Source organism: Rana temporaria, chromosome 4 (assembly GCF_905171775.1).
Source record: "Rana temporaria chromosome 4, aRanTem1.1, whole genome shotgun sequence".
Classification (NCBI taxonomy): Eukaryota; Metazoa; Chordata; class Amphibia; order Anura; family Ranidae; genus Rana; species Rana temporaria.
Genome location: NC_053492.1, coordinates 8501260 through 8573348, shown reverse-complemented (window position 1 = coordinate 8573348; position 72089 = coordinate 8501260). Strand labels below are relative to the sequence as shown.

General features: G+C 45.7%; 2 long non-coding RNA genes and 1 pseudogene across 2 annotated transcripts; 1 reads left to right on the top strand and 2 right to left on the bottom strand.

Annotated features, from left to right (window-relative positions):
- Positions 1-35164: 35164 nt before the first annotated feature.
- On the bottom strand, positions 35165-45634 carry LOC120935859. Its single transcript, XR_005748543.1, has 3 exons — positions 45594-45634; positions 45349-45484; positions 35165-35182 (listed from the first exon to the last, which is right to left on the bottom strand). It is a non-coding gene; the product is annotated as an uncharacterized LOC120935859 (long non-coding RNA).
- Positions 45635-47714: 2080 nt separating this feature from the next.
- Positions 47715-49349, bottom strand: LOC120935862. Its single transcript, XR_005748546.1, has 3 exons — positions 49313-49349; positions 49122-49222; positions 47715-47753 (listed from the first exon to the last, which is right to left on the bottom strand). It is a non-coding gene; the product is annotated as an uncharacterized LOC120935862 (long non-coding RNA).
- A 5438-nt stretch (positions 49350-54787) lies between these two features.
- LOC120938517 lies at positions 54788-54942 on the top strand (annotated as a pseudogene).
- The last annotated feature ends 17147 nt before the right edge of the window (positions 54943-72089 follow it).

Sequence of the window (72089 nt, the reverse complement as noted above, 5' to 3'; positions counted from 1 at the left end):
AGATGGCTAATTGCTAAACATTCCAGACTTCTCGGCGCCGGTCTATAATTAACATGACCTAATCACCATCACACAATGAATTCCCCTCAATCCACATCTTTAGACATACGGTCTGTCACCGACAGAAAGGTATTCACCTCTGAGCATCAATAGGCTTTACACAGTGTTATCACACAATGAAAGGCCTTTCAAGAGCCAGCCTCATTTAACATGTCAACAGTCTACACAGAGAGATGAGTCATAGAATAAACCAACACTTATCTCCTACAATATGAGCTATCAGTAATGTCCCCTGTCCTGTAATTTAGGATATAATTTCTCAGTCACCCTATGGCCCTATCGGACATAAGGTGACCCTAGACATAAGACTCCTTGGTGACGCCGGTACAAGAGTACCCCTCATCCTTCCAAAATCTCTGTTTGTCACGGGTCATTCCGTTACAGTGTTCCTTTCTCCCTGACTTTTGCAGGATCAGGCTGGCCTGCCACCATGTGATGAATGGACTTTCCTATCGATGGACACTGGGTGAGGTCCGATTCCTACTATAACTCTTAAGGAGCCTGTCAGTACGTAGAGGGGCCCCACCTACCAGGGAATCAAGAAGAAAACTGTTCACCTTTCATTTTGCTTTTCTGCCAGCAGGACAGTAATCTCCTGTTGACAGAACCTGATACAGGAAGTAATGGACAGAAACTAATGATGATGTGCTCTATTGTGTAAATCTATTTCTGTCAGCAGGATGCTAACCCCCTCCTGACAGAAAATGTTGTGAAGTGTGTAGATAGTTATTAGCGCAGGATGTTGTGTTTTGTCTTCACAGGTTCTCTTTTGAATGGGACGGCTGTTCACCCATCTCCGGCTGGAGTCAATAATCCTGTGCGCAGAGAATTTTTCCCAAGGAAAACGTGCTCTGGCCTTAATATGTAATGTGTTGATGTTAGCTACAGGGATCTGTAGTTAGGTGTATAGTGTGATGTACATGGTGTAAATATAAAAAAAAAAATATCTTCTACATTTGTACGTATGTATTTGTGAATAGCCCTGTGCCAGTTTGTTCCCTTTTCCCCTCCAAATTCCATGGGATGTCCTTGCTCCTGGGCCCAGGAGCCATTTTTTCAGAATTTCCCAGCTAAAGGACTAGCTGGATTTTGGGGGGGGGGGGGGGTGAGTGTAGCATCCTCTAGGTTGCTAGATGGATATAGATAGGTTTTTGGCAGAGTAGGTACATTTAGGCAGGCCTGTTTGTTTTGATCTGAGTTGGGAGTGACTCAGGGTAGAGCTGGTTACTTACAGATAGCATCACGAGACCTCCTACTTCTTTCTGAAATGTGCTAGTGTTTTCTAGAAAGGAAGGAGAGGTAGAGCTGCCTGAGTATTCTAAGGAGCCCTGATAGATCCCCAGCTTGGATTGGCAGGGGGTCAGCCCAGCTGGGGAGGAGTTGTTCGGGAAAGGAGATGGAGTGCTAGGCTGTCTGGGCCTTTGAAGGAGCTCCCTAGTCTGGGGAGTGACCTTAGGCCTGGACTCGGGTGCGGACAGGACCCTTTAAGAACACGTTGAGGTGTCCTGGACTGGAGTCATAAATGACTCTCCAGTAGACAATGTACAGTCATGTGTGTTGTTTTTTGTTTATTTGGGGGAAACTTGGATGGGGAAAAGGATATGGGATGCCCAATGAACAGCTTACATTTTTCATATTTACTTGAAGAATCGGTTGCGCTTTGCATATTCTGGATAGAGCGCTTAGAAAAATTATGGATTCTAACCTTGACAGACTTTGACTTTACACTTCTCTTCTGCATAACTTCTGCAGACTGTCACTCCTCCTCTGCACAACTCCTGCAGACTTTTACTCCCAGGATTCCCCTCCTTCTGCACAAACTTCCCTGTAACAGTGTTAGTCTTTCCACCACATCATCTTGAACTGCACCAGAGATCACTCTGAATAATCACTGGCTGTTTCTGAACTTGCTGAATTCTGATAGGCCAGGGGCCTGCAGTACCCCTTCTTGACGGCCTAGTTGTTTAGCAGAAATAAATGACAGATGGACTACTGATCTCAGCCAGTCCCACTTGCAAACCCTGTGCCCTCAGGCCATAGCGATTTGTCACAGAACCCCACAGTTTCTCCTCTGGCATTGCACCCAGCTCCCCTGGCATGCCTCTTCCAGATACCCACTGTGCCTCACTCCCTCAACTTCTCCTGCCCCGAGTCCTTCTTGAAGAATTTACCCGGACCGAGCGTACTGACTGCTTCTCCAGCTCCTCTGTTCCAAGAAACCTCCTCCATGACCGTGTAAGGAGAGGCTCTCTCACAGCTCCCGAGCTCCTCCGCCAAGGCCTGCACCCCCCCCAGATGGGGGTGAGCCTCCTTCTGCAGTCTAACACTCCGCACTGTCGCCCGTACTGTTCAATTTCTATCTCCGCTCTCTATTTGAAATCATCAGTAACCAAAAGTTACTTTACCACTCCTATGCAGACGACACGCAACTGTATTTCCGCATCTGCAACAAAAAGGATCATTCTCTTGGACTAGAGAAATGCCTTACTCGGAAAGAAAACTGGATGACAAACAGTTATCTCAAACTCAATGGTTCGAAAACAGAACTTCTACTTTTTCACGCCAACCGAAAAAATCACCCCGCATCAACATGGACTCCCACGCCCATTCTGGGTAAAACTATCACCCCTAGCACCAAAGTCAAAAGTCTCTGAGTCATTTTCGACACCTACATGACAATGGATGCACAAATAGGGTCAGTAGTCAGCGGATCCCACCATCTGCTGCGCCTACTACGCAGACTCACCTCCTTTATCCCGAAATAAGAAATTGCAGTCGTGGTGGGAACAATCATTAATTCCAGACTTGACTACGCAAATGCCCTCTATCTAGGACTCCCCAAATACCAAATCACTAGTCTGCAAGTCGTTCAAAATACGGCCGCTCGACTAGTGACTGGGAAAAAAACATGGGAATCAATCTCACCTTCACTGAGATCCCTTCATTGGTTGCCAGTAAAAGACAAAATCACTTTCAAGGCACTCTGCCTAATGCATAAATGTATTCAAGGCAACGCCCCCCAATATCTAAATAGAAAAAATAAAAGCCCATAACACCAATCGCATTCTGCGATCCACCTATTAAAATCTACTCCAGATACCCAAAGCCAGATACAAGTCCAAAGGAGATCGAAGATTTGCAGTCCAGGGACCTCAACTGTGGAACGCTCTACCAACCACCATCCGATTGGAGTCAGACCACTTGGCCTTCAGGAGAAAGATTAAAACCCATCTATCCTTACCGAGAGAATGGATACAGCGCCCAGAGGCGATTCAGTTCGCATGTGTTGCGCTATATATGTTTTTCACTCACTCCATTCTTCAATTCACCTAGCCGACAACTCCCCTCCAGTGGGCTGGACCTGAGTTTATGTAGGAGGTCTGCCCCCTGCCAATCCTAGTTAGGGATTGGTCAGGGCTCCTCACATGAACTCCCTGTCACTCCAATTCCCAGCTCTGACCCTCTTTCAGAACATTCTCCCTGGAAGCAGGGGAGACACCCAAGAACTGAAAGACAGGTGGTCACACCCACTGCTACACTAACCACTCCCTTCCCCCCAGATCAAAACAAACAGGCCTAGCATGCAGCAAAAGCCTGCCTAAATTTACCTGCCTGGCAGCTATCACCCAAAAAACGGTGGAGGGTGCTACAGTAACATGCATCTCAATCAACGTTTTTTACGCATAGGTGCTCCCGACATGTGCATTTACATTAGTGTGTAGGCGGAGGTGGGGGCCTCCAAAAAAATTTTTCCAGGGATTTTGTGTTTGTTTTTTTATCCCATATGTGATTTTTTTGGTGACAGGTTCTTTTTCATGAGACATGCAGGGTCTAAGAGAGCCCCAATATCTCCTCTGGCCTCCACTTAATGTATTGCATTGCAGTGACAAGGTGACCCATAAGGGACGTCATACACGTCCCTTTCTCGGTCACAGCAAGAAGGGGAGGAGAGCGGATGCGTGTCCATTCTTCTCGCTCTCCTCCACCCGCTGGCACCTGCCATGTCAGTCCTGGGCCTGCAGATGGACAAACCGAGGCAGGAATATTTAGCATGGGCGGGTGGCGATGGTATCGGGGGGGGGGGGAGGGGGGGTGTGGAAGCAATCGGGCATTAGCAGAGCCATCCAAATTCTTCCATCTGATAGGTAGGAGTCAGCCTGTCAGTTTTACACACAATCCTGGATTACTGCAGCCACTGGATTGTTTGTGGAACCCCCCACTATTATGTCTGTACAGCGAAAGTGTTAATAGCCCCATTGTACACGTTGCAGAGGCAAGTTTTAGTATATCCTCTCTCAGATTGTCAGCTTCCATCTTAAATATAGACTCTTGTGGACAATTATGATGAAGTCTGAGATACTGACTGTATGGCATTGAACTGATTAGCGGTGGATGATGGAAACTGGTGGCATGTAAAATGGTATTGCTGGTTGTACTTTTTCGAAAAAGGCTGCTTAAGATCATCAGGCTGTTTAGTAAGACATCAAAGTCACCAATCTCCCAACTTTCTCCGTATCACCTAAAGCCAGTCATAAATGAAAAAAATACAAAAACGTTTGAAGAAAAATTATATTTTATATTGTCATAAACATATCCAATAAAATCAAACATGTCTTGGGTAAAAAAAGAAAAAATCCCAATATGTGTATATTTAGTCCAGGGCTCAAAATGTCAAGTCCTGGGCTACAAGCCAGGCCTTAAGGGTTACTCGCCACCAATTGACCCAACCAATGCCTACCCTGCACCACCCCTAATTCTGCCCCTAAACACGCCTCAAATGATCTCATGAAATGACACTTACATGTTTTATGGCAAACTTTATCAGTGCAGCCACACCTGTGCCCACCATTGCAGCCTCTGTTCACTGTGCCCACCATTGCAGCCTCTATCCACTGTGCCCACCATTGCAGCCTCTATCCACTGTGCCCACCATTGCAGCCTCTGCCCACCGTGCCCACCATTGCAGCCTCTGCCCACTGTGCCCACCATAGCAGCCTCTGCCCACCATTGCAGCCTTTACAAACTGTGCCCACCATTGCAGCCTTTACGCACTGTGCCCACCATTTCAGCTTTTACTCACTGTGCCCACAATTGTAGCCTCTGCTCACCTGTGTAGAGGATAGCCCCAGGGGAAGAGGAGCTGGGAGTGGGGGGGAGCGCGGGTACCGCCGGCATGTAGGGATTGATTGGGAGCTGTTCTCCCATCGATCAAGAGGGAAGAGAAAAGCTGCGGGATTACATAGCTGTAACAGCGGGTTATCAGCTGACTTTACATTGCAACTCCCTCCGCTCCGCGCGTGGTTACACAGCCCTGCCTCCTGACCCCGTGCCTGTATCAGATTGACAGAATGCCAGGACGTGTTCTGTCTATATGATACAGGCACGGGGTCAGGAGGCGGGGCTGTGTGTAACCGCGAGTGGAGCGGAGGGAGCTGCAATGTAAAGTAAACTGTAACAGCAGGTTATCAGCTATGTAATCCCAAGGCTTTTCTCTTCCCCAGGGTGATTGATGGGAGAACGGCTCCCGATCAATCCCTGCATGCCGGCGGTACCCGCGCTCCCAGCTCCTCGCCAGAAACGATTTTGCACTCGCAAAATGCGAGTAGGCAAGGGGAAATTTTGAGGCTGTCAGCATGAGGAAAGGAATGCTGTTAACCAGCTTCTGTTTACATCGTGATCACATGTGATTGGACACAGCTAATCACGTTAGCCGCCGATTTGGCTCTTTACCTCAATCTGTGATCACTAGTGTCTGGAGGACTATGATCATAGAACGCGCCCCTGCAGGTGCATGTCATATGACTATAGCCATCATTCGACTATAGTGCAGTTGGTAAGTGGTTAAAATATCAGGACAGTATAAATACCCCCCAAATTTGCCATTTTTGGAAAGTAGACAGTCTAAGGCAGGGGTCTTCAAACTGCAGCCTGAGGGCCAGATGTGGCCCTTTGCTATCCTTTACCGGCCTTTGGGACACGATTTCTCCCACTGACAGCCAACAAGAGGGCACTATTTCTTCCTCTGATACCAATGATACCAATACCAATGATGGGATAATATTCCTCCCTCCTACTGGGGGCACGACTCCTCCTCCTACTGACTACTAACCCTAAGGCCATCTTTATTCTCACTGATGCAGGGCCCGGGACACAATACGGCCCTCCTAAAGCACAATAAACTGGCCCTTTGTTTGAAAAGTTTGGAGACCCCTGGTCTAAGGCATTGATTAACCACTTGGCGACCGCTGCGCGACTATATACTTCGGCAGAATGGCACGCCTGGGCATATGGACGTATACATACGTCCCCTTTCAGAAGAGGCATTGTGGGCGCACTCCGTGAGTATGACCATGGGTCCCGCGGACTTGATGTTCGCCAGGAGTCCCGCGATCATCTCACGGAGAGAAAAAACTGGGAAATGCTGATGTAAACAAGCATTTCCCCGTTCTGCCTAGTGACAGGACACTGATCACAGCTCCCTGTGATCGGGAGCAGTGATCAGTGTCGGGTCACACATAGCCCATCCCCCCTACAGTTAGAATACATCCCTAGTACACACTTAACCCCTTCAGTGCCCCTACTGGTTAACCCCTTCACTGCCAGTCACATTAACACAGTATTCAGTGCATTTTTATAGCACTGATCGCTGTATGAATGTGAATGGCCCCAAAATAGCATCAAAAGTGTCCGATGTGTCCACCATAATGTCGCAATCATGATAAAAATCGCTGATCGCCGCCATTACTAGTAAAAATAAAATTATTAATAAAAATGCCATAAATCTATCCCCTATTTTGTAGGCGCTATAACTTTTGTGCACACCAATCAATATACGCTTCTTGCAATTTTTCTTTACCAAAAATATGTAGAAGAATACGCATCGGCCTAAACGGAGGAAAAAAAATGTTTTATATATATTTTTTGGGGATATTTATTATAGCAAATTTTAAAAAATATTGCTTTTTTTTTTTTAATTTACACTTTTTTTTTTATAGTGCAAAATATACAAACCGCAGAGGTGATCAAATACCACCAAAAGAAAGCTCTATTTGTGGGGAAAAATTGCAATTGTCAATTAAATCGACGTAGTGCCGAATCGCAAAATGTGCTCTGGTCTTTGGGCAGCCAAATGGTCCGGGGCTGAAGTGGTTAAGAGACATGGCAAGTTTTTTGAAATTGTAAATTTTGCCACTTTTTTTGGAAAATTAAGAAATAAAATAAAATAAAAAAATCACATTTTTTTTACATTCTGTCACCACAGTACATTGTCATGACACAGCTGTTGTGGTTGTGATCAGGGACACTGATTAATGACAGCATGTTAAAAAAAAAATATATGAAATAATTTTTTATTCAATATTTATATATTTTTTAACAATAAATATATATATTTTTAAATACTTTTATCCGAGTAGTTCACCATAGTAACATTATACTACTCTGGGGGATGATCAGAGATTTTTAGTCTTTGATTGCTGGTAGAATGAAGATCATTCTACCAGCAAGGGTCTCATCTGTTCATGACAGCTATGAATACTACTGATCTGTGATTGGCTACAAATAATCACATGGTAGAGAGTGTTGAAATTGGCCCAGGTACCATGAGATAGCTGTGAGCCAATCACAGCTCACTAGCAAAGCTGTTATGAATCATAACAGTTTTGGGATCCGCATTTCGCTGTGTCCACCACTAGGGGTGCACACCGCCAGCTTCTGTCTGTACAGGCATAATGATATGTCACTTTGCCTATACAAGCTGCCCGCATGCAGTAAATGTACTGTGGGGGGTCAGCAAGTGGTTAAGCCTCATTTGCCATGTAGTTGCCCACCCCTTTATTTTATTTAGATCTTCCTATAAAATTTCTACATCCTGCTGTGAAGTTTTTGACCTGATTAGCTTTGTATTGTCAGCAAACACTGAGATTGATTTATTTATACCAACCTCTGTCATTCAGGATCAAATTAAACAGAATTGATCCCAGGGCAGTGCCATGGTGCACCCCACTCACAAGTCCAGGCCTGTCCGAGTACTCGCCATTTATCACCACCCTTTGTAAGCACCCCTATAACCAGTTCTGTCCAGGTACATGCCCTAAGGCAGGGCTCAAAATTTCAAGTCCTGAGCTACTAGCCAGGCTTCAAGAGTTACTCGCCACCAGTTGCCCCACCTAATTCATACACTGCCCTGCGCCTAATTGCACCCGTAAACACGCCCTCATAGATTATCTCATGGAATGACAATGTTTTATGCAGAATCAAGTTACAAAATTAAATATTACCAACAACAACTTTAACAAAATAGGACAGGGCACTGGGGGCAGACCAAAGGGACAGGGCACTGGGGGCAGACCAGAGGGACAGGGCACTGGGGGCAGACCAGAGGGACAGGGCACTGGGGGCAGACCAAAGGGACAGGGCACTGGGGGCAGACCAGAGGGACAGGGCACTAGAACTGGGTCTCTTCCCCATTCTTTTGCTGTCTCCTCTGCAACTCCCATCCATCCTCTCTCTCCCATTCATCTCATCAGGAGCCTGTGTGTGCGGCTCCACGCTTGCATGTCCCCACTTCCCCCTTTTATTCAGGCTGGCAGAGAGGAGAGGAGCTGCAGCACAGCGGGAGGGAGTACAATCCAGCGCTGAGATCCACACAACTGCACAGCCATTGACACCATAGCGTAGCGCACACTGACAGCGCACAGCACACATTGAGACCAGTCTGTTCACAGTGCTCAGGCTAAACTGTTAGACACTTACATAGAGCACAAGGAGAAGAAAACTGCACAAACTAGAAGGCTGCCGCTGTCATGTTGGGGCAACTTTCAGTGAGCGCTGCACCGGAGTGGTAATTTTTGCAATCCTCCACCTCACTCATTACTTTCTGCTCTCCAGCTACATTGGTCGGGGCCCAGGGGAGGGGGGCAGGCTCAGAGAGGTCATACTGTTAGGTCCCATGGCTTAATGAGAATTGTAAGGAGAGCACCTGTGTACTGCTCTGCCTGTGCGCGGCTCACCAGACTACTTTTCCCGAGCATGCACCTTTGCTCTTCGGCCGCCAATCTCATCGGGACTCTAAGTGTAGGCACAGATTGGAGGGAGATTGGTCATGCAGCCCTGTCATCACTCGCCCCCAGCTTAAATCCACTCGCCAAATGCTAGTAGGCGAGTGGAAATTTTGAGGGCTGCCCTAAGGTTTAAACCAACAGACTTCAACTTGTTAAATAAATGTTCATGAAGAACAGTATTGAATTATGTAAAATGCAGCTATTCCACAGGCCTTCCTTTATCTAGATGGCAGCTCACTTCCTCGTAGAATGTTAACAGATTGGTCTGGCAAGGATGATCTTTAATGATTCCATGCTGATTATTACTAAAGATACTGGGGCAGATCCACAAAAGAATTACGCCGGCGTATCTATTGATACGCCGGCGAAATTTTAAAGTTCCCGCGTCGTATCTTTGTTTTGTATCTACAAAACAAGATACGACTGCATCTGGGATCGATCCGACAGGCGTATGTCTTAGTATGCCGTCGGATCTTAGGTGCATTTTTCCGCCGGCAGCTAGGTGGCGTTTCTGTCAAATTCCGCGTTGAGTATGCAAATTAGCTAGTTACGGCGATCCAGCCGGCGCATTTTTTTACGTCATTTGCGTTCGGCTTTTTCCGGCGTATAGTTACCCCTGCTATTATGAGGCGTACTCAATGTTAAGTATGGCCGTTGTTCCCGCGTCGAATTTAGAATTTTTTACGTTGTTTGCGTAAGTCGTCGCGAATAGGGATTTGCGTAGAATGACGTCACTGTCGTAAACATTGGCTTGTTCCGGTTTAATTTCGAGCATGCGCACTGGGATACCCCCACGGACGGCGCATGCACCGTTAAAAAAAAAAACGTTGTTTACGTCGGGTCACGACGTATTTACATAAAACACGCCCCCATCACATCCATTTGAATTGCGCACCCTTACGCGGCCAAAGACACACTACGCCGCCGTAACTTACGGTGTGAATTCTTTGAGGATTCCAAAAAAAAAAGGAAGTTACGGCAGCATAGTTTATCTTAGATAAGCTACGCCCGACGCAAAAATGCGCCAATGTACGTGGATCTGCCCCACTGTTTTCAAACGAGAACTTTAAAGGTCGAAGTGAAGAAGGGTTCCATGTGAACAGCAGTTGAACATGGATCAGTCGGTCCTGAGAGATAAGGGGCTATTCTTGGATATAGCCCCTTATCATCCCCTCCAATAGTTTACATACTATTGATGTTAGACTGACTGGTCTGTAGTTTCCAGGGATATAGCTCAGCCTTTTTTTAAATATTGGTACCACGTTGGCTTTCGGCTGGTATTATTCCAGTCATTAGGCTGTCAGAGTGTGCTTCTTCACCAAATGAGAGCTGTGATGTCCAGCAAAATTCATATAGAAGACATTTACCGCACTTAAGGCATTTAACACCTCAAGGGTTGTGTGAGATCTCTGATGTACAGGAAGACAGGACTTCAGTGAGGAACAATTCCCTCACTCAGGACAGGAAAGTGGCTTCTTCCCCGTGTGCAATCTCTGGTGCTTGTAAAGATGAGACTTTTGTGAAAAACATTTCCCGCACTCAGGACAGGAAAGTGGCTTCTCCCCCGTGTGAGATCTCTGATGTCTGTAAAGACTGGACTTCTGTGAAAAACATTGCCTGCAATCAGGACACGAGTATGGTTTCTCCCCCATGTGAGATCTCTGATGTGTGTAAAGATTAGACTTCTGTGAAAAACATTTCTTGCAATCAGGACAGGAGTATGGCTTTTCCCCCGTGTGAGATCTCTGATGTGTGTAAAGATTGGACTTCTGTGAAAAACATTTCCCACACTCAGGACAGGAATACGGGTCTTCTCCTGTATGAGATCTCTGATGTCTGTAAAGACTGGACGTCTGTGAAAAACATTTCCCGCACTCAGGACAGGAATAAGGCTTCTTTCCTGTGTGAGATCTTTTATGCACATTAAGACCGGATTTGAAATGGAAACACTTCCCGCACTCAGAACAGGAAAACTTCCTGTCTGTTGGAAGGACGGCACCGTCCCTCACAGTCTGAGGTTCCTCAGGATAAGAGGAATACGATGGTCCATCTACACTGTGTGGTGCCGGATGGACATTTGAGGTAGTCGGGTTTTCTCCTGGACTATACTGTGTGATGTCCTCATCTTCTACTTTACAGTCTGGAGACAAAGTGAGACAATCCTCTGAGGTTTTCCTCATCTCCCGTCCATCTACTAAAATAGAAATAAAAAGATTATTACTAGACATGAGCAGATTGGTTCCCCTAAACCAGGACTCCGCCCACATCAGGCAGCTTTGTCTCTGAGGATCTTACAATTCCCCCTCAAGGTAACTAGTAAATGGGTCCTCTGATCTCCTACCAGATCATTTCTTTATTCATGGACCTTAGTCAGAGAGTGAGGAAACAACGAGAACTGTCTTTTATAGGAGTGACAGTGATGAGGGGATTATAGGACGAGTGTCCCCACCCCCTCTATCACTCATTGCCATCTTTCCACAAGAAGTTCTGCACTTCCTTATTTAGTCATGAATAACAGCGGGGCTGAGCCCCACCAGAGGTCAGAGAGTGAGGATGGGGGAGAACAACCAAGATCAAGACTGGACTGAACCTGAAGACCACCACACCATCATTGGGTTATTGACTCCTCCCTCATTATCACTTGCTGTTTAAGGTTCCAAAGTTTGAGGATGTTATCACATTATTATCAACATGTAAATGTCTGTCCTCCAACCAAATCATCAGATATAAAATGCCCAGCTGGTAGAAAATGGGCGTAACAAAAAAAGGGAATACATATTATGTTTTCATAGGCCTGACTTCTGCTGCTCTCTCCCCTCCTCCCACTGCTATATATATATATATATATATATATATATATATATATATATAGTATAACATACAACAGAGAGGACTATATAGTATAAGAATGATGTAATGTACAACATAGAGTATACCCTACATAGTGCAGGGGCCAGGACTATGTAAGCTAAAATATATTGTATACGATACAACAAATTGGACTATATAGTATCAGAATTATGCAATGTACAACACCGAATATGCATTGTATAACATTGATTATATAGTGCAGGGGTCAGGAGTATGTAATATACAACATAGAGTTTATAGTGCAGGGGTCAAGACTATGAACTGTAAGATACAGTAGTTGGGACAATATAGTATCAGAATTATGTAATGCACAAAAGAGTATATAGTGCTAGGATTGGGACTAAGATATGTATATATATATTATAGAGGATACAGCAAATAGGACTATATAGTATCAGAAATATGTAATGTACAACATAGTGTATATAGTTCAGGGGGCCAAGACTGTGTAATATAAATGATATAGTGTATAGCACCCTCCTAGATAGGCTGCTAGATAAGATAGGCTAGGTATATTTAGTTATTTTTGGCTCCCCTGTAATCAATGCAGTTGGTGATTGCTTTGGAGTGTATACAAAAATCCTATGATTAAGTGACGTCGGCTGTCACGATATGCGTGAGGACTCGGAGGGTTTGCTGGTGACGTCATCCGCTCGCAGAGCGGAGACACACGTTAGTACACACGCTGTCTCAAACAGCACTGTCTGTGAGTGCAATTGTTTTGTTTTACTTCATTAAATGTTACCAAATGGTTTTTATGCTATGGAGGCTTCCCTGTGTTTCATTTTGAGAGCCAGCACTGAGAGATTGTGAGCCGTTCTGGAGTGGATCATTACGGTTATTGAGCAGCTGCTGTTACAGGCTTGGTAAAAGCCTCATCAAGGTAAGAGGCTGGTACAAACATCTTTACACCGAGGAAAGCCTGGCTTTTGTATGTACAAGCATGTGGGCATATCTCATCAGTTTACACTGAAGTAACTACTTGTGGACTTTTTCATTTATGAATGGAGCACAGATGCACTTTGCACTTATATGATTGAATTTACTTCGGACTTTTATTTTTCACTACTGCACGATTGTGCACTGGACACAGCTATTTATAAATTTTTACTGTCATTTCACATTTTTGTCTTTACTTATTTATATATTGGATATATATATATATATGTTTTTAAGTTATTTTTATCTATAGATCATATTTCTTTATTTCATTGACACGCAATACGTTTTTTTGGTTTAACCCCTTTGTTTGGTTCATATGGGACACTTGCACTGCAGGACTATTCATTTGGTTTTTTTGATCTCCCCTGCATGTTTTTTACTGAACATTTTTCCAGGAATTTGGACTTTATTTTCACTTATTTATTGATTATTTGCACATTGCACCTTCTTTGGATGAAGCACTTTAAGGATTTGATTGCACAGTATAATTTATTGTTTTAGTCAATACATGGTACTTATTGATGATGATTGCCAGCATTTCATCTACATTGTGCTGCCATTAGGCACATCTGTCCATTTGATTTCAGTATTTATTCACTCGCATTACCTACCACATCTAGCTATTGATGCTGGGTGGTAACTTTGGTCAAGACCTAGAGTGGAACACTATTTAACCCCAGCAGGGGACGGATGCACTCTTATGTTTTAGGAATTATAGTCGTTATCTGATACTGGCTTTAATTGTTGTTAGCATATTCTTCATTGCTTGCAAGCGCCACTACACCCCCCCCCATTTTATATTTGGAGTGTATAGGCTTCCCTGGCTGCAGGTTTAACTGCTTCCCCCTGCCTTTTGGAAGATTCAAGAATGTAGCAGGCTGGAAGAGACGAATCGACAGCCTGAATATTTATGTGATCTCAGTCAATCCCTCGAGGAGGATGCCTAGTAGGTGGATGTGGAGTGCATAAATTGTCTGGGGCCTGAGGCAGCCCGGTTCATGTCCAGGAGGAGAAGTTCCCAGCCTGAAGTCCAGATGTACTTTTAGATGTGCTCATGAAAGTCCCAGCTATGCTGTAGTTGGGGGGCCTATTATACTGAACCTTGCTGGAACTGACTGAGAATCTGGTCTGGAGAATTCACGGGAGAAATGTCTGTCTGACATTGGATGGAGGCATGCAAGTATCCAGGGACATTTGTGAGTATAGTCTTGTATGTAGGATCCTAGAGACTGTGTGAATGAATAAATGAAAAACTTGTATAGCGCTACAAATGCGAACTGAATCGCTTCAAGGTGTGCAGCTACTATCCCTTGTGCTTCATTACCAGAGCTTGCTTAAAGTGGGACATTACCTATGGTGTCTCTATGTCACTCAGTCCCTTTGTTGCTTCTGGAGGGACAGTACTACGAAGTTTGAGAAAGTAAGTAATTTCTACACTGTAATATTGAAATACTGTATCCCACAGCCACCTTGCATCATATCCCAGTTCACCCCATAATAAAGCATCTAAAAAGGGACATCCTTAGACTGTTCATTGACCCAGAATAACTGTAATGTAACCAAAATTGAAATTGAAGCCCCACACCACTGCTAAGCGGTCCAGATGCAACTTTATTCATTAAAAGTCATGGGTACAAGTCTTAAAAGGAGCCAATGTGATTTGAGGGTCCATGTGCTCCCTTCATTACACCATCATTAACAATAATGTGAACAAACCAGAAGTGACCTAGACCTGCGATTGTATTTTTTCAATTGTGAATTACAAGCACAGAACTTATCACCTCTGGTTGTTTCCAGTCAAGTCCCGATGAAGGCAGCGCTAGGACTCCTGAAACCTGTAGGCTACTTTTCGGATTGTACCTTGACCTTTAATGGAATAAAGTATCAGGACCTGTTCACAGTGGTGCGGCGCTTCAATTGCAATTCTTGTTACATTACACTACAAGCCAAGAAGACTATGGAGATCCTCTTGGAGAGAGTGGCTTGCTATGGGGCCACCCCGCAGGGGGTGGGGAGTAGCCAGGAGTGCAGACAGGTTGATCCAAAAATAGAACCATTGCACAGAGCAGGGTAAGTATACAATTCCCCCCCCCCCCCATTTGTACTTCTAGTATTACTTTAAATCTTTATTAGAGAAGAGTGGCAGAGGTCACACACCGCTGCCTCCCATCTCCTGAGACTGCACTTTATGACTTGGGTCTGAGACTATACAGACATATCCCTCCACCCGGCACAGCCAGCAGACAACAGAACAAGTAACCCTGGGAGAATTGTTCTGTCAGAGATCTTGCTATACCCGGGTATGGGGTAGAAGACCCAAATCACATACTCAGGTGCCCAAGTTGATAGTGTCAGGATCCAAGGGGTAAACAGGCAGCCGGGAGACAGTTCAGCAACTTAAAACTTTATTCAGCAAAAACTGAAAAATAATGAGACTTTGGGGTTGGTTTACTAAAACTGAAGCACACATAATCTAGTGCAGCTGTGCATGGTAGCCAATCAGCTTCTAACTTCAGCTTGTTCAATTAAGCTTTGCCAATAAAACCTGAAAGCTGGTTTCTATGCTGAGCTGCATCAGATTTTGCACTCTCTGGCTTTAGTAAATCAACCCCATTGTCTTCAAAATAAGAAACTCCCTCCTTAGCGGCTGATAAGAAATCCACCCTTTTTCGCCAAATAACCATGAAGTATGCCCTTTTTGATGCCTGGCGTACCACGGATCCTTCAGCTAAGCAATTTACACCCCCCACAAATCCCATTTGCGTCTTGATTATTTTTTTGTTAATGCCCGACCCTAAGAGCCTGTATGGGCTCGGATATTCAAGCGATTTCATGGTCGGATCACGCCCCGATTACACTCTCTCTAGCACTCTCCCCAGGATCCCTTCGAGTTTGTCACTGGCGTCTGAACAAGTTTTTGCTGAAGCATGATTCCTCTAGGACGGAACTGGAGCAAACTTTGAAACTATATTTTGCTGAAAACTGTTCCTCTGAGGTCTCCCCTGCTTCCCTATGGGAAGGCCATAAAGCGGTCTTCCGTGGCCAGTGCATATGACTCTCCACCGCCCTAAAACGTAATGCCAACAAGGCCAGACGGCTGCTGTTGGATGAACTCCGACAACTCGAGACGCGCCTGCTTTCATCCCCCTTCCTGCGTACACTTAGGGCGCTGGTGAGTGCAAGGGCTAGCCTTTGCGATATAGACTTGGGTAGAATGGAGAAAGCCCTTTTCCGACTGTGTCAAACCTATTATGACAAAGCTAACAAGCCGCACACCCTTCTTGCGTGGCAGCTCCACGAGCAGGCGGCAGCCACCTCACCCATTTCTATTAAAGATGCCAACGGCACCCTTCAATCCCACCCCTCTAAAATTGCCCAACTTTTCCATGATTATTATTCCACACTATATAATGACCCCAGTGTACCACATAACCCCCCTCTCCTAACTTATCCCAGGCCATCCAATCTTATTTAGCGGACTGTGACCTCTCTACTCTTCCCCCCTTAGCCCTAACTAGCCTTAACTCCCCTATTTCTGAAGAGGAAATGGCTGACACAATCTAATCTCTCCCGAACAACAAAGCCCCTGGGCCCGATGGTTTACCGTACCTCTATTATAAAATGTTCTTGCCGTATCTGCTCCCCCATGTCACCCCTCTGTTTAACTCCTTCATGGCCACCACACACATCCCAAGGGACACGCAGACCTCCTTCCTTACAATGATCCCCAAACCGGGAAAGGACCATACGTTGTGCTCTAATTATAGGCCGATTGCCCTCTTAAACACAGAATTTTCACTAAGCTATTAGCAAATAGGCTGAACGACTTCATGCCATCGCTGATCCATAAGGACCAAGTGGGGTTTATACCCCTTTGACAGGCTGGGGACAATACCAGGAGAGTTATTGACCTCGTGGAGGTGGTGAACAGGAACAAGTTGGAGGCATTGCTTCTCAGCCTTGATGCAGAAAAGGCCTTTGATAGGCTAGGCTGGCCCTTCCTTTTCGCCCCCCTTCGCCGAGCCGGTATAAAGGGCCCTTTCCTTCAAGCAATTTCCCATTTATACTCTTCCCCCACGACCGTGGTCCGCACTCAGTTTTCCTCCTCCACCACCTTACCTATCTCCAACGGTACCCGGCAGGGCTGCCCGCTCTCCCCTCTCCTCTATGTCCTTTGTATTGAGCCCTTGCCAGCCCATATTAGACAAAATCCGAATATTCATGGCATCCCAGTCGGTACTAGGGAATTTAAAATGTCTTTATTTGCTGACGATGTCCTGCTCACGCTTACCCAACCCCACATCTCCCTCCCGAACCTACATGCCGAGTTGGATCGCTACACTGCTCTTTTAGTCTATAAAATTATTAATTCTAAGACGGATGCCCTCCCCCTCAATATGACCCTTCAGACCCTGTCTGCCTTCTCCCAATCATTCAACTACGCATGGAAGATGTCCACCTTAAAGTACCTCGGTGTCCACCTTACTCCCTCCTACGACACTCTATACAAGGCCAACTTCCCCCAACTGTTTACATCCTTTAGGGCCAATTGGAAAAGCCTAAAGCTATCTCTCTTTGGTCGCCTGGCGACCATTAAGATGGCGATTCTGCCCAAACTCCTCTACCTTTTTGAGACACTCCCTATCCCCATCCCAGCCGCACACTTTAGGCCACTTCAAGGGGACCTGATAAATTTATTTTGGAACTACAAGAGACACCGGATTGCTAGATCTGTTCTATATGCCCCCCCCGGGGCCAAAGCGGCTTAGCATTTCCCAAAATAGCCAAGTATTATTTAGCCACCCAGTTGCGCCCGGTGGCTTCCTGCTGTACTTTTCACGCATACAACAGGTGGATGCAAATTGAGAAGTTGTGGCTGGCACCCACACATCCGAATTCTATGCTATGGAGTACAGATGTGCCTCTTGGTAGATCCCAATTGCTAGGGCCAATGGTGCTCTTACGAATGCTATGGTGACGTGCTAAATTGACCTACCAGCTGACCTCCGATGCTTCCCTAGTCATTTCCTTTCTATTTACTCCCAACGTACCAGATAGCTTGACCTCACAGATGACCTGAAAGATGCTTTTGATTTACCCAGACAAGACTTCTTTAGTTACCTACAAATCCGCCACTTTGCACAGTCCCTAGTTCCGAACCTGCAATTCTTTTCCTTGACCAAGTTTGAGAAGATATGCCTAGAGGGTTCGTCCCCTAAATGTATGATATCGTGCACCTACCAACTCCTGTTTACAGATATGTCACCAGCCAGTCCTAGACATGCCTATATGCGCAAATTGGGAGCAGGTCTTGGGTGAGGATATACCCCTGAAATCATGGCAATTTATTTGGTCTCAGGCCTCTAGGAGCTCTGTCTGTACATTATATAGAGAAAATCAATACAAGATTCTCCTTCACTGGTACCAAACCCCTGATCTGCTCCATTCTATATACTCCTCGGCAGATCGCCGATGTTGGCACTGTTGTAAAGAGGTGGGGACGCTCTATCATATCTATTGGACTTGCCCACTGATTGTTCCCTATTGGCGGACGGTGAGCTCTCTTCTCCACTCCATCTTTGGTTCCTGGGTGCCACTTGACCCTAAATTGTTCCTCTTGGGCCTCCCACCTCCTTCCTTTTCTAAATTCTCTAAAAAACTCTTGGCCCAAGTGTTAACAGCTGGGCAATGCTTGATAGCCCTGAAATGAAAACGGAAGGAACCCCCCTCGTTGGTCGAGTTGCACTCCAGGATCAGAGACGTCAAACGGATGGAATATATGACAGCCTCCCTAAATAATTCCCTTGAGACGTACAATCGAATATGGGAGTGGTGGGATATCCTGGAAACTCCCATTGCCAGTTGGCACGGAGCTGGATGCGAGTCTTGGGGCCAGGTGGTCGTTCTCTTTCCTCCTACCCTCTCCCCCCCAATTTCTCTTCTTTCCTTTATCCCCGCTCTAACCTCCGTGGCTCTATTTATATATTTTTTTCCCCTTTCTCTCCTTTTTTCTCTCTTTATTTTGTTGTTATTGACACACTCTTGAATGGGTACGAATTTAGTGGTCATGTAAAAGCAGTGACTCACGCTTCATTGTCTGGTTTCTGATTTGTTTTTGTTCACTGTTTTTCTGTTCAACGTGTCTCAAACCTGATTCACTACGTGTGACATTGTATGTTGATAATCCACCTGCTATATACCACTTAACATAACAATGTCTTTTCCATTCTTTGCCTGTTTTTTTTTTTTTTTATAAATATTGTCAGTTTTAAAAAAAAACAAGAAACTCTTCTTATCAGTAATACTCAGTCTTTTTAAATAATGCTCACCGTCCCAGCCACAGCATACTGTATATAACATAGCAAAGTCCCAGTTCAGGCAAGCTTACCCATCAGATTCAAGTCAGAGGCAAGAGGCCTTCATCCAGCATCCAGGTCTCCTCAGCACTGATAGCAAAACAGTCATTCCCCTCAACTTCTCTGACCAGCTGCCTAATAAGCAGGCCTAAAAAGTAAGTACTTGCCATTTTCCATTAACCCTTTTTTAATTTGCCCCAGGCTGACTCAATTGTCTATAGTGAACATTTTCATTTTTCTGCCAGGTGAACCCCAGAATCTCCATAAATCCAGTCCAGATACATAAATTGTATCTGCAGTAAGGAAAAGGAAGATTATTCGAGAGAAATACAGGAATACAGGATGGGGAACACAGCTCTGGAAAGTGACCAGGGTATTACAGGCTGATATCACCCAGTCCCCGCCCTACTCTGGACCAATCAGTGAGCAGTATGGGTGGAGGAATGTATTTAGTGTTAATGACCCACCTGTGCTGATCTCTGTAGGAGTGTCCTCCTCTATAATTGTCCCCGTTATTCCATCCTCCTCCATAGACTGCTGATCATCCCTCACATACCTCTCTTCTTCAACCTCAACTTTTATAACTATCAGATCTTCACCCTAAACAAAGATAATGAAAAAAAAAATCAATTGGAAAATATAATCTCAAATAAGAAATCCATACATAAGCTCTGTCCCACCAACCTTGTAACAGTGAGGGATGGTGTGACCTTCCTGTGTGGAATCCCGGGAATACAGAGGACGGGGACATCTCTCTGGTGGGTTCCTGGTATTAGGTGGCTCCATCATATCCTTGTGTCCTTCTGATAACTTCTCCATCACTCCATACTCCTCATCCTCCTCTTTATACTCTTCTTTAACAATAATATTATCATCCCCGAGGTTTCCACTCTAAATATAAAATATTAATTGTAACAAATATGCTTGTATATAAATCAGAACTACCAATAATTGTCAATCATCTACCTGATGATGGTGGGGGATGGTGTGACCTTCCTGTGTGGAATCCCGGGAATACAGAGGACGGGGACATCTCTCTGGTGGGTTCCCATTACTGGATCCATCTGTAGGAAACACACACACTGACTGAATACATTGTTTCTATGTGTTTATCAGATGATGGGGGATCTAGGTGGAGCCTCCGTACTGCTCTCTCCTTTACAATAAAGTCTCCTCTTACCCGGTGATGTGAGGGGCGGCTGATTGTCCATCATGACGTCCTTGTAGAGATCCTTGTGTCCTTCTAAATACTCCCACTCCTCCATGGAGAAATAGACAGTGACATCCTGACACCTTATAGGAACCTGACACACACAATGATACAGTCACCATCCAGACACATCCCTTGTCTGTTACTGGATAATGTCCCAGAATTCCCGGCACCGCTCACCTCTCCTCCATCATCTCTCTGGTGACTTCTAGAATCTTCTTTGTATTTCTCTATTCTATCAGGGAGGGAGGAGGAAGCAATGTGACGGTCATATGATCTCCAGACTTCACAGGAGGAAAACTCTAGATTTGAACACAAACAGTAAAATCAAATGATAGTCCCAGAATCCTCCTCATCTCACCAGGTTTCCATTTTATTAAATATCCAGTTCAGGCTGAGGTATAATTTACGTACATCGGACCCCCACTATGTGGGCAAAAGTTTACCTGGTGTCATTACACACAACACTGGACCAACAGTTCTGATTTGCTTGTAAGACTACAAAAGATCTGTCCATGTTCTAATGCCGCGTACACACGGTCGTTTTTTTGTGATGAAAAAAAAACGACATTTTTAAAAACTTAATTTAAAATGACCGTGTGTGGGGAAAACGTTGTTTTATGTCTTCTGAAAAACGACAATTTTTTTTTTTTCGAACATGCTTTAATTTTTTATGTAGTTTTTCAAAACGTCGTTTTTTGTGTCATAAAAAATAATCGTGTGTGGGCTAAAACGACATTTAAAACAACGTTTTTAAACCCGCGCATGCTCAGAAGCAAGTTATGACGCGAGCTTGAATGGAACAGAGTGCCGTCGTATGTGTTGTACGTAACCGCGTTTTGCTAGAGCATTTTGAAAAAACGATGGTGTGTAGGCAACGTCGTTTTTTAAAATGAAGTTTTATGATAAAAATCATGTTAAAAAACGAAGTTTTTTTACAAGACAAAAAACGACCGTGTGTACGGGGCATAAGACACTTGAATAATCCGAAGGCTTTCAATGTCACGTCTGGGCGTACCGAGCGAGGCACAGCTCTGGTTTGCGAGCTGTGGAGTAGCATGGGAAAGCGTGAGAGTTAGCTTTATTTTTCGTTAAGTCGATTTCATAAAAGCTATTGAATGTTTCTCGCATTGATATAACCTCATGCCTCCTCTGGTACCTCCGGCTAAGTTATTTTGTTTACCAGTAATGGTGATGTCGATGCTACGGATATTATTTTATGTTACTTCTTACCCTTATTTTATTTATGTTCTTTTGTGCTGTATGCTTTTATATGCATTTCTCACTTAATAAAAATCTTATTGAACAAAAAAAAAAAAAGACACTTGAATAAAAAGAAATATGCCGATGGAAGGACATTGGTAGAAGGAGCTGTGAGGTCATAGCATTCTCTATCCCCCGCCACTAATAACAATTGTATAATACATTAGTACAGATTGGTGGGAAGGGAGACACATCTCCAAAATGAGGAAAATGTTCAGACCCCACAAGTGGGGAAATGTTCTGACCCTGAAGGGGTTAATCTAGGTTTCTATATATGTATGTATCATCATCTGCTGGAGATAAAAGACGTCACAGTGACTATGGAGGAAGAGGACGGACATGACGGGGTTACTGGGTGTAAATAGAAAATAAGATCTTATTACCTCCTCTGTTGCCAGTTCCACCAATGTCTTCTCTCTACTTCCTCCCGACTCACCTCTCACTTGGAACTTCCTGTAAATATGTTACATCACTTCCTGCCTTTACCTGACATCACTTCCTGTCTTCCATAGCGTCCTTCTGTCTCTTCTGAGTAGATGTATGATCAAACTGGGGAGATATTGGAACTCGAATTTATGGTAACTAGTGATGAGCTGAACTGTCCTGGGTTTGGTTTGATGCTGAACCGGAACCCCATTGAATATATGGGAAATTAATCTGTCAAATTACAAATGCCCATTATCTGGGCTCAGAGGTAAGGGGGTGTCAAAAAATAGCATGACACTGACATTTACAAATCTAGAGTAAGTGAGTGAGTAACTTGTGAAGCGCCCTCTTACTTTCAGTATGGGCACTACGCTAAAGTTAATGGGGAATGGGAGAGTTACTTTGCTCCCATTCACTATTTGTTTAAATTTTGGGACTTCTGTCATTCCAGAAATGTCCACTGGGTCAGTCTGGAGTCCAGGGATGCAATGTCACCCCTGGCCAGCAGTTGGCACCAGAGGGGTTCTGGCAGAGTAAGTTTCTCCAGCAGCCAATCAGAGGAGCTTTTTCCCTTGCGGGGCGTGCTGGAGAGGAGTATATCTGTGACAGGTGTCATGTGTTCTAAAATCTTCGCGGGGTCCCCGTTCCAGGTGCGGCATCCACCTTCAGGGTGGGCGCATCCATGAACCCCGCTGGCGTGGCCCACCTGGCCAAAACCGCAGTCTACTTGGAACCTCATCCGGAGGTACAAGGGGACCCCAGTGACCTACTGGGTTCCCGGTTCTATTGAAAGGATCCCAGGCTGGGTGCCGTTCGATTGGGGAGTCGGTTTGAGGAGGACCCGGAGGCAGGTCGTCCAACAGAGCCTGAACAAACCAATTGGGGATCCGGTGACCAGAGTACTGACAGGTATGTTTGCTGTCATCTGGTGACCAATGCAGAAATCTACTGGGAGGATTCGCTCCATTTGTCTACCTAGCTCAGTTATTGTAATTGGCCCGCTGCAGAGGCCCTGGAGACAGGCCTGTTCCTCCCAGAAATCCTAAGTGACATCTCGGCTGCCAGGCTTATAGAAATGGGTCTGTCCGGGCCACTTTACCCACTCCGTTGGAGCGGCGACGAGTTACAAATTGGTACTATACAGAGCAGTCCTGACTGCTCTATTTAATATCCAGGCCTGATACTGCAAGGTTCTTCCTCTCTCTCTACTCATCAACTTTATCCTTCCCAATTTATGTTAATGTTTGCTGTGTTGGCCTGGAAAATAAAGCATTGGAAAAAACCTTTATTCACTGTCTGGACCTTCGCTCACTGTTTGTCTTTGCCACTGCACCCCTGGGCCTTATCAAGGTAACTCAATATGCCGATCCCATAAACAAACCAGCGGCTCCTTTGGGGGTGAGTGCTACACTTGTATAGTGCTACAAATGCAAACTATATTGCCTCAAGGCATATCTAAAAAAAAGAGTTCTAAATTGACGACAAATTACATTTCTAAAAAATGAAAAAAATCACAGACCCCCAAAATACATACAGAGCCCTTGTGTATTGACTCTGGAAGACGACCATGATGTTTTATTTACCGGCAATCATCTTTTTTCTTTGTAAAGCCTCATACACATGTTTCGATTTTCGGATGACAGAATGTCCGTTATTTGTGGCATGCTAGTCTCATGAAGAAAGTGAAGAGGATACCAGTCGGTCCAAAACTCAGCCCTAGCAACTTACCAATGTGAATCAGGAATTTAAAAAAAAATGATACAAAATAATATATGTAGAAACTTGTGAATTCACATTTCAGTCGAACCTGACCACTCCCTCTAGAAAGAGGGTTTGGTCTAACTGAGTGGGGAAAAATCATGGCGACATAGAGTGGACAGCCACAAAAGATAACCTGAGAACAAAAGAAAATACCTGTATAACTTATGACGGATGTCATTAAATATTTAATTGCCGTGAATAATTCAGCTCTTAATTTTGTTAGAAGAGGGGAGGTGAGAAAAAAAACCTAAACAGAATATGCTGCTCTACTGTACACAGAGCTCAAGTAGATTGTGTGCGGGATATGTATTAGTTGGATGGGTTTGAGGGTTTTACCTGAGATTTATGATATATTCAATCCTCTTGCTTAGATATAAGAGGCATACAGTGAGTGTATTTAAATGGGAAAATAAGCATGCGACTTTGCTCGCCCGTCGTATCTACTAGTTGCTAACCGTATCTAGAAACCTGAATCAGAAAATAAATGAAAGCCATGAAAAAAAATCATAATCCTTTGGGAAACACATGAGTTCCTTGATTATATGGGGAAAAAAAACCCTTAGAGGTTAAAGGTGCGTTCAGTGACCCTGGATGACCAGGTAGCGATGATAGTAAAATGTATTCAGTGCTAGAAACTATGCAGCCTTAGGTGATTGGTCCGTGCTACCCAATAATGGTAGAGGATAGGGGAAGAAGGTCACTGGATAAACGCATAGGTCACCATCAGCCCTGATAATGCATGGGATCATAATAGGAAATCTGCTTAGAAACTTCAGGAATATTGTCTTAGGGTTAAGGCAAACATTAGAAGCTGAGGGAGATGACATCAGCATACTGTGACAAGCCGAAAAGTTCCCATTCAGCGCTAGAACAGATATATTGATTGGAGAAGAGTCCAAAAGGTTGCAGTACCAGTTTGTGACAATAGATGTCAGTGTAGAGTCACAAATGATTGCTCCTATTTATCTGAAGAAGATACACAGGGCTAGATTCAGATAGACTCGTCTATCTTTATGCCTGGCGTAACGTATCTCAGATACGTTATGCCGCCGTAATTTAGGGCACAAGTTCTGTATTCAGCAAGAACTTGCGCCGTTAGTAACGTATCTGTGCCGGCGTAAGCCCGCTTAATTCAAATGTGAATGATGTGGGCATGTTTTATGCAAATTAACTATGACCCCGCGTATTTGACGTTTTATACGAACGGCGAATGCGCCGTTCGTGAAAATATCCCAGTGCGCATGCTCGAAAATCCGCAGCAAAACGTCATTGCTTTCGACGTGAACGTAAATTACGTACATCCCTATTCGCGAACGACTTACGCAAACTATGTAAAATTTTCAAAACTCGACGCGGGAACGACGGCCATACTTAACATAGGATACGCCTCATATGCCGAAAAAAGCCTAACGTAAACGACGTAAAAAAATGCGCCGGCCGGGCCTACGTTTCTGAATCGGCGTATCTAGCTCATTTGCATATTCATCGCTTAACTATATGGAAGCGCCACCTAGCGGCCAGCGTAAATATGCAGCCTAAGATACGACGGTGTAAACACTTACGCCGGTCGTATCTTAGGGAAATCTATGCGTAACTGATTCTATGAATCAGGCGAATAGATACGACCGGCGGGACTCAGAGATACGACGGCGTATCTGGATCTCTAGCCCACAGTATTGAATGAGTTCTGTACTAGTAAAGTATGAACCTATAGATGCAGGGTAAGTGATCCACTGGATATTCTTAACCGGATCCAAAAATAAAAATCCAAAAAACGAAAAACATAAAACAAAAGAACTGCAGAACCAAAGACAATTAGATCGCCTCTGTAAGGAAGAGGTTAATTAAAGTTCAAAATCCCAGCATCATGTCCGATTCTGCGTCTGTCTGGGTGTTCCAGATGGGAGCTGGGCGAGATGAGGATGGGGTGCGCGGGAGATTACTTGCATCTAAAAGACCCAGCTTGATTAGGATATCTTGACCCTCAGGAATAGTGGTGGCAATATAGGTGGTGCCATTATGGAGGACGATCAGTTTAAAGGGGAAACCCCATCTATATCTAAACCTTGCTGTGAAGAGCACTGTTGTAATTTCCTTCATTTTTCTGCATCTGTCCAGAGTCGCTTGCGATATATCTGGATAAATCTGTAGCTGCACTCCATCAAGTATGATATTTCTCAAACCTCTGGCTGCGTGCATAATTTCCTCCTTCACCAGGAAATCTCTCATGCATAGCACAATATCTCTGGGGGGTTTGTCAGGGGGAGGTTTAGCTCTTAAAGCACAGTGAATGTGATCGCAGGTAAATGATTGGGCATTCTGTTCCGGTAGCAGAAAATTAAATAGCTTATTGGTATATGCGGTTAGATCTGTTATGGTTTCTGGGGCTACTCTAATCCTAAGGTTAGACCTTCTATTTCGATTGTCCAAATCCTCAACATGATCCTGTAATTGTGAGAATGCTGATGAGAGTGATTCATGCTCTCTAGACAGGTCATTGAAAGCAATGGACAGTTCATCATGCTTGTTTTCTAACAGATCTGTTCTTGTTCCTAGTGCAGCTATTTCCTGGGATAGAGTTTTTTGCCGCATACACACGACCATTTTTCACGATGTGAAAAATGTTTTTTTTTTTTAATGTCATTAAAAACTATCGTGTTTGGGCTCCAGAGCATTTTTCGCGACGTTAAAAATGAGCATTAAAAATTTAGAACATGCTCTAAATTTTCGAATTGTTTTTCACGTTGTCGTTTTTCACGTCGTAAAAAATGGTTGTGTGTGGGCTTTAACGACGTGAAAAAAACACACATGCTCAGAAGCAAGTTATGAGACGGGAGCGCTCGTTCTGGTAAAACTAGCGTTCGTAATGGAGATAGCACATTCATCACGGTGTAACAGACTGAAAAGCACGAATCGTCTCTCACCAAACTTTTACTAACACGAAATCAGCAAAAGCAGCCCAAAGGGTGGCGCCATCCGAATGGTACTTCCCCTTTATAGTGCCGTCGTATGTGTGGTACGTCACCGCGCTTTGCTAGAGCATTTTTTTTTTCACAATCGTGTGTAGGCAAGGCAGGCTTAACAAGAATTGGGTTGAAAAATCATAATTTTTTCTAGACCATTAAAAATGGTCGTGTGTACGCGGCATTAATGGATTTCTGCCTGGAGCTTATTTAAGAGTTTGGAGCGCATGGCTTCCAAACTGACATCCAAGTCTGCCTTTGTCAGTGGGGGGTACTCACTGTGTTCGGATGAGTCCAACTGGCTGTAGAATGGTAGGAGAAGAGGGCAGGGCACCAGCGCCATTTTTCGCCGTCTTGCCACGTTCCTGAGACCTGAGGCAGTAATGGGTGAGATAGTGCTGCTTCTGATTGTTCTGCCGACCCGTCTTCATGTAATTCGGCATGCACAGGTTATGTGCGGGGGTGTCTATATCAGGGATATTTTGCAGTTTATATTAGCCCCGTTTTAATGGCTTTAAGCCCTATGAGAACCGGAGCTCTCCTAATGCCGCGTACACACAACCATTTTTAATGGTCTAGAAAAAACGATGTTTTTTTCAACCCGATTATTGTTAAGCCTGCCTTGCCTACACACGATCGTGAAAAAAAAATGCTCTAGCAAAGCACGGTGACGTACAACATGTACGATGGCACTATAAAGGGGAAGTTCCATTCGGATGGCGCCACCCTTGGGGCTGCTTTTGCTGATTCACGCTTTTCAGTCTTCGTGTTTTTTCAGTCTGTTACAGCGTGATGAATGTGCTATATCCATTACGAATGGTAGTTTTACCAGAACAAGTGCTCCTGTCTCATAACTTGCTTCTGAGCATGTGCGTTATTTTCACGTCGTTAAAGCCCACACACGACCATTTTTTACGACGTTAAAAACGACAACATTAAAAACGACGCGAAAATTTAAAACATGTTCTAAATTTTAGTGCCCATTTTTAACGTTGCAAAAAATGCTTTGGAGCCCACACACGATCGTTTTTAATGACATAAAAAAAAAAGTAATTTTTATACATCGCGAAAAACGGTCGTGTGTACGCGGCATTAGAAGCGGCCGCTCCGTTCCATGTCGCGCATGCGCCCCCCGATAAAGCTTTATTTCTATGCATATTGTGACAGGAAGTCAGGTAAATCTGTGGGTGTTGTCACAGACGGGACATACATTTCTATCCGGACCAAAAATTTTGGAGCGAGTGGTCATGGACAAATTTCTTAGGTCTCTTCCTAACACCCTGCCGAAATGGGTGAACCATGGTGGTCCGGAAACTGCAGACAAACTTGTAGACCTGGTCGAAAGGTACCTAACAACAGAGAATTTGTCCTCTTCCACCAGAGACGCACAGACTTTTCACCCCAAGACCAGACCCTCCCCACCTATAGTTAAGACTGCATCAAGGGATGGGGGTGGAGAGAGGTACCAAGGAGCAGCTAGAGGAATTATCGGGACTACTGCTAATGTTTGGCGAGAGCGGCCTGGAAGACCCATCCCACAGGAGAGGACCAGAAGGTTAATCTGTTACCGTTGCCGGGAAGAGGGACATGTAGCAGCGGTTTGCCCAGCGGGTGATGAACCCATGCAGTGTGACTTTCTGACAGAGAGACGACAGTCCCTTTTTGCAACCACATGCACTGCAGTAAAGGGAAATGAGAAACCTTTATATAGAATGTGCTTAGATGGTAAAGATGTTGTGGTATTGTTGGATTCAGGTAGCCTGGTCACCTTAGTGAAAAGTGATCTAGTGGTGGGAAAAACCTTACATCCTATGAAAATGGCTGTAGTTTGTGCACATGGGGACACTCGAGAATATCCGGTGACTACGGTTTCCTTTGAAACCTCCCTCGGTAACTTGTGTCACCAGGTGGGTTTAGTTCCCAAACTGCCACATGACGCCATTGTGGGAAGGGATTTCCCAAAATTCTGGGAACTCTGGGACTGCCCAGATTCCCCAGTAGGTGGTTCTTCTGAGTCTGAACCATCTACTCCAGAAACCTATAACTGTGAGGATTCTCCTGAGTTTCCATTTTCAGTATTAGCAGGGGAAACACCAGTCCCTAGGGAAGGGCCTGCTACCTCAGAAGAGGAACAGCAGCCGATAGGGTTTGATGACCTCGAGGTGCACAAAGAAAATTTGGTCACTGAGCAATTGAGGGACCCCACATTGCTAAGAGCCCGGGAGAATGTAGTGAAGATAGATGGGGAGTTAGTTAACCCTGATGAGAGGGTTGCCTTTCAGGAGTTTACAAAGTTCTTTGGTCACCCTGGACATGTGCTTACTCGATTATGAATGGTAGTTTTACCAGAACGAGCGTTCCCATCTCATAACTTGCTTCTGAGCATGCGCGGGTTTAAAACGTTGTTTTAGCCCACACACGATCATTTTTTACAACCTGAAAAACAATGTGCAGCCCACACACGATCATTTTAAAGGACGTTTTTAAAAACGACGTTTTCTTTAATGCCGAAAAATGATCGTGTGTACGCGGCATAAGATGCAAAGTATACCCCCATCAGTACAAGCATTACCAGGAAATGTTAATTGTTTCTCTAACAAAGACAAGGATGGTACAAAGGTTGGCATTTTATTTCCTGAATACTGTGCAACTAAAACTTCAACTACAGACATTAAGTACCAACTAAAATGGTTTCAGGAACAGAAATGGCAACTGGCTGATGTTTGGTGGCTGTGTGGGGACAAGAAACTAAGGCCCAGACTGCCACCTAGATGGGAGGGTAGTTGTGCCCTTACCCGCTTGTTGCTTCCCTTTTATATTGTTCTTATGACTAACAAATTGATGAGACTACCAGGTAAACACTAGTTTAAGTGACTTAAAGTGGATGTAAACCCGAAAAATAAAAATCTTTGATGTCACAGTTTACAGTATAAGATTTCCTATCATCTGTGCCCAGTCTTGCCACACAGAGTTAATCCAGCTCTGAGCAATCCTCTTTTATTGTTCAGTGAAATAAAACAGACTTATAGAGAAAAACCTTAGTCCGCTCTGCCCCCTTGCTGTGAGTGACAGGTTATTTACATATTTTCCTTTACAACTTCTTCTGTCTTCCTCATCAGTGCCCACCATTGTGTGTGTGTGTGTGTGTGTGTTCATTACCAATCACTCACTGTGCTTGTTCATTACGAATATCTCACTGTGCTTGTTCAGTACCAATCACTCACTGTGTGTGTTCATTACCAATCACTCACTGTGCGTGTGTTTTCTTTACGATCATTTACTGTGTGTGTTCATTGCCGATCACTCCCTGTGCATGTGTGTTCATTACCGATCACTCACTGTGCATGTTCAGTACCAATCACTCCCTGTGTGTGTTCATTCGCTGCTGTGTATTTGCAGCAGCCGGTGGGAGGGACGGGGGGATACAGAAGTGCTGTGGGGGAGAGGGGGGGGGGGGGGCTGGCAAGCAGGAAGAATCATGTGGTGGAAAGGTGCATGTGATTTGTGCAGTGTGGTAAGACGGGGTGCTATTAAAAGAACCAATCTCATGGGCATCTCTCCCTTCAGTCACTGAAAGTCAGCAGGAGGGAGGGGAGAGAGGCACAGGAAATCGGTTTTTATAATCGCTTCCCCCACCACACCAATTGTATACTCCTGTCAACATTGATTCCTCATGCTGTCCTTCTTTTATCTGTGAGGACACGCGACTCTCCTCTCACTGTCAGTTACATGGCGTGCAGAGCAGCGCTGTCAGTTTCCTTCAGTTTAGGTTCAGAAAACTGCAGACATGCTGCAAAGTCCTGCACCACACATCACACAAGTGGTTTAATGTGAACCAGACAAATAAACAATTGTTTTCTATGTATCTTGCAGATCTCTGCATTTCCCTAGTGCAGAAAAACTCTGCAGATGGTGTGAATGACCCCGAAATCTAAACGCTTGACCTGTAAAGGCTTTTAGTGTCACCTATCAGCAATGTTTGAGCTTTGCAGACTTTCCTCATTGCACCGAGACAGACATTTATTTCTTCATTCAATACATTTTTATTATAAAGTTTTACCTTTAACAAGATTGCAGTTAAAAAAATCAGGAAATAGTAAAAGGTAAAAAAAATCCAATTGGTCAGCAGTGTTAATTTCGTTGACTAAATAAATACTATTTTAGTCAACTAAAATACGAATAAAACTAAAACAATTGAGATGACTAAAATACAACTAAAACAACATTTGACTTCAAAATTAACACTGGTCTGTAGTGCATGTTCATACCTCAATGCCATAAACAATAACGTATTTGATTTTTCACTCCAGCAGTATATACTGTATTTATCGGCGTATACCGCGAACTATTTTGCCCTGAAAATCAGGGCAAAATCGTGGGTGCGCGATATACGCCGATACACGCTTTCCCGCCACGAGTTTGAATACTGCGCCGGCATATACCGAGCACAGTACACTCGTGAATCTTCGGGCAGTCTCGGCGCCTCTCGCACTGACGTCCTGTACGTACAGGACGTCAGCGCGACAGTTGCCGAGCCTGCCCGAAGATTCACGAGTGTACTGCGCTCAGTATATGCCGGCGCAGTATTCAAACTCGTGGCGGGAAGGACGCGAGGACGCCGGACCCGCCGAAGAGGACACCGGACCCGCCGAAGAGGACACCCGAAGCCGCAGAAGGACGCCGGACCCGACGAGGCCGCCGATGGACGCCGCGCAAGACACCAAAACCGTAAGTACAAAAAAACGTTTTTTTCCACAGGATTGGGGGCCACTTTAGGGGTGCGCGGTATACACGGGAGCGCGTTATACCGCGATAAATACGGTAATGAATTTGGAAATTGTAGAGAAATGTTAACTAATGCATTTCAATTTAATTACGCCCATTCGATTTTAGACGACAAAAATGTACTGGAGATTTTGCCAACTAAATACGACTAAAACAATTGCAGAAGACTAAAATGGGACTAATGCCGCGTACACACGACCGTTTTTCGGGTTTTAAAAAATTACGTTTTATTTTTAATGTCATTAAAAACGATCAAGTGTGGGCTTCAGAGCATTTTTCGGGTTCTAAAAAATTGCCAAAATTAAGGTTGTAAAAAATGGTCGTGTGTGGGCTTTAACCACTTCCCGACCGCCGCATGTACATGTACGTCCACAGAATGGCACGTACAGGCAAATGGGCATACAGGTACGTCCTTGCCTTCTAGCGGATGGGGGGTCCGATCGGGACCCCCCCCCCGCTACATGCGGCGGTCGGATTCCCTCGGGGAGTGATCCGGGACGACGGAGCGGCTATTCGTTTATAGCCGCTCTGTCGCGATCGCTCCCCGGAGCTGAAGAACGGGGAGAGCCGTATGTAAACACGGCTTCCCCGTGCTTCACTGTGGCGGCGCATCGATCGTGTCATCCCCTTTATAGGGAGACACAATCGATGACGTCAGTCCTACAGCCACACCCCCCTACAGTTGTAAACACACACTAGGTGAACCCTAACTCCTACAGCGCCCCCTGTGGTTAACTCCCAAACGGCAACTGTCATTTTCACAATAAACAATGCCATTTAAATGCATTTTTTGCTGTGAAAATGACAATGGTCCCAAAAAATGTGTCAAAATTGTTCGAAGTGTCCGCCATAATGTCGCAGTCATGAAAAAAAAATCGCTGATCGCCGCCAATAGTAGTAAAAAAAAAAAAAAATTAATAAAAATGCAATAAAACTATCCCCTATTTTGTAAACGCTATAAATTTTGCGCAAACCAACCGATAAACGCTTATTGCGATTTTTTTTTACCAAAAATAGGTAGAAGAATACGTATCGGCCTAAACTGAGGGAAACAATTTTATATATGTTTTTGGGGATATTTATTACAGCAAAAAGTAAAAAATATTGCATTTTTTTCAAAATTGTCGCTCTATTTTTGTTTATAGCGCAAAAAATAAAAACCGCAGAGGTGATCAAATACCACCTAAAGAAAGCTCTATTTGTGGGGATAAAAGGACGTCAATTTTGTTTGGGAGCCACGTCGCACGAGCGCGCAATTGTCTGTTAAAGCGACGCAGTGCCGAATTGTAAAAACGCCTTTGGGCATTTAGCAGCATATTGGTCCGGGGCTTAAGTGGTTAACGACGTGCAAAATCCACGCATGCTCAGAAGCAAGTTATGAGACGGGAGCGCTCGTTCTGGTAAAACTAGCGTTTGTAATGGAGTAAACACATTCATCACGCTGTAACAAACTGAAAAGGGTAAATAGTCTTTTACTAACAGGAAATTAGCTAAAGCAGCCCAAAGGGTGGCGTCATCCGAATGGAACTTCCCCTTTATAGTGCCGTCGTACGTGTTGTACGTCACCGTGCTTTTCTAGAGCATTTTTTTTTTCACGATCATGTAGGCCACCTTGTGGCCGTCAATTTACAATGGCCAGAGCTCCAAACAGTTAATAGACCTCAAAGTGTTTGTGAGATATTAAACCACAAAATGTACTCAGCCACTGAAAGGTAATGACTCCATTTTTATACTGCTATCAATGACCAACACGGTACAACTGAGTACTGACATTTATAGGTAAAGTTGATCCGGGGTAAATCCGATTGCCTTTCGGGTGATCAGGAAGGCATTTTTTCCCTGCTGTAGCAAATTGGATCATGCTCTGCTGGGTTTTTTTTTACTTCCTTTGGATCAACTGTGGCCTGGGTATAGAATTGGGTATATGGGATTGTACGATATGGTTTTTATGGTTGAACTGGATGGACTTGTGTTTTTTTTCAACCTGACTAACTATGTGACAACACTTCATCCATATCTTTGGTGATCTCTGATCTCCTTATGAACTGTTTCTTACATGATGAAGATCAGCCACGGAGTATATCTGAGGTGTATATCAGGGTGTGCTTCTTCCCCACATGAGAGCTGTGATGTCCAGCAACATTCATATACAAGACATTTCCCGCACTCAAGGCACTAATACACCTCAAGGATTGTGTGGGATCCCTGATGTACAGGAAGACAGGACTTCAGTGAGGAACAATTCCCTCACTCAGGACAGGAATACGGCTTCTTCCTGTGTGAGATCTCTGATGTGTGTGACATTGTGAAACTTTTCCTACACTCAGGACTGAAACACAGTATTTTTGCCCATGTGAATCCTTTCATGTTTGACAAGTACCGTTTTTCGTACAAAGCATTTCCCGCACTTGGAACAGGAGTAAGGCTTTTCCCCTGTGTGATACATCTGATGTGTGACAAGTTCTGATTTTCGTACAAAACCTTTCCCACACCTAGGACAGGAATGCAACTTCTCACCTGTGTGCAATCTCTGATGAACATTAAGGCTGGACTTATCTGAAAAACATTTCCCACACTCAGAACAGGAATATGGCTTCTCACCTGTGTGCAATCTCTGATGTATTTTAAGATTGGACTTCTGTGAAAAACATTTCCCACACTCAGGACAGGAATACGGCTTCTCACCTGTGTGAGATCTTTCATGCACCTTAAGTTTGGAGTGAACACGAAAACACTTCCCACAGTCAGAACAGGAAAATGGCTTCTCTCCCATGTGACACCTCTGATGTGTAACAAGTTCTGATGTTTGTACAAAACATTTCCCACACTCAGGACAGGAATGCGGCTTCTTGCTCGTGTGAGACTTCTGATGTAAGGAAAGATGGGAATTCTTTAAAAAACATTTTCCACACTCAGGGCAGGTATATGGCTTCTCTACACTGTGAGATCTCTGATGTTTGGAAAGATTGGACTTCACTGTAAAACATTTTCCGCACTCAGGACAAGCATGTGGCTTCTCACCTGTGTGAAACCTCTGATGTATTTGAAGATAGTACTTATGTGAAAAACATTTCTCACACTCAGGACAGGAATACGGCTTTTCTCCTGTGTGAGATTTCTGATGTCTGCAAAGATGGGACTTCTGTGAAAAACATTTCCCGCACTCATCACAGGAAAATGGCTTCTCCCCCGTGTGAGATCTTTTATGTGCATTAAGATCGTATTTATAACGGAAGCACTTCCCGCACTCAGTACAGGAAAACTTCTTCTCTGTTGGAAGGATGGCACCGTCCCTCACAGTCTGAGGTTCCTCAGGATAAGAGGAATACGATGGTCCATCTACACTGTGTGGTGCCGGATGGACATTTGAGGTAGTCGGGTTTTCTCCTGGACTATACTGTGTGATGTCCTCATCTTCTACTTTACAGTCTGGAGACAAAGTGAGACAATCCTCTGAGGTTTTCCTCATCTCCCGTCCATCTACTAAAATAGAAATAAAAAGATTATTACTAGACATGACCAGGACTCCGCCCACATCAGGCAGCTTTGTCTCTGAGGATTACAATTCCCCCCTCAAGGTAACTAGTAAATGGATCCTCTCATCTCCTACCAGTTCATTTCTTTATTCATGGACCTTAGTCAGAGAGTGAGGAAACAATGAGAACTGTCTTTTATAGGAGTGACAGTGATGAGGGGATTATAGGACGAGTGTCCCCACCCCCTCTATCACTCATTGCCATATTCCCAACACAAGAAGTCCTGCACTTCCTTATTTAGTCCATGATTTAGTCATGAATAACAGCGGGGCTGAGCCCCACCAGAGGTCAGAGAGTGAGGATGGGGGAGAACAACCAAGATGAAGACTGGACTGATCCTGAAGACCACCATCATTGGGTTATTGACTCCTCCCTCATTATCACTTTCTGTTTAAGGTTCCAAAGTTGAGGATGTTATCACATTATTATCAACATGTAATAGTCTGTGCTCCAATCAAATCATCAGATATAAAATGTCCAACTGGCAGGAAATGGGTGTAACAAAAGAGAATACATATTATGTGTATATATAGCAGTGGGTAGAGGGGAGAGAGCAGAAGTCAGGACTATGTAATGTACAACATATTGTATAAGATACAAGAGATAGGACTATATAGTAGGGTTGTCCCGATACCACTTTTTTAGGACCGAGTACAAGTACCGATACTTTTTTTCAAGTAGTCGCCGATACCGAATACCGATACTTTTTTTAAATGTGTCCCCAAATGCAGCCATGTCCCCCCCATATGCAGCCATGTCCCCCACATATGCAGCCATGTCCCTCTAGCCATGTCCCCCCCATATGCAGCCATGTCCCTCACATATGCAGCAATGTCCCTCTAGCCATGTCCCTCACATATGCAGCCATGTCCCTCTAGCCATGTCCCTCACATATGCAGCCATGTCCCTCTAGCCATGTCCCTCACATATGCAGCCATGTCCCTCTAGCCATGTCCCTCACATATGCAGCCATGTCCCTCACATATGCAGCCATGTCCCTCTAGCCATGTCCCTCACATATGCAGCCATGTCCCTCTAGCCATGTCCCTCACATATGCAGCCATGTCCCTCACATATGCAGCAATGTCCCTCTAGCCATGTCCCTCACATATGCAGCAATGTCCCTCTAGCCATGTCCCTCGATGCGGCGGCGCGATGCGGCGGCAGCGGCGGGGGGGGGGGGAAGGGGGGGGAAAGTATTCTATTTAGGTATCGGGGGTATTTGCGCGAGTACGAGTACTCCCGCAAATACTCGGTATCGGTCCCGATACCGATACTGGTATCGGTATCTGGACAACCCTACTATATAGTATCAGAATTATGTAATGTACAACATAGAATATATAGTGCAGGGGTCAGGAGTATGTAATGTACAACATAGAGCAGGGTTAGGCATCCTATGAGAGGTGAAGTTCTACCAGGACAACGTGGAAGAGATCAAAGATCACTGGGTGGCACAGACTTTTGTTTTAAATAACTATCAAGCCCCCAAAGGTCAGTAGTATGTAGAGCATTGTACAGAGGTCAGTAGGATGTAGGGCAGTGTATAGAGGTCAGTATGATGTAGGGTAGTGTACAGAGGTCAGTAGTAGGTAGGTGTCAGGGAAATGCTGGCCAGCACATGCACACTAGGAATCACGCAATGCGAATGCATATGCGCATGGGCCTTTAACATTGGCTTCAAATGGCATATATAAGGATGACAATTGCACTGGGGCCTTTGCTGTCTGAGCTGCAGCCTTCCCCTGTATTCTGTGCCTATCCTTGATCTTGTTGACCTGGCTTTTTCCTGACTATCCTGATTATCTCCAAACTTGACCCCGGCTTGTTCTGACTCTGCTATTCTGATTGATCTGGTGCTAACCTCTGCCTGAACTTTGACTATTCTCTGCCTAACACCTTGCTGTATCTGCCTTCCTGTGTATGACCCTGGCTTGTCTGACTCTGCACCAGTCTCCTCATCCCTGCACCCGCAGTCCACCTGCATCTGCAACACCTGGCACCCATGTCATCTCGGCATCCGAGTGAACCAGCACCTGCTGCTTCTACTTCTACCTGCTTCTCCTATATACCTACTAACAGAACACTGCAGGCACTCCTACCCCACTGCACTCTCGCGGCTGCTGTTGCAACCTCAGTGCTCCTTGAACTTGGGCTGTACGAGAGGCCTTCCTCTGCTCGTCAGACTCTGTCTGAAGGTACGTGACAGTAGGGCAGTGTACAGAGGTCAGTAGGATGTAGGGCAGTGTACAGAGCTCAGTAGTATGTAAGGCAGTGTACAGAGCTCAGTAGTATGTAAGGCAGTGTACAGAGCTCAGTAGTATGTAAGGCAGTGTACAGAGCTCAGTAGTATGTAAGGCAGTGTACAGAGGTCAGTAGTAGGTAGAGTAGCTTACAGAGGTCAGTAGTAGGCAGGGCGGTGTACAAAAGTCAATAATAGGTAGGGCAGTGTACAGAGGTCAGAAGTAGGTAAGGCAGTGTACTGAGGTCAGTAGTAGGTAGAGCAGTGTACAGAGGTCAGAAGTAGGTAAGGCAGTGTACAGAGGTCAGTAGTTTTTAGGGCAGTGTACAGAGGTCAGTAGTAGGTAGGGTGGTGTACAATGTCAGTAGCATGCATGTGGGACAGTGCACAGAGGTCAGTAGTATGTAGGACAATGTACAGAGGTCAATATGATGAAGAGCAGTGTACAGAGGTCAGTATAATGTAAGGCAGTGTACAGAGTACAGTAGTAGGTAGATCATGTACAGAGGTCAGTAGTATGTAGGGCAGCGTACAGAGGTCAGTAGTATGTAGGGCAGTGTACAGAGGTCAGTAGTAGGTAAGGTAGTGTACAGAAGTCAGTAGTAGGTAGGTCAGTAGAATGTAGGGCAGCGAACAGAGGTCAGTAGGATGTAGGGCAGCGAACAGAGGTCAGTAGGATGTAGGGCAGCGAACAGAGGTCAGTAGGATGTAGGGCAGCGAACAGAGGTCAGTAGGATGTAGGGCAGCGAACAGAGGTCAGTAGGATGTAGGGCAGCGAACAGAGGTCAGTAGGATGTAGGGCAGCCAACAGAGGTCAGTAGGATGTAGGGCAGCCAACAGAGGTCAGTAGGATGTAGGGCAGCCAACAGAGGTCAGTAGGATGTAGACCAGTGTACAGAGGTCAGTAGGATGTAGACCAGTGTACAGAGGTCAGTAGGATGTAGGGCACTGTACAGAGGTCAGGTGGGTAGAGCAATGTACAGGGGTCAGTAGTAGGTAGGGCAGTGTACAGAGGTCATTAGTAGGTAGGGCAGTGTACAGAGGTAGGTCTGCGAGTGCACGTAGGTCCGAAAGTACCTGTGTATTGTCTTGTTGAGTAGTAATGTCAGGAAGCTAGTTGTTAGGTCATCTGGACAGGGTATAATCCCCAATCCTCATTAAATTACTAGGTACGATGCCCGACGGGCGTGGAGAGGTGACTCGTGTACATTTTGCGGCATGTATGCCTTCCATTGATCATCCGATCGAAGGCAGATACTGCTGTGCAAAATGTAAGCACATTGTTTCCCTGGAATCCCAGGTTCTGAAACTGGGGAAGCAACCGTCAGCACTGAGAAGACCCTCCATACTAAAGGAGAGCTGGGAACGTACCCGGCAGGGGCAAACACAGAGGCGCGTGGAGACAAAGAGATGCAGGCACTAGAAAATAGTAGATGGGTGACAGTTGGGAATGATAGAGGGGGAAGTGCCAGGGGGGCTGATCCAGGGCTGCAGCATCCCAATAAGTACGATCCATTGAGTGACATTGGTGAAACCAGTCAGGGACCAGCACTGCTGGAGCTGAGGGACTCTCCTAGCTGCCAGGGGAAGAACTCCTCCAGTGAGATTAGGGGGGAAGCAAAGGGAAAGGAAAGCCAGATTCTGGTGGTAGGGGACTCAATTCTTAGAAGGACAGAGAGGGCAATCTGTAACAAAGACCTAAAGCGCCGAACTGTATGTTGTCTGCCGGGCGCTCGGGTTCGGCAAATCACGGATCTGGTGGACAGATTACTGGGAGGGGCTGGGGAAGACCTGGCTGTCATGGTGCACACTGGCACCAATGACAAAGTCAGAGGCAGATGGAGTGTCCTAAAGAACGATTTTAGGGACTTGGGAGCTAAATTGAAAAGGACCTCCAAGGTGGTATTCTCAGATATACTACCGATACATTGAGCCACACCAGAAAGGCAGAGGGAGATCAGGGAAGTAAACAAGTGGCTGAAGATCTGGTGTAGTAAGGAGGGGTTTGGGTTCCTGGAGGACTGGGCCGACTTCTCAGTCGATAACCAGTAGTATGAAAGGGACTGGACTGCACCCAAATGAGGAGGGTGCAGATTGGCTGGCAATGAAGATGGCCAAAAAGTTAGAGGGGTTTTAGATAGTCCGCACGGAACATATTCCAGAGGGTAGTATTGAGGGCATTAGTGGTAGGGTAACCAAAGCACATAAACCCAAGGTAAGTATAGTAGCAATTCCTAGTTTCAATCTCGGAACACCCAATAAGATGATAGTATATGACCGGTCTAAACTATGTGGCATGTTCACCAATGCCAGGAACAACAAAACGAGAGAAAAAGTTCCCCCAAAGAAGACCAAAATTAGAACACTATGGAAAAAACAATGTATTTTATTGAGTAGAAAAAATATATAGTGCAACAAAAAACATATAGAAAATGGCAGATAAACAGAGTGGTATCACAGTTAAAAAAGACAACTTTGTCAATTAAAATCAGGGGAATCGCAGCCAGGGCTGTGGAGTCTGAGTCGAGGAGTCGGGGGAAATTTTGGGTACCTGGAGTCGGAGTCGGCAAACAATGCACCGACTCCGACTCCTACTAAATTTAGATTGGAATTAAAAAAAAAAAAAAAGCAAGTTTAAATGTCCCAATTCACAAAAAGTTATAATTAATGACTTCTCTACTGTAAGAATAAAGACCAATGCATGCAGTGCCTCACGTAACCGCAAAACGAACACGTTAAGTGACCGTGAAGAAGCATGCTTTTCATGTGCTTCACTATATGGCACGCAACGCACAATTAGGAGCGGCAATACTTATACTTTCCATAGTGTTGTGTTCTGCTTTTACAGGGAACGCATGTTAGAGAACCAGTAAGTGTCCAAATAAAAAAATTCCAACAGGAGTTTTATAAAGCACTAAAAGAAGTTGAAAAGTATGATCGCTCATCAAAACTTACTGTTGAAGAAGCCATCCTTGTTTATCCAGAGATCGTTAGTGATGTGGCCAGAATAGTTACTGCAATGCCACCCACCCAAGTCAGTGTCGAAAGATTATTTTCAGCCCTAAAAATAATAAAGTCTGACTTAAGAGCCTCTATGAAAGAGGATCTGGCAGAGGCAATTCTCTTCCTTAGAACTCTACATTGAATTGATTTGCATTTGCTAAGCGTATAACTACATTTCAAGATTAATATAAACCATTTCTAGGTTTTACAGATTTTGTTTTTGGTTCATTATAGATAAGCTTTGTTTTTGTTCTAAAACAACCAAATAATGTGGTTTGTATTTTTGAACTGGTAAAGATCCTGTTCCTGATGTTTATGCCTGCTGCTACTATCCAGCCACTTGATTGATTAAAGGGTCACTAAAGGAAAAAAAATGTTGCCTAAAATTAATGTCTGCAAGGTAGACAGACAGAACAGTGTAATGATTCTGTTAAAAAACGAGTAAATACCAATAAATTCCTTCATCTATATTACCTCCGGCATTCTAGTTTCTGTTCTCTCATTCACTTCCTGGTTTGCATCGTTTGTTCATGTAAGAACTACATTTCCCAGTATGAATTGTGGCACGCCCAGTAATTCACACCTCCTTGAAGTCTCTAACATGTAGAGAGCGTCCTGCCACACAGATGTAGTTTCCAGGAGGGGGCAAGCACGTCACTGACCACCGCAATAAAGCCTCCCATCACGGTGGTCAGTAAAATCAGACAAGCAGGAAGTGAACAGAACAGAGAAGAAATAGAGCAACTTCTGAGCAAAAACGAACAATGAGGAAGTGAAAAGAGGAATGTCTGCAGGTAAAGGATGCTTATTATGAAGAAAAAAAAATTCCTTTACAACCCCTTTAATATTTTTTTTTTTTATAAAACTTTGTTTTCATTGTGTTTGTCTTTTGCTTAAACTGTGCAATACAGTAGACTGTTGGCTTCCCAGCCAGTAGTCCTGTGGTAGGTTGCGTTTCTTTCCCTCAAGGAATGTATAAAATACATTCGCATATTAATACAGAGGAGTCGGAGTCGGGGAGTCGGAAGTACATAAAACTGAGGAGTCGGAGTCGGAACATTTATCTACCGACTCCACAGCCCTGATCGCAGCTGCGCATCACACATGCATAATGCCAGGAGCCTGGCAGACAAGATGGGTGAACTAGAGATACTGTTGTACGAGGAGATTTGGATTTTGTGGGAATTTCAGAGACCTGGTTCAACAGCTTTCGTGATTGGCTGGCAACCATTCAAGGGTATACCCTTTATCGCAAGGATAGAGAGGGTAAAAAAAGGGGGAGGAGTATGCCTATATATCAAGAATAATGTACAAGTGAAATACTGGGAGTATGCTATAGGCCCCCTAACCTGAGGGAGGAGGTGGAGACAGACCCCCTATCACAATTTGGATTAGCAGCAAGGATGGGAAGTGTTATCATAATAAGGGATTTTAATTATCCAGACATAGACTGGGCGGAGGGAACCACGCATTCGTCTAAGGCTCGCCAGTTCCTTAATGTCTTGCAGGACATTTTTGTGGGTCAGATGATAGACACACCAACTAGATCTACTGGATCTAATGATTACCAACAATACAGACCTTATCACAGATGTGGAAATACGGGGCAATTTAGGTAATGACGATCACAGGTCAATTAGCTTCAGTATAAATCACACAAATAGGAAAGATATTAATTGAGATAAAGTCTTAGGAACAAAGAACACGGAGAAGAGATGGGTTTGCTTTAAGAGCATTAAAAGCATATTAAATAAGGGCATTGGCCAATGCATCCCATTGGGTAATACATTTAAAAGAGCGAACAAAAGTCCTGGATGGCTTAACTTCAATGTAAAAATGCATATAAAAGCAAAGGAGAAGGCCTTCAAAAAATACAAGGTTGAGAGATCATCATCAGCATTCAGACTTTATAAAGAATGCAACAAGAAATGTAGGGGTGCAATTAGGGCGGCTAAGATAGAACACGGAAGACACATAGCAGAGCAGAGCAAAAAAATCCCAAGAAATTATTTAAAGGGTTTGTAAAGGAAAATTGTATTTTTTTTTAAATAACAAACATGTCATACTTACCTCCACTGTGCAGTTAGTTTTGCACAGAGTTCCCCCGATCCACAGCCATAGCCGCTCGCTGTATCACTCGGCCCCGCCGCGTCACTGGATGTGATTGACAGCAGCGCCAGCCAATGGCTGCGCTGCTCTCAATCCATTCGTGCTAGCCAATTAGCGGCCAGGCTGAACGGCCAAGAGAATATCGGGACTGCGCGGGATATTCGAGGGGTCAGGTAAGTATAACGGGGCTTGGGGGGGGGGGGGATATCAGATGTTTTTTCACCTTAATGCATAGATTGCATCAAGGTGAAAAAACATTTTCCTTTACAACTCCTTTAAGTACTGTATGTAAACAGTAAAAAAGGGAGGACAGACCATATTGGCCCCATAAAGAATGAGGAAGGACATCTGGTTACAAAGATGGCAAAGGTATTGAATGTATTCTTCTTCTCAGTCTTCATGAGGGAATCGGGGGCTTCAGTAACCAAAACTGCAGTGTTTATCATCATGACACATCACCGAAAGCATCTCCATGGTTAAGAGAGGACAGAATTAAAATTAGACTTGGGAAACTTAACATTAATCAATCACCGGGAGCAGATGGCTTGCACCCGAGGGTACTTAGGGAACTCAGTCAAGTAATTGCCAGACCATTGTTCCTAATTTTTACTGACAGTCTACTGACTGGAATGGTACAAGCTGATTGGAGAAAAGCCAATGTAACATCAATATTCAAAAAGGGCCCAAAATACATCCCTGGGAATTACAGACTAGTTAGCCTAACATCAATAGTATGTAAGCTGTTGGAGGGGATGATAAGGGACTATATACAAGATTTTAGTAATGAGAACGGTATCATTAGCAGTAATCAGCATGGATTCATGAGGAATCATTCTTGCCAAACCAATCTATTAACCTTCTATGAGTACATGGATTGAAAACTGGCTACAAGGGCGAGTTCAAAGGGTGGTGATAAATGGGGAATACTCGGAATGGTCAGGGGTGGGAAATGGGGTCAGCCAGGGTTCTGTGCTGGGACCAATCCTGTTTAATTTGTTCATAAAACGACCTGGAGGATGGGGTTAGCAGTTCAATCTCTATATTTGTGGACGATACCAAGCTAAGCAGGGCAATAACTTCTCCGCAGGATGTGAAAACCTTGCAAAAAGATCTGAACAAATTAATGGGATGGGCAACTACATGGCAAATGAGGTTCAATGTAGAAAAATTTAAAATAATGCATTTGGGTGACAAAAATATGAAGGCAATCTACTCACTGGGGGATCTAGGATGGAAAAGGACCTGGGGGTTCTTGTAGATGATAGGCTGAGCATTGGCATGCAAAGCCAAACTGCTGCTAACAAAGCAAACAGAATATTGGGATGTATTAAAAATGGGTTTAACTCCAGAGATAAAATAATTCTCCCACTCTACAAGACTCTGGTCCGTCACGCACCTAGAGTATGTTGTCCAGTTCTGGGAACCGGTCCTCAGGAAGGATGTACTGAAAATGGAGTGCAAAGAAGGGTAATAAAGCTAATAAAGGGTCTGCAGCATATTAGTTATGAACGTATTCTCTCTGGAGAAGAGACTCTTGAGAGGGGATATGATTTACAAATACCGTACTGGTGACCCCACAATAGGGATAAAACTTTTTTGTGGAAGGGAGTTTAATAAGACACGTGGCCAATCATTAAAATTAGAAAAGAGGTTTAACCTTAAACTACGTAGAGGGTTCTTTACTGTAAGAGTGGCAAGGATGTGGAATTTCCTTTTCACAGGTGGTGGTCTCAGTGGGGGCCATCGATAGTTTTAAGAAACTATTAGATAAGCACCTGAACGACCACAACATACAGGGATATACAATGTAATACTGACATATAATCACACACATTTGATGGACTTGTGTCTTTTTTCAACCTTACCTACTATGAGGTCAGTAGGATGTAGGGCAATGTACAGAGGTCAGTAGGATGTAGACCAGTGTACAGAAATCAGTAGTAGGTAGGGTAGTGTACAGAGGTCAGTAGGATGTAGGGCAATGTACAGAGGTCAGTAGGATGTAGGGCAGTGTACAGAGGTCAGTAGGATGTAGGGCAATGTAGTAGTGGTGTGTGTAGTAGGGCAGATGATAGGAGTGAGCAGGAGAGAGACTAGCAAAACAGAGAACCAGGTGTCTACAAGGTAAATTACATGGGGTCAGCAGGGCAGTGTATGGGGGGTCAGAAAAGCATAGTACAGGGGGGTCTGGTTTGCACAGCGCAGGGGGGTCAGGAGGGATGTTGCAGGAGGTCTGGAAGGCACAACGCAGGGGAATCTGGCGGGCATGGTACTGGGGGATTTTAAGGGCACACACAGTGGGGTCTGGGGGGCACAGCACAGAGAAGTATGGAGGGCACGGTACAGGGGAGGGGGTCTGGAGAGTAAAAAACTAAAAGGTCAGGAAAGCTATTGTGGCACAACTGACTGTTCTGGTGCTCTGATCCCCACTGGCCCTCGTCTTTGGTCAAATGATGCCACCTACTTTACTGGAGAGGAGGGCAGGCAGGGATAAGAACACTGCACTCAGGGCTGAAAGAGCCTGAACTAGCTGGCAGTTAAGCCCCATAATCTCCATAAATCCAGTCTAGATACATAAATTGTGTCTGCAGCACAGAGAAGGAAGATTATCCGAGAGAAATACAGGAATACAGGACGGGGAACACAGCTCAGGAAAGTGACCAGGGGATCACAGGTTGATATCACCCAGTCCCCGCCCTACTCTGGACCAATCAGTGAGCAGTATGGGTGGAGGAATGGATTTAGTGTTAATGACCCACCTGTGCTGATCTCTGTAGAAGTGTCCTTCTCTATAAATGTCCCCGTTATTCCATCCTCCTCCACAGACTGCTGATCATTCCTCACATATTTCTCTTCTTCTTCCTCCTTAACCTCAACCTTTATAACATTTTCACCCTAAACCAGGAAAATCAGAAAAAATATTATATGTAAAATATAAGCTCACATACAAAAATCCACACATCATCTCTACGAGTCCATGTTCTAGATACTCTGACCCACCAACCTTGTAATGGTGAGGGATGGTGTGACCTTCCTGTGTGTAATCCCGGGAATACAGAGGACGGGGACATCTCTCTGGTGGGTTCCTGGTATTAGGTGGCTCCATCATATCCTTGTGTCCTTCTGAAAACTCCTCCATCACTCCATACTCCTCATCCTCCTCTTTATACTCTTCTTTAACAACAATATTATCATCCCCGAGGTTTCCACTCTGAATAAAAAATAAAACATTAATTGAAACAATCATGCTGTGTATAAATCAGATCTACCAATAATTGTCACTCATCTACCTGATGATGGTGGGGGATGGTGTGACCTTCCTGTGTGGAATCCCGGGAATACAGAGGACGGGGACATCTCTCTGGTGGGTTTCTGTAGCTGGATGACTCCACCATGGTGTCCTGGTACAGATCTTTGTGTTCTTTTACAAATGCCAACTCCTTCATCACCCCGTCCTCATCATCCTCCTCTTTTATCTCTTCTTTAACCTCAACTTTAGAATCTCTCAGGTCTCCACTCTGAATATAGAATATAAATGACATCAATTGTAACAATGCAGATAATGTACAGATCCTAATGATACTATCAGTGATTGTTCCTCATCTACCCGATGATGGTGAGGGATGGTGTGACCTTCCTGTGTGGAATCCCGGGAATACAGAGGACGGGGACATCTCTCTGGTGGGTTCCTGGTATTAGATGGCTCCATCATATCCTTGTGTCCTTCTGAAAACGTATTCATCGCAACACACTCCTCATCCTCCTCTTTATACTCTTCTTTAACAACAATATTATAATCCCCGAGGTTTCCACTCTGAATATATAATAAAATATTCATTGTAACAAACATGCTTGTAAATAAATCAGAACTACCAATAATTGTCACTCATCTACCTGATGATGGTGAGGGATGGTGTGATCTTCCTGTGTGGAATCCCGGGAATACAGAGGACGGGGACATCTCTCTGGTGGGTTCCCATTACTGGATCCATCTGTAGGAAACACACACACTGACAGAATACATTGGCCCGGATTCACATACATTGGTGCATATTTATGCCGGCGTATCGAATATACGCTACGCCGACGCAGCGCAGAGAGGCAAGCCCCGAATTCACAAAGCACTTGCCTCCAAATCTACGCTGGGTTTCTTAGTCGTAACTCGTCGTAGGTGGAAGTGGGCGTGAGCTATGCAAATGAGGAGTGACCCCATGAAAATGATGGATTGAGCGTCATAAAGATACGAATAACGTACGGCGCATCCCAGTGCGCATGCTCAGAATCACGTTGAAACAACTGCCTAAGATACGTCGAATCACTGCCTACGACGTGAACGTAACCTACGCCTAGCCATATTCACGAACTACGTAAATGACGTAAAATACGACGGCTGTGTTCCCTGGTCTATACCTTTGCATGAGTTGCGCCTCCTATATGGGGAATAACTTTACGCCGGACGTAAGTCTTACGCAAACCGCATATAATATGCGCCGGGCGCAATTACGTTCGTGAATCGCTGTATTTCACTCATTTGCAGATTTGAATCGAAAATCAATGGGTGCAGCAGCGTAAATATGCACCCACGATACGCAGGCGTAGGAAAGTTACGTCGGTCGGATGCAGCCTATTTTCAGGCGTATCTTGGTTTCTGGTTCGGCGCATAGATACGACGGCGCACCTTTGTACTTACGACGGTGTATCTCAAGATACGTCGGTGTAAGTGCTTTGTGAATCCGGGCCATTGTTTCTATGTGTTTATCAGATGATGGGGGATCTAGGTGGAGCCTCCGTACTGCTCTCTCCTTTACAATAAAGTCTCCTCTTACCTGGTGATGTGAGGGGCGGCTGATTGTCCATCATGACGTCCTTGTAGAGATCCTTGTGTCCTTCTAAATACTCCCACTCCTCCATGGAGAAATAGACAGTGACATCCTGACACCTTATAGGAACCTGACACACACAATGATAGAGTCACCATCCAGACACATCCCTTGTCTGTTACTGGATAATGTCCCAGAATTCCCGGCACCGCTCACCTCTCCTCCATCATCTCTCTGATGACTTCTAGAATCTTCTTTGTATTTCTCTATTCTATCAGGGAGGGAGGTGGAGGCAATGTGATGGTCATATGATCTCCAGACTTCACAGGAGGAAAACTCTAGATCTGAACACAAATAGTAAAATCAAATAATATTCCCAGAATCCTCCTCTCCTCACCATTCAGGTCTTCATTTTATTAAAGTCTCACATCAGGCTGAGGTAAAATTAACCCACACAGGACCCCCACACTACGCAGGTTCAAAGCTTGCTGCAGGCATTCTGACTTAATTACATACAATGCAGGATCAATAGTCCCACTTTGCAAGTGAGGATACCAAGGGTCCGCCCACATCCTAAGAGCATCAGAAAAATCCAGAAGGAGGGACATTGGGGGGAGGAGCAGTAAGGTCAGTGTGATGTCATAGGATTCTCTGACTCTGGATGGAGGGACATTTGGATGGGGAGATTTAAAGGGACCCTCTATATGAGGATCCCATGAAAACCAAATTATTGTTCCTGGGTGTGTCCTACCTCTCCTAAACGGAAGAGTGAACTTTGACATTTACCATACAGAAAACTGTGAAAGTAAGCTCTCATGTGAGCACTGCAGGTCACGTGTCGAGGAACAAATAGGTAGATTCACGTAGAATGGCCTAAAATTAGGGCGGCGTAGCCTAGTCTTTTTAGGCTACACCGCCGTAAATTATTTAGGCAATTCGTGATTCTCAAACCACTTACCTTCAAATTTTCGGCGGCGTAGCCTAAAACGAGCGGGCGTAAGGGCGCCTAATTCAAATGACTGGGAGGGGGCGTGTAGTATGGAAATGAGGCTTGACCTCACGTTTTTTTTAAGTTTTTTTACACTGCGCATGCGCCGGGCGACTACATTTCCCAGTGCGCATTGCGGCTAAGTTGACGCGTACGTAAACAACGTAAATCCCAATTTGCGGACGACTTGCTCAAACGACGTAAAAAATTCGAACCTCGCGGCGGGAACGGCGGCCATACTTAACATTGTTATTCCACCTCATAGGTGGAATAACTTTAGGCGGCCTATCGCATACGGAAACGACGTTAATCGACTGCGGCGGGCTCGCGTTCGTTCGGGAATCGTCGTGAATTCTCATTTACATAATCTAGGCCGGCCGCAATGTAAGCGCCACCTAGCGGTAAGCCAAAACATTGCAATCTGAAATAGGACGGCGCAAGCCGTCCTATCTTAGATATGTTTAAGTGTATCTCTGTTAGAGAATACGCTTAAACATAGGTCGGCTTAGATTTAGAGTTAGGCCGGCTTATCTGTAGATAAGCCGGCCTAACTCTTTGTGAATCTACCTAAGAGTGTAAATACTAGACAAGAGGTGAAGCCGGGGTCACTACACAGAAAATCAATCCAAGGAAACAACAGGCAGGACGAGGAATAGCAAGAAGGAGCTCAGAGACCAATGAGAATATTGCTCAGCCAATGGGAGATTATCTCAGCATGACTTACATAATGAAGGCGATGAGGGGGAGGGGAGGAAGTCACTTAAAGTGACCATAGATACATGGAAATTCAGCTGGTTCAGCAGGGATCGGTCATATCATCATCTGCTGGAGATAAAAGACATCACAGTGACTATGGAGGAAGAGGACGGACATGACGGGGTTACTGGGTGTAAATAGAAAATAAGATCTTATTACCTCCTCTGCTGCCACTTCCAACAATGTCTTCTCTCTACTTCCTCCCGACTCACCTCTCACCCGCAACTTCCTGTATTCCATAGAGACTTCCTGTCTGGGTAGACGTGAGATCACCACCTTGTGGAGCTCAGAGGAACTGCAGCCCTATGTCTCGTAGTGTGTACACAGACTTTTGCTGTGTGTGTGTGTGTATGTACTGTATATCCTTATCAGGGCTTTTTTTCTGGGGGAACTTGGGGGAACTCAGTTCCACCACCTCTGGCTCAGACCCTTTGGTGCCTGCTCACCACAATCACTTGTAAACACAGAAGTCTGTTTTTTTGTGTTTACAAGTGACAGCTCTGCACTCTGTGTGTAACCCCCCTGAACTCTGCACTCTGTATGTAATGTAACCCTGGTATTTAATGCCCCTTTAAGACCCTTCTACTGTTTGTGAAAACTGAACAGGGTCATTGTTGAGTTCCTGCACCTATTTTCTGAGAAAAAAAGCTCTGATCCTTATAGATGGGTCATCTCCACTCCCACCAAGGGGGATATAAATATATTACTGCTCGGGGGAGACATTTTGGCCCCTTTGATTTTGCAGTAAAATTTATGTCAGATTTAGTCATGTAGAACAGGGGTGGCAAACTCAAATTCATCGGGGGCCGCATCAGCAGTATGGTTACCCTCAAAGGGCCAGGTGCGCTACGTATACAGTGCATGGGTCAGGATTGCGCTACGTATACAGTACAGGGGTCAGGATTGCGCTACGTATACAGTACAGGGGTCAGGATTGCGCTACGTATACAGTACAGGGGTCAGGATTGCGCTACGTATACAGTACAGGGGTCAGGATTGCGCTACGTATACAGTACAGGGGTCAGGATTGCGCTACGTATACAGTACATGGGTCAGGATTGCGCTAAGTACACAGTGCATGGGTTCAAGATTGCGATAAGTACACAGTGCATGGGTCAAGATTGTGCTAAGTACACAGTTCAGGGGTCAGGATTGCGCTACGTACACAGTGCATGGGTCAGGATTGTGCTAAGTACACAGTGCATGGGTCAGGATTGTGCTAAGTACACAGTGCATGGGTCAGGATTGCGTAAAGTACACAGTGCATGGGTCAGGATTGGGCTAAGTACACAGTTCAGGGGTCAGGATTGCGCTAAGTACACAGTTCAGGGGTCAGGATTGCGCTACGTACACAGTGCATGGGTCAGGATTGTGCTAAGTACACAGTGCATGGGTCAGGATTGTGCTAAGTACACAGTTCAGGGGTCAGGATTGCGCTACGTACACAGTGCATGGGTCAAGATTGCGCTAAGTACACAGTGCATGGGTCAGGATTGTGCTAAGTACACAGTGCATGGGTCAGGATTGCGCTACGTACACAGTTCAGGGGTCAGGATTGCGCTACGTACACAGTGCATGGGTCAGGATTGCGCCTAAAAATTACTCACATCTGTACTCTCTCCTACCTTCCTACCTGGACCAGCTCTGGTACCTCCCTGTATAGGTGGCTCCCTCCCTTTGTATTGGGCTATTGTACCTTTTTTTTTTATTGGGCTATAGTGGTACCATCCCTCTATGGGCGAATCTCCTGTGTTATCAGTACTTTGCTTTTTTTTTTTTTTTCACCATAACTGTAAAATAGCAGCACACAGTTTATCAAGAAGAGCCACAGGACGCAGCCCGCTGGATGGGGGGGAAAAAATGCCCAAAAAACTGCCAACAATCTCTGCCACTATGAACAGTCAGAGGCATGCAAAAAAGCCGGTGCATTGCCATGAAATGTGATTTGCCATGAAATGTGATGGTCCGCCTCCATCACATCCTATTGGCTCACTCCTGTCACGTGACAGTCTCAGCTAGGCTATCATAGGGAGAGGATCTCCTCTCCCTGTGATAGCTGAACCTGCACGGAGCTGTTAGCGTAGACCTGTATGCGCAGTACTAAATTTAGTTTACTCGCGCACCCAGGGAGGTCAACCCCCGTGCAGTTCTTCAAAGGGCTAAGAGAGAGGAGAGGGGGGCAGGCAGATGGGAGGCTGCTCCATTATACACTCACTGCAACACAGGCTGCTCCTCACAGAGCTGTGCATATCACACTGGCTTCTCCTTCCTAACAGTATATGTAATATGTTACACCACAAGCCCAACACTACTGCACTGCCTGCTCCCAGTTGTGCATGATGTATATACCTCGACACACAGCCTGAGGGGCTTTCTCCTGCCTCATATAGCACCAGCTCCGTGCAGGTTCAGCTATCACAGGGAGAGGAGATCCTCTCCCTATGATAGCCTAGCTGAGACTGATGACGTTTAACTATGTCACGTGACAGGAGTGAGCCAATAGGATGTGATGGAGGCGGACCATCACATTTCATGGCAAATCTCAATTCATGGCAATGCACCGGCATCGCTGGCTGGAAGCACTGGGGAGGCGGGGTGGAGGTGGAGACGGGGCGATGGTGGAGGCGGAGACACACTCAGGAGCTCTGCCTCTTCATACACGCTCAGGGAAACGACATACAGTACATATTACACACACAGCACAAGGCCGTGTTCACACTACAAGATGTTTCTCCGGGGTGCAGTTCCTCTGAGCGCCACAAGGTGGTGATCTCACCGCTACCAAGACAGAAAGTCTCTATGGAAAACAGACAGGAAGTGATGTCAGGTACTGACAGAAAGTTCCATTTGGTAGGACATAGAGAGAAGACATTGCTGAATCTGGGGACAGAGGAGGTAATATGTAGATTAACCCCATTCAGGGGGAGGGGGGTCAGTCGATGATTAATATATCTTTCTTTTAAAGCTGGCCATACATGGTTCAGTTTTATCGTTTATCCAGAGGCCTGAGTGAAAAAAACTGAAGCGATTCCCCACTCCAATGAATCCTCCACACTGCACCAGGTTCGAAACTAGGGGGGCCGCCTGCCCCAGATGGCACCTCTAGGGGGGTGCCGCCCCTACCCACACTGGGAACCGTTGCTCTAAGTGTGTCACTGCTGCCTGATCAAGTGGACAGACAGGTCTCCCTCCTAGTCCTGCCCAGTGTTCAAACAGCCTATGTCTTTTCTGAGTGAGGCATCCCAGAGAAGAGGAGGCTTCAAAGAAGGCCCTGACTAGAGGGGTGCAGAGGAGGCCCTGGGCTGGGGGGTGAAGTGAAGGCCCTGGGCCGAGGGGGGGTGCAGAGGAGGCCCCGGACTGGGGGTGGGTTAAAGGAGGCCCTAGACTGGAGGGTGCAGTGGAGGCCCTGGGCTGATGGGGGTTGTAGAGGAGGCCTTGGGCTGATGGGTAGGTGCAGAGGAGGCCTTGGGCTGGGAAATTCAGAGGAGGCCTTGGGCTGGGGAGTGTGGAGGAGGCCCTGGGCTGGAGAGTGCGGAGGAGGCCCTGGGCTGGGGGTGCAGAGGATGCCCTGGCCTGGGGAGGGGGAGCACAGAGGAGACTCTGGACTTGGGGGATGCAGAGGAGGTCCTGGGCTGGGGGGGTTCAGTGAAGGCCCTGACATGGGGGGTGGTGCAAAGGACCCTGGACTTGGGGGATGCAGAGTAGGTACTGGGCTGGAGGGGGGGTTGCAGAGGAGGCCCTGGACTGGGGGATGCTGAGGAGGCCCTTGACTTGGGGAGGGGGGTGCCGAGGAGGCCCTTGACTGGGGAGGGGGGGTGCTGAGGAGGCCCTTGACTGGGGAGGGGGGGGTTTGCCGAGGAGGCCCTTGATTGGGGAGGGGGGGGTTTGCCGAGGAGGCCCTTGACTGGGGAGGGGGGGGGTTTGCCGAGGAGGCCCCTCGACTTGGGGATGCAGAGGAGGCCCTGGACTTGGGGGTGCAGAGGAGGCCCTGGACTTGAAAAGTGGGGTTGATAAAGGACCTGAATTCAAAAAGCAGGGTGCAGAGGAGGCCCTGGACTAGAGGGTATACACAAAAATTGGGTGATATGGCGCACTCTGGTTAAGGCTCAATGCAAATGAGAATGTATTGGGGTGGGGGGACCAGGGGAATAACAACAGTACTGTATAGGGATATTAGTCCATGTAAAGTTCGGTGTAATAAGTGGATAACTGTCCAAAGAAGGCTGCCAGTTCTAAAAGTTATAGAAGTAAAAAGAACTCTGAAATTTAAAGGGAATGGAGAACAGTGCCCTCTAAGTGCAGTAATTTGCATTTTAATAAAAGAAAATATAGTAGATTGCACTCACAGGGTTGTGGTGATAACAGGCATGATAGGTTTTCATCCGCTCCGATTACCGGGTGGAAAGGGAGAGAGGGCAGGTCTGGCGTCGCTGTTGTGGACGGTTGTCTGTGGTCCGGTCTGTGAGTGTTATGCAAGCAAGGCATGCCTGTGTATAAAAATTCCACTACTCAATATGGCCGCTACCCAAGCCTGAGGAAGGAATACGCATATTTCGAAAAGTGAGCACCGCCCCGCTGACTGGAAGTGATGTCATCCAAAGTGCACCGCTGATCGAGTCTCATCCATCCGGAAGCAATGTCACTATCCTTGTTGCCAGAGGACAGACCAGACCACGGACAACCGTCCACAACAGCGACGCCGGACCTGCCCTCTCTCCCTTTCCACCCGCTAATCTGAGCGGATGAAAACCTATCATGCCTGTTATCACCACAACCCTGTGAGTGCAATCTACTATATTTTCTTTTATTAAATGCAAATTACTGCACTTAGAGGGCGCTGTTCTCGTTTCCCTGGACTAGGGGGATGGGTGTAAAGGAGGCCATTGACTAGGAAATGGTATTTGGTGTGGCAAAGGCTCCTGGATAAGGGGGTACAAGAGAGATACTGGACTAGGTGAGGGGTGCCTGGAGGTCCCAGATTAGAAGAGGGGGTGTCTGGAGGCCCTGGACTAGGGCAGCAGGTGTCTAGAGGCCCTGGACTATGAGAGGGGGATCGTGAAGGCCCTCTAGAGTAGGAAGGAGGGTGCCTGAAGGAACTTCCAGCTTCACGTAGAAAGAAAGCCTGGATTTAACGCCTGGGCTGAGGAAGAGCCTGCCTGGGCCCTGGAGGGTGAGTTCATAACATAATTTGAGAAATGTATTAATTGTCGCAAGTAATGCCAAACAGGAGCAGAGAGACAGGTCGTGTGATAGAGTTATTAAAGGAGAAGTACAGCCAAACCCTCTGTGGTTGTACTCCTGTTGATCACATCAGTGCAGATTGTTTTGCACTCCTGTGACTCATTTTCAGCTGACAGTGGGCTTAAGCCTGCTTTAGGCTGATGTCACAGAGTCGGTCCAGGCTGGTGAAAGATCACACCCATATGGTTGGGATCTGCTCACATGCCTGGACCGGCACCCAGCTCAGCCTCTCAGCGAGCTGCTGAGAGCCTGAGCTGGCTACTTCCGCCCCCTCCACAGCTCAGTGTTTCAGTGAGGGGGGGGGGGGGGCAAAGCAGAGAGCCAGAGACTGACATCCACCAGCTCTGCTCAGGAAGCACTGAGAACCGAGTGATCGTGGTATTTGATTTCTCCGTTCTTACCTGGCAGGGCAGACACCATGATCATGAAGGTGGTTCTCCCACGGCGAGGCTCGGCCATTGCACTATGACCAGCACGGTCGTGGTGTCTTCCCTGCCGCTTTTCGGCCTTTTGGCTAGGATCGAGTGTGGTATCTGTTCTTATCAGTTGTCAGCGGAGTGCTGAAGCACCTCCTACATGGGGAGGGTGGATGCAATCCAATGACATCATTGCACCTGGAAGGATGGTTTCAGCAGGGACTACGCTGTGCTTCCCGACAGATACTGGGGGCCGGCCCATGGTTGAGTCTGAGCCATCTGGAAGGGTGCTCCTGGTGAGGATGGGTGCTGCGCTTGGTCTTGGTCTTTTTGCCGAGTTCTAGTCTGGCCTTCTGGCTGGCTGGTGTAAGTGCCATCTCTGTCAGCGATCCGGTAGGAGGAGCTGGTAATGCCCTGTGGTAAGATGGGGTAGGACCATGCAAATCCGCTGGGTTGACGGAGGGTCTGGAGGGGCTAGTATTGGTGGAGGCTGCTACCTGGGAAGCAGTTCACCCTAAGAAAACCTTGAAGGGCTCTCTAGCTGGCAGGGGTGGAGGGCTGCACTGGCCAGTCGGGGGGTTGGATATGGAACAAAAAGCCTATGGTGCATGTGCCCCTGGAGTGGCAGTCCAGGGGTATCTGAGAATCACTGTGTGAGGGACACTTTGATTTAAGGATACCACAGTCACTGCACCAGCTACACGCTTTTTTTTAGCACCTGCCTCCTGGGCCGGGCCTTTTGGCTAGGACCGGAGGAATTTTTTATTCCTGGCCGGAGGGCCTGGTCATTGTTGAACACAATGACCACTTCTTTAACTCTCCTCTTCACTATCCCTTTCCCCCACTTTATTTAATTTAAGCCTATGTTTGTCACGTTTTTGTCTTTTTTTTGTTTGTGCACGTTTTGTTCACTGTGAGATTATTAGGGTGCCGGCCCTCGAGCCAGCCCTGAACGTCTTGGGAGTAGGTGGACATGGCCTTCTGGCTTAGTCTGCCTGCTCTCATGGGGTCTCCCTTCGGGGGAGCCCCACCTAGTACTGGGAGGGTTCTGTTTCGGCAGTTCCTTCTGAGGAAGTTGGGTCCGTGTCGGCTTTTGGTTGCTTGGACCAGAGTACCTCAGTCCCCGTCAGGAGCCTAACGCCCCAGGGGATCAGGGTTTGGGTCCCTCTTCACAGGAGGACCACTTTAAGTTGCACCCGTCTGCACGTTTTTGTGAACACTCTTTATGTGTGTGCACATTTTTTCTGCACCGGGTTGAGTTTTTGGGTGTGTTCACACGCCATAGGCACTGAGAACCGGGTGATCGGTGGTATTTGATTTCTCCGTTCTTAGCCTTAGAGCCGGTGTCAGGGCCGGGTGCCTTCTCTGTGCTGGCAGCTCAGCTGCCAGCTAATTGCCAGCTCCCATCTCTCAACAGTGATCCACCTGTTGATTATCCTGCTCATCAGCTCTGCCTACTTAAAGCCTTCCAGTTCATTTGCTCCCTGCCTTCACCTTTGTCAAGATCACAGAGACTGTCTCCTGCGTTCCTGTTGATGACTTACTTGGCTTACGGTCCTTCTGGCTACAGATCCTGCTTGCTGTACTACTACGTTTATCGCTGGCTCTCTGACATTGGCTTGGATGACTACCCGATCCGGTTACTGAACTCTGGCTATGTTTTGACTACACTTACTCTGTTTACCTTTTTATTTTTATTATTAAACAAGTGCGATTTAACTGTACTTCTGTCTTGGTCTGATTCATGGTTTCTGACAGAAGGCGAAGGCCATGAATTCAGAAGATGCAGACAATCCACTTGTTGGTAATATTTTTTCCAGATTGGATGACCTGGATCACCGCATGGATCAGTTTGCCACGGCGATACAGACGCTCCCGATTAGCACGGCTTGTCTCGAATCTTCCACTGTGGCCGCTCTGGTAGTCTCTGTGCAGGCACCTGCCTTGAGTATTGCCTCTTTAAGAGGTATGTCTGGTTCCGCTCCGCTTCTCCAGCGATTTGGGGGTGATCCAGTTCAGTGCAGAGGGTTTCTCAACCAGGTTGAGATATACTTTGAGATGCTGGCCCAGGTGTTTCCCACGGACAGAAGCAAAGTGGGTTTTTGTGATATCTTTGCTTTCTGACAGAGCCTTGGCCTGGGCAAACCCTCTATGGGAGATGCAAAAACCTGTGGTCCTGAGTTAATCAGAATTTGTGGCTTCCTTCAAAAGAGTATTTGGGACGTTCCCGCACGCTCCATTTCTGCTGCCAAGTGCCTCATGTCCATCAAACAGAGTACGAGGACAGTTGCCGATTACACCATTAAATTCCGTACTCTGGCAGCAGAGGTTGCTTGGAACAATGAGGCCCTCGTGGCTGCTTTTTCTCATGGTCTCTCGGATATCATCAAGGATGAGATAGCAGGCCGAGATATACCCACTGAGCTGGAGAAGTTGATCACATTTGCCATCCTCATTGACTCCAGACTCAGAGAGAGACTTTCTCTTAAGGAGCGCTTGCGGAAGCCTCCTGTACGTTTGTCTCCGAGCTTTGCAGTCCCACCCTTGCCTCACCTCCCATGCCTCCTGGTGTGTCTGTGAAGATGAACCCATGCACTTGGGCTTCACACGTCTCTCTGTGGACGACAGAGCCCTTAGGAGGAGGGAAAGATTGTGCCTTTATTGTGGCCAGGCTTGTCACTTTTTGAAGTCTTGTCCTACCCGTCCAGGGAATGCCCGAACCTTGAGGTCCTGTCACGGACAGACCTTAGGTGGCGTTTTTTCGTCTCCAGTTTCCCAGAAGGATAAGCCCCTGGTTTCGGTTACCCTGTCTTGGGATGAGTCGTCCGTCGAGATACAGGCTGTAATCGACTCCGGGGCTGCAGGCCTGTTCATTGATGCTGCCTTTGTTTAAAGCACTTGATTCCACTGCAGCTGCATGACACTCCACTTGCCATTGAGGCTCTTGACGGGAGATCTCTACAACCTGCCCATGTGACTTATGAGACTGTTCCTTTGTCCATGGCCGTAGGGGCTCTTCACCATGAGATAATACAATTCCAAGTTTTTTCCTCACCTACAGTACCTGTCATCGAGAATGTGTTTCCAGCACGACGGCATCATGCTGATTCTTGGCAACAGGGTGCCGACATCTCGCACTCGCTGGAATAGGAAAAAACACATTCCAGTGAGCGCGACATAGAAGCGACGGGGATCCGACTTGGATTCCTGCCAATTTTGGCTGCAGCGTTTGGTATGAATCATGAGGTAGAACTTCACGCCAAATTTTAAATAAAAAAACGCCCTTAGGTCTGGTATGGATTGTAAGGAGAACCCCGACGCCGAAAAAACGGCATGGGGGTTCCCCCACAATCCATACCAGACCCGTATCCAAGCACGCCGCCCGGCCGGTCAGGAAAGGAGTGGGGACAAGCGAGCACCCCCCCTCCTGAGCAGTACCAGGCCGCATGCCCTCAACATGGGGGGGGTGGGTGCTCTGGGGGGGGTGTTGATAAGGACAGGGCCTCTTCCTGACAACCCTGGTCGTTGGTTGTCGGGGTCTGCGGGCGGGGGGCTTATCGGAATCTGGGAGCCCCCTGTCTCGGCGCTCTTCGGGGCTGGCCGCCGCTATCTTCTTCGAAGATGTATCCCAGATTCTGATAAGCCCCCCCCGCCCGCAAACCCTAACAATCATCGGCCATGGTTGTCGGGAAGAGGCCCTGTCCTTATCAACATGGGGACAGGGTGCTTTGGGGTGGGGGGGCCGCTGGGCGCCCCAGAGAACCCGCCCCCCCATTTTGAGGGCATGCGGCCTGGTACGGCTCAGGAGGGGGGGGGCTCGCTCGTCCCCACTCCTGTTCTGACCGGCCGGCGGCGTGCTTGGAAACGGGTCTGGTATGGATTGTTGGGGAACCCCCATGCTGTTTTTTCGGCGTAGGGGTTCTCCTTACAATCCATAGCAGACCTAAGGGCCTGGTATGCCTCTGGGGGGGAACCCTTGTTTTTTATTAAAAAAAAAGTTCCCCCTCATGATTCATACCAAACGCCGCGGCTAGAATTGACGGGAATCCAAGCCGGATCCTTGTCGCTTCTATGTCGGCTTTTTCCCATCGCGGCGAGCCGGCTCTGCTGGCTCCCGCGATGGGGCTCGTAGGTGGTCAATCTCGCCGAGAAAGGGAGTGAGATTGACACAATATCGCGGTCACCTACTGTAAATCTTAATACTGCCTTTGTTTCTGCTCCTGTGTTGGCACATCCTGATCCTACGTTGCCTTTTATCCTTGAAGTTGATTCTTCTGAGACTGGAGTTGGCCCCCATCTGTCTCAACGTCCTAGCTCTGACAGCGCTATGCATCCGTGTGGCTACTTTTCCAAGAAATTGTTACCTGCAGAGTGCAATTATGAGATTGGTGACAGAGAGCTGTTGGCAATCGTTTTAGCCCTGAAAGAATGAAGACCTCTCCTCGAAGATGCCACTGTGCCGGTTCTCATTCTTACAGACCATAAAAATCTCATATTCTTGTCTGAGGCTAAGCGCCTCTCTCCCAGAAGGGCATGACTGGCTCTTTTCTTGTCGAGTTTTAATTACATTGTCTCATTCTTACCCGGTACTAAGAATGCAAGGGCTAACGCCTTGTCACGAAAATTTTCCTCCACTTCTAAGATGGAGTCGGTTCCGATTCCTGTGATTCCTCCTGATCGTATTCTGGCTACGGTTCGCACCATTTCTCCTTTGGGAGACAAAATTCTTGCTGTTCAGGTCGATGCCCCCCCTGAGAAACCTTGTGTCCGCTGCTTTGTTCCCGAGAGTCTTCGTACTGTCGTGCTCCAGCCTTGCCATTCTCCCAAGGCTGTTCGCCACCCTGGGAAGAATCAACTCTTTTGGGCCATTTTTCAACAATTCTGGTGGCCTAGTCTACGTGCTGATGTAACCGTCTTCGTAGCTGCCTGTTCCGTGTGTGATCAGAGTAAGACTCCACGACACCTTCCAGTGGGCCTCCTACAACCCATACCCAATGGAGAGAGGCCCTGGACACACCTGTCTATGGATTTCATTGTGGAGTTACCCAACTCCCAGGGCAACACAGTTATCCTTATGGTGGTAGACCGGTTCTCAAAAATGTCTCCATTCCACTTAAAGCGGGGGTTCACCCTATATAAAAAAAAAAAAAAAAAAAAATTTCCCTCTAGCATTAAATCCGGCATAGTAGCGCGAGCTACACTATGCCGGTCTTAATTTTTTTTCCCCGTACTCACTGTTATAGCGTACATAGAAGATTCCGGGGAATGGGCGTTCCTATGGACAGGGAAGGTGATTGACGGCCGGCCGTGGCACGTCACGCTTCTCCGGAAATAGCCGAAATAGGCTTGGCTCTTCACGGCGCCTGCGCATAGCCTGTGCGCAGGCGCCGTGAAGAGCCGAGACCTACTCCGGCTGTCTTCGGGGAGCGTGACGTGCCAGAGCCGGCCGTCAATCACCCTCCCTCTTGCTAGGAACGCCCATTCCCCGCGGCAGACGGAATCGTCAATGCACGATATAACCGTGAGTACCGGGATAAAAAAATTAAGACCGGCATAATGTAGCTCGCGCTACTATGCCGGATTTTATGCTGCATTGTTCTTAAGGAGGGTGAACCACCGCTTTAAGAAGTTGCCTACTTCTAAGGAACTGACTTCCATTTTTGCTCAGATCTTTTGCTTACATGGCCTACCCAAGGTCATTGTCTCAGACAGGGGAAGTCAGTTTGTGTCCCAGTTCTGGCAAGCCTTTTGTGAACAGTTGGGAATTCAGCTTGCTTTCTCCTCTGCGTATCACCCGCAGTCTAATGGGGACGCAGAACGAGCCAATCAGTCCTTGGAGCAATTCCTGCGTTGCTATATTTCTGACCATTACAACAACTGGACAGACCTCTTACCATGGACGGAGTTTGCTCACAATAGCGCTCTGAATTCTGCTTCCCGTTTGTCCCCGTTTATGGCGAACTATGGTTTCCAACCTTCTATGTTGCCTGACTCAAAACTGGGGAAATGGTGGGGAGAGGTGATAAGCAAGTTTGTTGCCACTAGTGTACAGTTAGTCAAGTGAAATACCTGTAGTAGATCATTCAGCTTGTGGGGTATTATTGCTGTAGCCAATTAGCATAGACAAAAAGGGGAGGGGGTAGCCTGGGATAGGACAGGCTAAAAGAGGGTTACTTTTGGCAACAAAATTATGATCAAAGCTGGAATAATCCAAAATTCATTGAGGCAGATCCACAAAATAATTACACCGGCGTATCTCTTGATACGCCGCGTAATTTCAAATTTTGCGTGTCATATCTTTGTTTTGGCGGCGGTTTTTCCTCCGATTTCCGCGTCGAGTATGCAAATAAGCTAGTTACGGCGATTCACGAACGTACGTCCGGCCGGCGCATTTTTTTTACGTCATTTGCGTTTGGCTTTTTCCGGTGTATAGTTACCCCTGCTATTATGAGGCGTACCAATGTTAAGTATGGACGTCGTTCCCGCCTCGCATTTTGAATTTTTTACGTTGTTTGCGTCAGTCGTTCGCAAATAGGGATTTGCGTAGAATGACGTCACCGTCGTAAGCATTGGCTTGTTCCGGTTTTATTTCGAGCATGCGCACTGGGATACCCCCACGGACGGCGCATGCGCTGTTAAAAAAAAACGTTGTTTACGTCGGGTTACGACGTATTTACATAAAACACGCCCCCATCACATCCATTTGAATTCCGCGCCCTTACGCCGCCAAAGATACACTACGCCGCCGTAACTTACGGCGCAAATTCTTTGAGGATTCTAAAAATAAAAAATAAGTTACGGCGGCGTAGTGTATCTTAGATACGCTGCGCCCAGCAGATATATGCCCCGAGGTATGTGAATCTGCCCCATTATGTTTATTCCAATATCAAAAGTTAAATGTATAGAAAGATAAAAGTGCAGTTTTAATGAACCAATGAAAAATTGACATCAAATGGAAAATGATTGCCATGAACATAAATGACAGACAGGACACACAAATGACAAAACATGAAACACTGCACTAGTCTGGACCTTTTAATCCAGCCGTGAGTTTTGCACACCCCATTACCATTGGGATAATAATTTAGCCCTATAAGGTAGGGAAACTGATAAAATGTATGGTATACAATTAGATTCCCTTATGAAAGTCAATGGGTGCAACTCACAAGGGGCTGGACCAGGTGTAAAGGGAGGAAGCGAGGGGAGGGGGAGTGTGGAGCATAAAAAATGGTCACTTATGTAGATATAAATTATTGTAGCGCATGCAATCATTGAATGTAAGTCACATTTGATAATTCCTGCTACTAAAGTAAGTCCTGGTATTGGCAAAAGAAAGTAGTAAGTCAATTATCCACAGGGATCAAAAATATTACTGAAACTTCCGTTTGAGTTACTTGTTCTGTCTAACATGTAGACCTCCAGTGAGTATGTGGTTAATTTAGTCCCTCATAGGTATTATTGAATTCCAAAAATGTAGTCACTTATGGCAATATAATCAATCATCAATTGCTCCACACTGTGTCAGCTCTGCCTACTTAAAGCCTTCCAGTTCATTTGCTCTCTGCCTTCGCCAAGATAACAGAGACTGTTTCCTGCATTCCTGTTGAAGACTTGCTTGGCTTACAATCCTTCTGGCTACAGATCCTGCTTGCTGTACTACTACGTTTTTCTCTGGCTCTCTGACATTGGCTTGGCCAACTACCCGATCTGGTTACTGAACTCTGGCTATGTTTTGACTACACTTAAGCCTCGTACACACGATCAGTCCATCCGATGAAAACGGTCTGAAGGACAGTTGTCCTAGGTTAACCTATGAAGCTGACTGATGATCCGTCGTGCGTACACACCATCGGTTAAATAACAGATTGTGTCAGAACGCGGTGACGTAAAACACAACGACGTGCTTAAAAAAACTAAGTTCAATGCTTCCAAGCATGCGTCGACTTAAATCTGAGCATGCGCGGGTTTTTAACCAATGGTTTTGCATACTAACGATCGGTTTTGACCTATCGGTTACCATCCATAGGTTAAATTTTAAAGCAAGTTGCCAATTTTTTAACCTAAGTTTAAATAACCTATGGGGCCTACACACGATCGGTTTGGCCTGATGAAAACGGTCCTTCAGACCGTTTTCATCGGTTTAACCTATCGTGTGTACGAGGCTTTACTCTGTTTACCTTTTTTATACAAGTGTGATTTAACTGTACTTCTGTCTCTGTCTGATTCATGGTTTCTGACAGCCGAGGAGGGACAGATGCAGAATCTACCTAGGTAAGTATGATTCATAAATAAAATTCCCATACTTCTATTTTAATTACCCAACATCGCTTTCCTGCTATCTGGCCCACATGACAATTGGGCCTTATTCACATGGAGCGTATGTGTCCATGCCCAGTGTGATGGGCGTGTACCATGTGGGGATGCATGGTGTTCTGTGCATCCCTGTGCAGGCAGTTCAGTCAAAGTCAATTTGGACGCAGCAGCTGCATGGACAGTCAAATGTCAAAATTTGACATGAAGACAGGAAGGGATGCATGTATCCAAACGCACAGAGTCTGCATTCGAATCGGTGAACACTGACCTCACAGCTCCATCTCCCAATGTCCCTCCATCCAGAGTCAGCACATCCTATGATATCACACTGACCTCACAGCTCCTCCTCTCAATGTCCCTCTATCTGGCTTTTTTTTCTTATGCTCTTGATCTGGATGGACTCTTGGCATCCCCACTAGCAAAATGGGACTGTTGGTTCTGTGTTGTATATAATGACACTAGAATTGCTTACGACAAGCCTTTAACCCATGGATTGGGAGAACCTTTGGCCCAGATTCTCGTACATGGGCATAAAACTGTGCAGGCGTAACGTATCTGGTTTACGTTACACCGCCGCAAGTTTTACAGGCAAGAGCTTCATTCACAAAGAACTTGCCTGTAAAGTTGCGGCGGCGTAGCGTTAATCCCCCGGCGCAAGCCCGCCTAATTCAAATGAGCCGGGTAGGGGGTGTGGATCATTTAAATTTGGCGCGTTCCCGCGCCGAACGTACTACGCATGCGCCGTCCAAAGAATATCCCAGGGTGCATTGCTCCACATGACGTCACAAGGACATCATTGGTTTCGTCGAGAACGTAAATGGCGTCCAGCCCTATTCACGGACGACTTACCCAAACCACGTAAATTTTCAAATTTCGACGCGGGAACAACGGCCATACTTAACATTGACTGTGCCTCATATACCCTGGGGCAACTTTACGCCGGGACAAGCCTAACGTAAACGTCGTAACTTCACTGCGTCGGCCGCGCGTACGTTCGGGAATTCGAGTTTCTCGCTAATTTGCATACTCAACGGGGAAAACGAGGTCGGCGACACCTATCGGCCAAAAAAAAAAAATGCTTTAAGATCCGACGGCGTAAGAGCCTTACGCCTGTCGGATCTAATGCTTATCTATGCGTAACTGATTCTATGAATCAGGCGCATAGATACGACGGCCGGACTCAGATACAACGGCGTATCAGGAGATACGCCGGCGTATCTCTTTTCAGAATCCGGGCCTCTGTAGGTAAATTACACCTCAGTTTGAAGTGGGCCTTTAATAAATAGAGAACTGCCTGGAGTTGTGAGGAGGATTTTATGAGGTCACATGACATCACTCTTATCTCTACTAGTAAAACACAGACCTGACCAGAAATGCTAGGAGGGTATTTTCATTTACATATACTTTTTGTATTTTTATGTAGAGTTTTCCTCCTGTAAAGTCTGGAGATCATATGACCATCACATTGCCTCCACCTCCCTCCCTGATAGAATAAAGAAGTACAAAGAAGATTCTAGAAGTCACCAGAGAGATGATGGAGGAGAGGTGAGTGGTGCCGGGAATTCTGGGACATTATCCAGTAACAGACAAGGGGTGTGTCTGGATGGTGACTGTATCATTGTGTGTGTCAGGTTCCTATAAGGTGTCAGGATGTCACTGTCTATTTCTCCATGGAGGAGTGGGAGTATTTAGAAGGACACAAGGATCTCTACAAGGACGTCATGATGGACAATCAGCCGCCCCTCACATCACCGGGTAAGAGGAGACTTTATTGTAAAGGAGAGAGCAGTACGGAGGCTCCACCTAGATCCCCCATCATCTGATAAACACATAGAAACAATGTATTCAGTCAGTGTGTGCGTTTCCTACAGATGAATCCAGTAATGGGAACCCACCAGAGAGATGTCCCCGTCCTCTGTATTCCCGGGATTCCACACAGGAAGGTCACACCATCCCTCACCATCATCAGGTAGATGAGGAACAATCACTGATAGTTTCATTAGGATCTGTACATTATCTGCATTTTTATCGTTGATGTCATTTTTCTCATATTCAGAGTGGGAACCTGAGAGATCCTAAAGTTGAGGTTAAAGACGAGATAAAAGAGGAGGATGATGAGGATGGAGTGATGGAGGAGTCAGAGTTTCTAAAAGAACACAAAGATCTGTACCAGGACACCATGGTGGAGTCATCCAGCTACAGAAACCCACCAGAGAGATGTCCCCGTCCTCTGTATTCCCGGGATTCCACACAGGAAGGTCACACCATCCCTCACCATCATCAGGTGATTATTATTGGCTCTGATTTATACACAGCATGTTTGTTACAATGAATGTTTTATTATATATATTTATCATATATTCAGAGCAGAGACCTTGGGGATTATAATATTGTTGTTAAACAAGAGTATAAAGAGGAGGATGAGGAGTATGGTGTGATGGAGGAGTTTTCAGAAAAATGCAAGGATGTGATGAATCCACCTAATACCAGGAACCCACCAGAGAGATGTCCCAATCTTCTGTATTCCCGGGATTCTACACAGGAAGGTCACATCATCCCTCACCACCAGGTAGATGATGAACAATCTCTGATGGTATCATTGGGATCTGTACATTTTCTGCATTGTTACCATTGATGTCATTTTTATTATATTTTCAGAGTGGAAACCTGAGAGATTCTAAAGTTGAAGTTAAAGAAGAGATAAAAGAGGAGGATGATGAGGATGGGGTGATGGAGAAGTCAGAGTTTGTAAAAGAACACAAAGATCTGTATCAGGACACCATGGTGGAGTCATCCAGCTACAGGAACCCACCAGAGAGATGTCCCCGTCCTCTGAATTCCCAGGATTCCACACAGGAAGGTCACACCATCCCTCACTATTGCAAGGTCGGAGTTTATAAAACACAGACTCATGGAGACAATGTATGGATTTCTTATGTGATGTCACAATAATAAAGCTTATATCTTACAGATGATATTCTCTCTCATTTTCTTGAATTAGAGTGAAGATCCAATCGATATAGAATTTGAGGATAAAGCAGAAGAAGAAGAGACATATGTGAGGGATGATCAGCAGTCTATGGAGGAGGGTGGAATAACGGGGACATTTATAGAGGAGGACACTCCTACAGAGATCAGCACAGGTGGGTCATTAACACTAAATACATTCTGTAACGGTCACCACCGTTTATGACCTTCCATCCCATCACGACAGCTTATCGACACTCCAATCAACAGGACCCGATCCATAAGAATTCCCCCCCAGACACGAGACACACAGCTCTGTGCTTCTGGTTTCAAATGTAATGATTTTAATGGTTTCTTCTCAGTCTTATATACAGTACAACCATGTGACAGTATTCAAAGGGACAATGAGATCTCCACCACCCTAATCACACACTAAGGGTAATTACTTAACATTCCTTAATCAACAACAAAACACCTTCAGACACTCCGTCTCCTAGGCAGACGTTTCGTCTCCGCATACAGCTTGACACCTCTGAGCATCAATAGGTTGTAGACAGTGTTATCTCACATAAACAGTTTTTAGCATGCATAATTATAGGTCTGGGAGCAGACCTGGGATTAACACCTGTCCGTTACAACACCTTTACACAAGGACAATGGACTGTCTCCCAGGCCCTGATGCAATTAGCATGTCACTAGAAATGAGTCACTATTGACTGGTTGGGCCAACATCTTGCAATTTCTCAAGATCCTGCAATATGAACTATTATTGAGGTCCTATCTCATGTAATACATGAATTATGATTCCCTTGCCACTCCATGCCCAAAGGGCACAGAGTGGACTCAGACCCAAGAGTTATCAGTGACGCTGACACAGGAGTATCCTCCATCCTCACAAAGTCTTTGGGTGTCACGGGTCATTCCGTTACACATTCCTCCACCCATACTGATCACCGATTGGTCCAGAGTAGGGCGGGGACTGGGTGATATCAGCCTGTAATCCCCTGGTCACTTTCCTGAGCTGTGTTCCCCGTCCTGTATTCCTGTATTTCTCTTGGATAATCTTCCTTCTCTGTGCTGCAGACACAATGTATGTATCTAGACTGGATTTATGGAGATTCTGGGGTTCAGATGGCAGAAAAATGTTGATTTTTCACCATAGGCGTTACTAGACCTAGGAACCTAGAGTATGAGTCTTGGGTCTCCTTCCCCATGTCTGAATCTAGTAAGATCTTTGACAGAGCAATTCTTCCAGTCTCAGGAGATGGGAGGCAACGGTGTGGGATCTCTGCAGCTTGTTTCATCTAAACATTTAGGCTTCCACTGATTACTGAATCTCATCCTTACACCATATACTCTTTAATGTACAGTATATACTCCTTACCCCTGCACTTTGTTGTACATCACATAATTCTGATACTACATAGTCCTATCTGTTGTATCAAAATGTTGTACATTACATAGTCCTGACTATTGCTCTCTTTCCTCTACCCACTGCTTTAAACATAATATGTATTCTCTTTTGTTACACCCATTTCCTACCAGCTGGATATTTTATATCTGATGATTTAATTGGATAACAGACTTTTATTAATGGGATAACATCCTCAAACTTTCTAACCTTAAACAGAAAGTCATAATGAGGGAGGAGTCAATAACCCAATGATGGAGGTCTTTAGGATCAGTCCAGTCTTCATCTTGGTTGTTCTCTCCCCATCCTCACTCTCTGACCTCTGGTGGGGCTCAGCACCGCTGTTAATTATGGCTAAATCATGGACTAAATAAGGAAGTGCAGGACTTCTTGTGTTGGAAAGCTGGCAATGAGTGATAGAGGGGGTGGGGACACTCGTCCTATAATCCACTCATTACTGTCACTCATATAAAAGACAGCTATCGTTATTTCCTCACTCTCTGACTAAGGTACATGAATAAAAAAATGAACTGGTAGGAGATCAGAGGACCCATTTACTAGTTACCTTGAGGGTGGAATTGTAAGATCCTCAGAGACAAAGCTGCATGATGTGGGCGGAGTCCTGGTTTAGGGGAACTAATCTGCTCATGTCTAGTAATAATCTTTGTATCTCTATTTTAGTAGATGGACGGGAGATAAGGAAAACCTCAGAGGATTGTCTCACTTTGTCTCCAGACTGTAAAGTAGAAGATGAGGACATCACACAGTATAGTCCAGGAGAAAACCCGACTACCTCAAATGTCCATCCGGCACCACACAGTGTAGATGGACCATCGTATTCCTCTTATCCTGAGGAACCTCAGACTGTGAGGGACGGTACCGGACCATCGTATTCCTCTTATCCTGAGGAACCTCAGTCTGTGGGGGACGGTGCCGGACCATCGTATTCCTCTTATCCTGAGGAACCTCAGTCTGTGAGGGACGGTGCCGGACCATCGTATTCCTCTTATCCTGAGGAACCTCAGACTGTGAGGGACAGACCGGTATTTCCAACAGAGAATAGGTTTTCCTGTACTGAGTGCGGGTTGTGTTTCCAATTTAAATCCCATTTTAATAGGCATAAAAGATCTCACACAGGTGAGAAGCCATATTCCTGTCCTGAGTGTGGGAAATGTTTTTCACAGACATCCAATTTTTACAGACATAAGAGATCTCACACGGGGGAGAAGCCTCTTTCATGTCCTGAGTGCGGGAAATGTTTTTCACACATGTCCAGTCTTTACAGGCATCAGAGATCTCACACAGGAGAGAAGCCACTTTCCTGTCCTGAGTGTGGGAAATGTTTTGCAACAAAAGCATACCTTGTCGATCATCAGAGGTCTCACACAGGGGAGAAGCCGTATTCCTGTTCTGAGTGCGGGAAATGTTTTTCACAGAAGTCTCATCTTTACACACATCAGAGAATGCACACGGGGGAAAAGCCACATTCCTGTTCTGAGTGCGGGAAATGTTTTTCAGAGAAGTCCAGTCTTTACAAACATCAGAGATCTCACACGGGGGAGAAGCCCTATTCCTGTTCTACGTGCGGCAAATGTTTTTCATATAAGGTCAATCTTCAAACACATCAGAGATCTCACACGGGGGAGAAGCCGTATTCTTGTTCTGCGTGTGGGAAATGTTTTTCAGTGAGGTCCAGCCTTTCCAAACATCAGAGATTGCATACGGAGGTAAAGCCACTTTCCTGTCCACAGTGAGGGAATTGTTCCTCACTGAAGTCCTGTCTTCCTGTACATCAGGGATCCCACACAACCCTCGAGGTGTATTAGTGCATTAAGTGCGGGAAATGTCTTGTATATGAATGTTGCTGGACATTAGAGCTCTCATGTGGGGAAGAAGCACACCCTGATATACACCTCAGATATACTCCATGGCTGATCTTCATCATGTAAGAAACAGTTGATAAGGAGATCAGAGATCACCAAAGACATGGATGAAGTGTTGTACCATGTTGGCCAATGGTAGCAGGATAAAAAATAAAAATTGAGTCATTACCTTTCATTGTGAAATCTTACACCACAAAATGTACTCAAACACTCAGTTCTATTTTTAAATAAATTTAGTTGAACACATGTTACCAGCATTTGCCCATCTGTGATGAATATTGACCATATTTTATGGTCACAAACACCTAGAGGTCTATTTTTAAAACATTTATAGAATGAATATGACCAGCATTTGCCTAGGCATGACGAATATTGGTTGTATTTTATTGCACATAGTGATTTCACAATAATGAGGCACTGCAGTATTATTCCACAATATGTTCCTACACTTTTTCCTTGTTGAGTGCCTACATTGGAAGTGGTGCTAAGGGCAGCCCAGGGGACTTTTGGCATCAACTGACGGAATCAGTGTTCTTTCTGTGCCCCCCACCTTCTCTGAACGCTGGGCCTTGTACAGTGCAGCGGGGGGACGTCATGAGCGAGGCAGACGCTGTGCTTGTGTCCATGTCGGGGTGGAACAGCCATACATCTAGGGTATTGATGGAGAGTCTCTAAGTGCAGTAGCAGCTGGCAGTGTTCTTCCCCACAGACACATGCTCCAGGTGTCTATAGTTGCCACCTAGATGACTCCTACTGACTGACACAATGATTGGTCAAAAGAGGTACCTGGGGGCAACACATGCATACTCCTTCTTGATGGGGGTGTAGTGCTACCCCCATGAGGGTCACGTAAAGGATCCGTACCCCACTGGTTGCCCTGACCTTGCAAGTCCTCCGACACCTCTGACACTCAGGTGTCGGAGGGCTCAACGTGCCTCTCAGCAAATACCTAGGGGTGTCTATTTTGCAAAAAGGGGTAATTTGGAGGGTGTTTGAACTGTTCTGGCATTTTTTGCCCAACATTAGAAGCTTCTGAGACACATCACCCACTCTTCTAACCACTTAAAGACCAAGGGCCAGATCCACAGAACAATTCCGCCGGCGTATCTCTTGATACGCCGCGTAATTTCAAATTTTGCGCGCCGTATCTTTGTATCTACAAAACAAGATACAACGGCATCTCGGATGGATCCGACAGGCGTACGTCTTAGTACGCCGTCGGATCTTAAGGTGCAATTTTTCGGCGGCCGCTAGGTGGCGTTCCGTCGAATTCGACATCAAGTATGCAAATTAGCTAGTTACGGCGATCCACGAACGTACGTCCGGCCGGCGCATTTTTTTACGTCGTTTGCGTTCGGCTTTTTCCGGCGTATAGTTAAACCTGCTATTATGAGGCGTACTCAATGTTAAGTATGGCCGTCGTTCCCGCCTCGCATTTTGAATTTTTTACGTCGTTTGCGTAAGTCGTTCGCGAATAGGGATTTGCATAGAATGACGTCACTCGTCGTAAGCATTGGCTTGTTCCGGTTTATTTTCGAGCATGCGCACTGGGATACCCCCACGGATGGCGCATGCGCAGTTAAAAAAAAATGTTGTTTACGTCGGGTCACGACGTATTTACTTAAAACACGCCCCCATCACATCTATTTGAATTCCGCGCCCTTACGCCGCCAAAGATACACTACGCCGCCGTAACTTACGGCGCAAATTCTTTGAGGATTCGAAAAAAAAAATTAAGTTGTGGCGGCGTAGTGTATCTTAGATACGCTGCGCCCAGCGTATTAATGCGCCGAGGTACGTGAATCTAGCCCCAAGCCTTTTCTGACCCTTTTATGTGTACATGAAAAAAAGATTCTTGCTAGAAAATTACTTTGAACCTTCAACCATTATATCTATATCTAGGTCCTCAAGAATAAAATGGTGGGTGTTGCCATTTTTATGTCACACAGTATTTGCACAACAGTTTTTCAAACTAATTTTTTTGGGGGAAAAAAATACATGAAAAAAATGATGTTAAAATATAAAAGATGATCTTACACCGGGTAAATAGATACCAAACATGACATGCTGTAAAATTGCACACGCTCGTGCAGCGGGGACAAACTACGTACATTTTTAAAAGTCTTTACAGGTTATCACTTTAGATTTACACAGGTAAGAGGTCTACTGCTAGAATTACTGCCCACAGTGTGAGGTTCACGGCGATACCTCACATGCATGGTGCAATTGCTGTTTGCATATTACACGAGACCGATGCTTGCGTTTGTCTTTGCGCATAAGTACGGGGGGGCTTTAATTTTTATATTTATTTTTTGCTTTTTTTTTATGCTGTCCCTTTTATTTTTTTATATATTTTTTGCAGTAAAGACCATTTCTGTTTTTTATCATAACGTGTGTGTTTCTCATTGCTCATTGCACTTACACTATTGCCAGGTGTGCCAAGAGGAGCAGAGACTGTTATTGGGGGTAAGAGGCCGATTATGCAACAAAAAAGCGGCTCCTGCAGGGGTAGAACTACAGTAATGTTCTTTTTTTTCATGCAGCCTATGGCTCAAAAGTTATATGGTCCACAAATATTTAAACAGAATCATGCTGCGTACACACGATCATTTTTCAGCATGAAAAAAAAAACGTAATTTTTCAGCATGTCGTTTTCCCAACTTCATCATTAAAACACACCATCGTTTTAAAAAAATTATCTAGCA